This window comes from Triticum urartu, chromosome 1A (genome assembly GCF_056163025.1).
Source record: "Triticum urartu cultivar PI428250 chromosome 1A, HENAU_Tu73, whole genome shotgun sequence".
NCBI classification, from domain to species: Eukaryota; Viridiplantae; Streptophyta; class Magnoliopsida; order Poales; family Poaceae; genus Triticum; species Triticum urartu.
Genome location: NC_141873.1, coordinates 95,809,052 through 95,881,140, shown reverse-complemented (window position 1 = coordinate 95,881,140; position 72,089 = coordinate 95,809,052).

Sequence of the window (72,089 nt, the reverse complement as noted above, 5' to 3'; positions counted from 1 at the left end):
CAATCAGGCCCATTTATATTTTCTAAGAAATCCCATCCCATTTGCACTTCCTTGAAATACACGTATTAGGTGGGCTCGTTATATATATAATGTTATGTTAGAAGGAGCAATTAATATCAAAGAATAAACCGGAGAGGCACATTATATATATATATATAATTAAGAAATTAGCAAGTTATTGCTCAAATTAAAAATGAGCGCGTTATTATTAAATTGGTCCTTAAAATCTTCGCAAGCTTTTGTACGTAATCACCAGGATTTTCCTTGCCTGTGAGTCAAAAACAACCAGGATTTTCCTTGCCAACTTCCGTTAAACATTTACTTTTATAAGTTAATAACACGTGGGATGTTTTTATAATGTATATATAAGTCTCTATAAAATATACGATAATAGTAATAATATAAATCTTTCCCTAATAATAAAGCACGGATTGACTCTTTGGGTTCACCGTCAAAATATGCTTCTTTCCATGAATTTACGCTTTCAGTTTTTTTCCGTTAGTTTTGATCGAAGTTCGTCCAATTGCTGCGAGGCGGTACTAAAAACTTTGTCCATCCAATTGGTCTACGTCCACATTCTCTTATTGGGCATGAACGCATGTTTCGGCATGCATGCACGCTTCTGTATCTGTACCTTACCTGATTTTCACACATGTTCTCGGAGTAATCCCACCTCGATTGCTTACATGAAAGTCTACCAGTTTATATACCTAGGAAAATTGCATATCAACAACGAGCCTCTTGAATCAACAAACACAGAATGAGAACAAAGGGAAATTGTACAACAAAACGGCAGTCCGGCGCGAAGCTGTTCAGTCCGGCGCTCGCCGGGGTGAGGAAGCGGAGGCGCAGCGCGCAGACGCCTGCAACGCAGCCTGTTCCACACGCTGGCCACCTCTACACCACGCACGACATGGACACGAGCATGGCGGCAGGGTGGCTTGAGGCTCGTGGTGGACCGGATCTAGCGAGGGGAAGGTCGGATCCGTCGGCTTGGAGAGGGAGGTGTGGAGGAGCACGCAGGACAGAGGGCGGAGGAGGATGGAGGCGGAATGCCGAGTCGGGCTGTGGACTCGGAGTGGAGGAGCCACGGAGAGGCCCGGGAGCCACCACGGCAGCCACGAGAGCGAGATGGGCCTGGCCATGCTCGGCGTTTGTCAGCCGACTTCGTGTTTCTCTTGTGATGATCCCTAACCACCTGCTGCCCGGGGTCGGCTACATGCTGTTATCTCAGTTTGCTTGGTAGTTTCATTCTTGCTTAAGATTACACCTAGCCATGTGATGCAGATGGACATTGGAGGTACAGTGTTGGCACTGACGACTTGGATAAAAATATTTTTGTATGCACTCCGAGTGGGTCAGTCTATATACACTTAAATTTTCACATTCAGTTTCCTTCAGTTAGACGACAACAAGGAGATAATGCACTCCTTTTTTCTGAAAAAATATCATAAGGGACATCTTTTGGAAGAATGACAAGCCATGTTGGCCGTAGTTGGAGTGAAAGAATTACAACTTTTTTGTGCCAAATAATCAAATATAGCACTGGTTCAGAAAAAAATGAAACCATGAGAAATGTTGTTGTTGGATGTCAGTGCGCATCATATATCCTCTTGGCCATGCCGGCCATAACAGCAACAACTTTCTTCAGGCTGGTGATGCTCATATTGTCAATCATTCTCACTGTGGTGCCTGAGACAAAAACTCCTAAGGCAGTTTGGTAATTTATGATGTTATTACACCGGAGCACATGTAATGACAGACCCGGTAAAGAAGAATAGAATGTAAGTGTGTGACATATTTTTTTCCTGTTGCAACGCACGAGCCCTTTTGCTAGTATATATAATGTCGTTAGAAGGGAAAACATAAATTGGACACAACATTACTTTTATAAGAGTCCTGGTTTTATACCCCACAGTAGGCATACTAACAAGTTCACAGACAAATACAACAGAAAAGGTAAACATTCATATCAAACTCAGGTTCACAGGACACGATCATATTCATAGCCAACATTCACTATCAACAACTCAAAAGATTCATATATACACAAGCTCAGCATATCTATGCATCCAAATGATTGATAGATTACACGACAATATTCATACATAATTCACAAAAAGATTCAGATATACACATGTTCAGTATGTTTATGCATCCAAATGATTGAGATCACAGCCAATATGATCCATGGACGAACTTTAATTACCTAGGGTACAGACTGGTAAATGGTGTTCAATCAAAGGTACTTCTTGCTAAAATTAGTTCTTGTACGAGTAAACTTTCGAGTACATAAGAGGCAGCACAGACAATCTGAACTTTGCTTGTAGGTTTATCCTCAAATAGTGGCCTCGTGCCGATGGAGGTTTGAGCAACTTGGCCACTACTTTCATCCAACTAGTTTACTGGCTCATCTTGGTCCTGTATCTCGCCAAAATTCTACATTGCAGACGAGAAAGGAGGCGGTTGAGAAAATGAACCACCCAAATTTTTTGTGCAGTTCAACTGAAATGGAGCATCCTTGGCGTGCAGACTGATTAAGTGCCAGATGAATATACGCGTCAACCAACTTGTCTAGAATCTTTAGACTCCATGCCATATAGTTCGCTACCATATGTGTCGATAACCAAAAGGCACAAGTTGGGACCAAAGACTAGACTGCGTTTTTCTGGGCTATGCACCAAGCAATATTTTTGGCGTTCACTCTCCTAATACTTGGAGTTTGACAATTGGTGGACGTCGGCTGATACTCGAATGAATATAGGCACTTATTATCAACATCGATGCTTGTCTGAGTGAACTTTGGAGTACAAAGCAGCAGCATAAGTACCTGTCCATCTGATCATTTTGTGCAGTTCTACTGAAATCACCCGATGTAATGATTTGCCTGCGAGTTCAGGCTCCAAATTACTCCTTTATGAAATCGGCAAACAGTAGCACAATACCAAATTACCAATACATATGATAGGCACAATAATCAGGATAAAGACCAGTACCAACCTGTGTGAGGTAGCATATCAATTACTATTTCCTTTGACTGGAAGCCGAGATAAACCAAGCGACTGACAGCAAAGGAAGAAAGCAAGTGGAGATTAGCGACTGACAGGAAAGGATGGAAGCTGTCGAGGCAATGAAGCACCCAAAGTTTTTGTGCAGTTCCACCAAAATTGAGCATCCCTGTTGACACATATATTGAGAGAGTGAGATTACTGTAATAGTGGGACTAGTTGATGAAACATACACTAACAAATAGAAGCACCCTCATTATCTTAATGGGTAAAGTTAGCAACATATTATTCTTGCTTAAAGAGAGGTATTAGTTTATTTAATCAGTGCCAATTAGCTTAACTCAACACTCAAAGCATTGCCATTTATCATAGGTTGCAAAACTTTAACGTGCAAAGATAAAGGAGTTTTTCTAGTCCCTATACAAAAAAGTCCCTGGAAACAAACACCCCCTTAATATAGAGGGCGAATGGCAATGAGCCGCGGCAGACGGATGGACAACTGGCGCCGGAGTAGGTTCGTCGGGCGTGAATGCGGACGCTGCTTCAGTGACTTAACTGCAGACGCGTTTGGGTTACTGGCATGTGGGCCCAATGGGCATCTGGCCCGCATGTCAGTGACACACCAATTGCACCTGCAGTTAAGTCCGGTGAATGCGGCATTGACATTCTGGAGAGACGGTGACCGTTTTAGGCGGGAAGTGCGCGCTAGCGATGGAAGGGGTTTCGGTGTGCAGTGGCACTAAGATCGGTCGCTCACGATAGTACATACTCTGTACCATACTACCATAGTACCCTCTCTAGCTTAGGTTGTTTTATAGATTGTCGTTATGATGGACAATATACATGAGCAAGGCGGTCCGAGTATGACCGTTGGTGTTGAGCCTGGTGAATACATGCTCGGCGTTCGCGTAGGCCTCCATCAAACGTCTAAACAGTAATGTCAGGCACCGCCGGGGCGCGCAGGTGATGGGCTCGCCGTTTGCGTTGCCCCATGAGAAGGACTTTGATTTAGAGGGTGACGTGCATGCATTAGCATGCTTTGACAGTGTGAGCGTGAGTGTCTGACGTGAAGTATTTCATTTTCATTTGGCTGACGAGAGTGCGTTGCAGCGACGAGTCCTTGGTTTGATTCCCCACATACGCATAATTTTGGTTTTTACAGTATTTCTTTCTCCATTGACAGGTAGGCCCGCGTAGGTAGATAAAGAACACGAGATGATGAGGCGCATGCGGACTGTTTGACTGGTCAACCAGACAAATACGGAGCTATACACTGAGCCAGTGACCGTATAATCACCATATCTCGTATACAATGATCAAAGTGAGCTATCAAGACAAGTTCGATGACCGCCAATGCATTTTACTCGGTAATAAATGACCTGGATTGAAGGGGAATCCAAATTTGCTTCATCTTCTGTCATTGAGCTCTTGACAAACCAATGCACTATACGGTTGTCCGGCCACTCCACCCCAGAGCTCTCACCAAGCGTCGTTCATGCAACCGCGCCAGACACTAACCGGTAAGGCAACGATGGCATCCTGCCGCGCGGAGTTCCTCGCCGCCCACAACCGCACACAAAATGGTAGGGAAGCGATGGCATCCCGCCGTGCCAAGTTCATCGCCGCTCGCGACCTCACAACTATGTGGGAGGAATTTGAAGATGCCAAGGCCGAATGGGCGGTAGAGCAAGAGGCGGCCAAAGCCGCACAGAGGGAGCGGAAAAGTCAGAAAGCACTCAAGAAAAGAGAGGCCCGCCGCCACAAGAAAGAAAAGGACGCACGCGTTGCTGCGGAGAGGTCGGCGGAGATCCAAGCACGGTGGGATGTCGCCGACAAAGCCGGGAAGGAGAACGACGGCGTTTGGCCAGCATGTGAGAAGTAGTAGTACTAGTAGTTAGTATGTGTGTCTGTGTCTGAGTACGAGCATGTACCAATACTACTAGTTACTACTGTAGTTTTTAGAGAAAACTACCAGTACATTAGCCTAGACTAAATGGAAAAATTCCTATCCTAAGCATCAAATGGCATCTCTTTCTCTATAGGAATTGAGATGCATGTCATCTCACTTCCTATGATTTTCATATTCCTATCCTATGAACGAAAGGAGGCCTCTGTTGGAGTAACTACTGTAGCTAGCAGTACTGCTGGTACAGTAGTTTTCTTCAAGAAGCGGAATTCAACGAAGTCATGATGGTTCCTTTGTCCGAGCAACTTCAAAGTGGGAGGTGGGCCTATGATTTGACGACTCATTAGTCATTGTTACTGCGGCGTGACGACCTGGGTGACTCTCCCTTGGAGTTCTGCGTGCATGGCAAGTGGACCAGGATGGTTGACGTCCCACATGTTGGCGAAAGGAAGTATTCTTTCCGATATCGAGGAGCAAGGAAACTGCGTGGTATAGTATCACTGCTGATTGGTTCGCAAAAAAATAGTATCACTGCCGATTTATAATTATTTTTTATTTCTGATGAATGCTAGCGTTTCAACTCTTACGATGAAGGGTGCCAAACACGGCACGTGCTGGATGTCCCACATGTCAACGAAAGGAGTGGGACATGAACAGCGTGGTAGAGCCCAGCGTAAAAAAATAGCGTGGTAGAGCGTCTCCACTTCTTCCACTTCTGGGTCGGAGACCACACGTAGTAGTACTTAGTGGTATGAATAATACAAAGTGCGACCTGGAGAGAAAGACACGTCTAGTTGGAAGGTCTCGGGGCATACACGTAAACAAATATAAAAGTTAATATGTGCCTCCAACTAATATAGTAGTAGTAGAGTACTTAGGAACGTACTCCATAACATCAGCGTGCATTGCACGTACAACATTTAGTGGTAGTACGTAGTAAGAGACAAATGCCGCTCAAGAGTTCCCTTCTCGACCTACTCTTGGGTGTTTGGTAGAGTGTATGGAGGGTGCATGACTCCACACTAGTTTAGCACAAATACACTAGAATCATGCATGAAGAGAGCATGCATGAAGAGGGGTGTTGAGTTGAGCATGCATGAAGAGGGAACAACTATGCTGAGACGAGAACGCAACCAAACACACCCTATATGCCACGCATGTTCATACCATTTGTGCCTTTCTACTTCACTTACTGCGCTACATTACGCAGGTTCGTACGTCCACTCCTGGGTACATGTCTGTCTCGTAGTTCCAGTCCCACGTGTTCTTCATATAGATGGAACGATCCTTGCATAACACATGCACCTTGATGCTAGATGTCTCGCGTGTTGGCAAAAGGATGAACAAAGCTCACGTACAAAAATAGAGTGGAAGAACATAGATTCCGGACGACCGAGAAGGAGCAAGGAACCTCGTGGTGGAGCGTCTGCACTCATAATATTTAATATTATTCAGTGATATAAAATTAACCAATCATCTCCACAGTGGCCCAGTGTACGAAACACGGCAGCCCAGTGTAGTTACATCATACTAGAACATGGCTAACCCACGCTATCACAATATTTCTTGGCTTCCGTGCGACACCTATCTCTAGTAATCTAGCAGCCTGTATCGCTTCTCCCTCCTCGTCTCTATCAAAGTGCGGCGGGCTGGCGTTTCTGCCGTCTATTGAGGTGGGTTAACTATCACATGTTAGCAACATGCCAAGAGCATTCTAAAAAATTCCTTTCACGTTCCGTTTTCAAAAAGAAAAAAATCCTTTCACATACGAATTTGCCTGTATGCTTTGAGCAACTTGCATGTCCTATACTGCTCCTGTTTGATACTCTAACTTAGCTAGAGGTTAGACTAACTCATGACTAACCCTAAACTAACTGTAGCCAAAGATATGTTTGGGTGACAGGGTTAGATTAACAATAAATGCACTTCATGGAGAGAGAAGTGATTTTTCAGTGGTCCCAATGAGAACTATCTCCAGTTAGCACCTCTTGGGTGGGATAGTTTTTTTTTGGTGGGTTCGGTGCAACTTGCTCCAATTTAAACCCTCATGCTTGGATACTTTAGGGCTATTTGAGCCCCAACTAGCTCAAACTAACTCTAACCCATGGATCCAAACAAGGCCTATGGCCAGTCTCGACGCGGAGCAATCGCGTGCACCGGTAAGCGGCGCTCTCTCGGTCGTCGCGCCACTTCAAAGCCGGCGCCAGTGAGAGGTCGCTTCCGCTCTGGTCGGGCATTAATGCGGCACTGATGCTCCAGGGTGACGCTGACCGTTTCACGCGGGAAGCGCGTGCTGGCAAGGGAGTATAGGTTTTGAACCGTTTCAGGTGTAGTACTAGTAGTTTGCAAAGCTACTCAATTATTGCACTCAGTTTCCTAAGAAATTGTGGTAAAAAACGTTACTCCACAGCCGGCTTCCCTTCTCCTTCCTCTTCCACCACTCGCGCACGTCCGCGGGAAGCAACCGGTCAACCCTTATATAGGAGTGCTAGCACAAAAAGATGCATGCATGACCACTAAAATTTCCATATTAAAGCGCCGCTCCGGCGGGAGTATGGCGTATGTTGTTACCTTCGGCCGGCCCATGGCTACCGGGCGACGGCGACCAGAGAAGAGGTGGTGGGAGGGGAATGAATGCAGCTACTTTTTGGGTTCGCCTTCCGTCTTAAATAAATGCGCAGCATCACGTGTACCCACGGGTGCACAAATTGTAACATACGTGTCTGCTTAAGTGGGCGTCACGTAACTGGTGTGTGTGAGAGAGATTCTGAGAGACAGAGTGCGTGTGTGCGACTCTACTCTTCGGACATGTACTCAACCTTTTGCATCGGGATATAAGTATAATGGTATTTACTTTAGCTAGTGATTTACGTGGCCATGTTAACGTGGTTGTGTCAAAAAAATGTCACTTCCTGCTCGTGATTTGCGTTATATAATTACAAGCAAGATTCTCGTGCATTGCAGGGAACATCAATATGCATTTTTTTACAAAACACCTGTTGTGATTGACCCATGCAGGAGTAATCCCATGTGTAAAAACTAATGATATCTCGAGAATTTTATCGAAAAACTGGTATCTCAAGAATGTCATCGAAAAAAATGAAAGATGAGAGATAAGGCGAGGAGGAGTGGAGCGTGGTGGTGACTGGTGGTCGGAATGGGCGGAGGCATGGGGATGGACGGCGCCGACAAGCGGCAGCGGCCACCATGCATGCTAGATTGTTCCAGATACTTATTCCTTTTTTAATTGCTGAGCAATGAGGTTGCGGGAGATAATGATGTGGAGAGAGGTGCGGGTATCTTTTGTAAAATTATCATAGTTTGCTTTCTATCCTCAGATATAGATCATACGGTCTGTATTACAAGATGGCACGCACACCATCACCGCCAACTCATTTTTTATGGGTACAGATGATAAGTTTGCTGACTACTAAAGTAAAGTGGAATTTTTCCATGTTATGCAAGTAAATAAAGGTGATTGTTTATCATACGGGTAAGGTTGGATGAAGGGTGATAGGAACAAATGCTCCGCCTAGAGCATGTGTGTGTGAGATGGAGTCTTAGTGTGTGTGTGTTAGAGAGAGAGAGAGGAGAGAGAGATGGAGTCTTAGTTTGTGTGTGTGTGAGAGAGAGATGGAGTCTTAGTGTGTGTGGGGGGGGGTGTGTGCATGCGTGCGTGTGTGTGTGTGTGAGAGAGAGAGAGATGGAGTCTTAGTGTGTGGGGGGTGCATGCGTGTGTGTGTGTGTGTGCGTGTGTGTGTGTCGCGGGGTCCTCTGTGGCGGATGTAATTTAAGTGTGCATGGCTTCATCATAGAGAGGTGATGTGTATGGCAGAGGCCACCAACGATGGGGTGCGAGAGAGAAAATGCCCGTAGAGAGGGAAGAGAAGGTGTGTGCGCGTAGAGGAGTCGACATCGAGAGAACGTGTTTGCTCGAGAGACACCGAGGAAGACTACTATATATCGATGGTGCATGTAGGCAGGAATTAAACAAAGGGATGGTCTTATTGGTTTCGGGGATATAGGGGAAGAGTGAGAGGCGGGGGGTAGCTAGAAGGATATTGTTAAGTGTGAGTGTGTGTATTACCCATCCAGGCGGAAGTTATGTGCACAAAAGAGGAGAACGATTCGATGTGGCGTTAGGATTGAGGGTAATTAACAATCTATGGAGACATATAGACCTTGAACGTGCATGTGTGAGAGGTATACATGTATATGTGGGATGTGTGTGTGTGTGTGTGTGCGCGCGTGCATGATCGAGATAAAAGAAAGAAGACATAAGTCATAAGATCAACGACATGGGAGAGACGGATCGGTATGACAATATGCATGCATGTGAGAATGCAGGGAAGAAGGCCCGACAATTGAGCATCTGTTTTTGTCTTTAAGAGATAGTGGCGTGGGCTGGAGCATGCATCTATGGCGAGCAGAGGGAGTGAGGCGCAACGATTGTGCAAAAGAGACCAACCTATAAATGCATATGTATGGAGAGACATATATAGTGTGGGTGATAGGAAGCAAGACTCCGTGCAAGAAATGTTGACGGAGAAACTACAGATAGATACAGAGATGGAGATGCTATCTAGAGGGACATCCACTAGTTTGGGTGTTGGAGATGACCGTCGGGTGGCAAAGGGTGAAGTTATATATGTGTGTGAGAGGGCACTTGACTGCATGTAGAGAGAAACATATGTAGTGTGCGTGATAGGAATCAAGAGTGAGGGCAAGAAAGAAGGTTGATGGAGAAACAGATAAATAGAAAGATAAAGATGCTAGCTAGTGTGCGTTAGAGATAGGAGTCGAGTGGATCAGAAGGCTCGGTTATGTGTGTGGGTGTGAGAGAGATAGAGAGAGGGTGCATGTGAGTCACATACAAACAGATGTCAGAGAGAAATGAGATCCAGAGAGACGGAGTTTTGTGTCTACGAGAGAGAAAGATATTTCACAACGAGAGTGATAGCTAGAGAGACATACGAGGGGACACAAGATATCTCTAGGGAGAGAGGGTGTGTGTGAGCGACATACAAGAGAACAATGGAGAAATATGAGACCCTGGGAGACAGAGTTTGTGTTTGTGTGTGAGAAAGAGATATTGAAGAGGAAGAGTCGTAGGTTCTCATATCTAAGGAGCGAAAGACATCTTTGTATGAGGGGTGTGCGAGTGGCACACATGGGAATAGTAGAGAGAAATGAGACCCCGGGAGACAAAGTTTTGTGTTTGTGTGAGAGAAAGAGATTCCACATGGAGAATCATAGTTAGAGACACATATCGGGGAGCGAGATATACTTAGAGAGAGATAGAGTGATGAAGGTCGAGGGAGAGAGTATCGTCAGTGTGTTACGAAGATAAAACATCATTGTCGACATACAGGTAGCACGAGAGATACCTGAGAGACGGTGAACGCGTATAGGTCCAGAGAGATAGTCCTATATAAGCATGAGTGATAGCTATATGAGACGAATATCTGGATTAAAGGGGATTCAAATATTTAAACTGGAGATCACGACATCGATAATATCATAACGCAAATTGGTGTATCAAACATGCATATTCATTTGAATTTGGGCACATGTGTAATGTTATATAGTTTATCAATATTGGTGATCCATATATTCTTCAATTACAAACAATGCATGGTTTATATGCACTTAATGTCTAAACGGGATTACATTATATGTTGCGTGTGTGAAACACATTATACATGTTTGAGAAGTAAAAAAACCCGCATGAAACACACATTAATTGGAGATAGATAGCAAGGAATGCATACATTGGATTTCAACATAAAGGGTTTCAAATATTTGAAAATCCAAATTGATGGATACAACCTTATGAATCTGAGATCATGCCATTTGTAAACCATATTTATGTATAAATGGTGTTGTGCTTTTGAAAGTATATATAAAAAATGATGTATATAGAATGTAATTCCAATTGAAAATGGATCCCGCCTGAAAAAAATAGAATACAAACGGGATTTGAATTGAGTTGGCACGGTAAACGTGCACTCCACAAAATTTGAACGAAGCACGGAAAGTCGCAGTAACCGCCCGAAACCAAAATCTGCGAGATGGAAATCACTACTGCCTATCCCTGCCACGCAAAGCCTATATGCTGGATTTCTATAGGTTTTGATAGGGGTAGGTTTGTAATTTCACCCAAACGTGACGTAACCGCCTCTCACCCGGATTCATACACGGTGGGTGCCAAAACATAGTGTGTCCTCGGCCGAAATCGACTCAATCCCTGATTCATATTCATACACGGTGGGCGCCAAAAACAAACTCTCGTCGGCAAATATTCGGTGTATGCGAGATTACCGTCCTATCCCCAACCGACTAATGTTGCTGTGATGTAGTAGAAATTTGAAACGGGGGCTAAGTTTGTAAATTTCCTCGCATTTGAGACAAGCGCGCCCTGAATACATGGTTCCCCCCTTCCTCTCTACCTCCCTTTTCCCCATTCGTACTCCGTGGGCGCCAAAACACCCTCTCCATCACCCTCCTCCGTCCGCCGCTGTCTGCCACCCCATCCACCGCCGTCCTCCTCCACCATGTCGGAGGTGATACCCCGACGCCGCCGTCCATTACAAGAGATCGACCTCTCTCATCCACGGCTTCGGACCGCGATCCTTGCATCCCGTCCTCCCGCTTCATCCCCGCCATCGTCCACCTTACCGGCGTCGCTCCTACGACCGTCTCGTCCATCGCGCCCCACCGCCACCGTCTACCCTCCTAGATCTGCTTCCACGCCGTCGACAGCCATCGCTACCGCAGCACCGTCAAATTCTCAGTAGATGCGTACACAGCGCCGCACCAGAGGCAGTACTCTTTCGTATCTGCTCAACTTATTTATCGCAGCAAGAACATAGATCGCCACTGCTTTACTCTGATTTCTTTTCTTGGTTGCGAAGTTGCCTTTGTCTGGTTTGCACCTTCAGATCCGCCATGGCACGCTCAACACTATTCTCCCAATGCTTATGGTTTTCCTCTTTTATATTCCACACTAGTTAAATCACAGTAGACTAAATTTCAAAATTGGGTCAGTCGATTTTTCAGATCTTGCCGGAGTTCGCCAGTGCGATCGAAGGGGCTCGAGTGGTTGTGGGGCCTCGCCGAACGAAGAAAACTCGACGCGGGTAGGGGTTGGGGCGGGGGTGGGGTGGTGGAGGAACACAGGCGGTGGGGGCCGGTGGCCCGTGCGGTGTTCTGTATGGGAAGAATCAGAGACGAGGAAGAACAAGGGTTAGGATACGTAGGATCTTCATCCAACCGCCTGAAATGGTCGAGAGACAGCTAGGAGTTGCATTCTTAATGCGCTCTGGTTCATCATGTGTGGGCACTGCGCAACCAACATTTTATTATCCAAAATCTGCTTGCTCTTCTTTACCATGTTCCTCTTCCGTTCTTCTTTAATATGTACTCTCTCCGTTCCTAAATACAAGTCTTTGTATAGATTCCACCATGGACTACATATGGAGCAAAATGAGTGAATCTACACTCTAAAATGTACCTGGATACATCTGTATGTGATCCATAGTGGAAATCTCTACCAAGACTTATATTTTGGAACGGAGGGAGTATGATAGTAGTACAATATGTTCCCTGTACTGAAGATGAGCAGGGACATTTGCAGTGTAGAGGTCTATACGGTCGGTTGTGATGGACACTTTGAGCCTCTTTGATTCGTAGGATCTTGTAAATATAGGAATAGGATTTGTAGTGGCCTACCCACTTGAATCATATAAGAATAGCAAGGAAATGCGGGGAGCTGTGTCGCCTTTGAGAGTTACATTGATATTAATAGTACCGCACCTTCACTTGAAGAGAGCTGGTATTCGAAGCCTTTCTAGCCGTACCGGCAATACTAGCACATATATTCCAGCAAGTTCCACTTTGCTGATTTTACTCTGATGCTTAAGGTTTTCCCGTTATATCTACACTATGATCTGTGTAGCTGCTTTGTGTCGCACTAGCAGCAGTCCACTCTTGAAGCTAAACACTGCAATGACTTACAAAATTGGCACCAAGGCATTGAGTGCCATTCTGGATGCAATGAAACTCATACGCTCCCCACCTGCTGATTATTGTTCAGAATATGATCCTAATGACTATTCTAACCTCGAGGAGTCAAAGGCAGATGGCCTGTCCTATTCACCCATCAAGGTGCCTGTTCTAATTTGGCAATGTTTTATTGATTGCGGGTATCTTGCATATGTTGTCTTGCATTTCTTCTACTTTGTTGCACCGCCATCTTCTTAGTTTACTCATCATATATGTCGAGATGCCATGCCCATCCATTATCAATACATATTCCATATGTCATCATACCATGTTTTTCCACTCAAATGTTGTTCTTGTGCATCAGACATCAAAAAGGAAGAGGGTGATTGCCGAACCTGAAGGAGCACCAGCAAAGTCCTTGAAAAACGTGGTGGTGCCAGAGAAATCAGACAGCACCCCACTTATATTGGCTGTACAACCAGTGACACAAAACGTAGGACCGACTCCAGCAGACTGTACCCATACTTCACTGGCCACACCACTAGCCCCACCACACAGGACCTGCACTCCAGCAAAAGGTATACCGATTTCATTTGCCATAGCACCAGCTGTACCATAGAAAAATCCCACTCCAGCAAAAAGTATAGCAAGTCCACCAGCCGAAGACCTATCCCAACTGCAGAGATGGCCAATTCCTGCAGATTGGAACCCCATTTCATTTATTCCCAGTTTAAAAGACAATGCTTTCAATGTTGTTAGGGACTACGTGCATATATTCCCATCATGGGAAGATTATTGTGAAGACAAACACCATTTTCACATCTTCCTGTCCAACTTACGTGTAAGTGCTATTATTCATGGCTACTATTTTCCTGTTTTCTGCTGATTGAACACATCAATGATTTACATTACATTGTTGTAACTAGGCGAGGGTCAATCTGGATAGTCATGACGAGCAAAGCTTGCTTGTGCTTTTCAAGGAAGCATTGCAGCAGTATCGGTGTTACCTGAGGAAATCACACTTTGATGGCAAGTCTATAAACGAATTTCTGGTGAAGTCTCCTGTGCTAAATTTAGAAGACATTGAATGGAAAAACCTTGTTATGCACTGGTCTCGTTCCTAGGATGAGGTACTGTCTATGAAATCACATGACAATTTGAACTTCTACTTTTCCGCATGTGCCTTACGGATCTTTTTTGCAGGAAATCTGCTCGAAGAAGAATTCCGGTTTGACAAGAACGACAGGATATCGCAAATATGCTGCCCACTGCTTTGCTCTTGTTAGTACATGTTGTCCTGTATCACTGTACTTGCATACATACCTGGTTCATTATGTGACAGCAGTATGCATGATAGCTTGCTTATCAATTGTTCGCTCCAAATTATCTGATCTGTATGAATGGTTACATTAGTGTAGAATATATCCAATGCCAATGTTTTTTTAGCTCTGCATTGTTCTTGTAAGTACATGCTGTCCTTTATCAGTGTACTTATAATGACAGGTAGTTGTTCATGTACCATCACTCTGCACCTTATTTTCCTTTGCCCTCCATTTTCTACACATCAGATCTATATTTACTCTTACCATAAGGTTGGTACTGAAGAAGTTTAGCTGTGCATTGCTCTTGGCTGTACCTTTTGCCCGTATAGCTGCACTTACGTTTATAGCTACTTGGTTATGTAGCATCACTCTTCATCTTATCTTAAATATTCTCCATTTTTTCATATATTATCACATCTATATTTACTCTTAACAAAATGTAGAATAAAGGCAATGCTTTTGAAGAAGATTCTGTGGTAAACTTCTTGAATTGCCCCCCCCCCCCATCAGCATGGACAGGGCCTTTATAGATCCTGTCTTCACCAATAATGTAAGTTTGTCCATCTCAAGCCTTCAAACTTTGTTGTATATATTTGGTTAGGCATGACTGCAACATCTGTTTATTTTTTGTGTTTGCATCAAATTGCTTGTTTAAAGTTTATTATGTAGTTCATAAACAAAAGTTTGTCCTTTCTCAATTTAAGTTTTCAGTTGTACAACCAAGTTCCTTCTTTATACCATGTAAATTAAACTATAGAGAGCAAGTGATCTTCTTTTGCACTGCATGTACGCTTCTGTTCTTCATCCATAATCCAGTGGTGTGGTGAACCTACCCACTACAGCACAATGTCATATTCTGCAATGTCTTAACTATGAACAATGTCATATCATTCTATTATTATTTAAACTGTCTCTTTATTTGCCAATCTGAAATGGTATAAATTGACAACACACTAACCATTGATACTTATGAGTTCTTGATCTGTAATCCGGTGGTGTCGTGAAGCTGCTAACTCCTTCACAATGTCATTTCCTGCCATGTCTTGACCTAAACAATACCATATTGTGTTAATGCAATTTTAAACTGTGACACTTTATTCGTCGGTAAGAAATGTGATGAATTGTCAGCACTGATACTTTTATGTGCAGAACTTGTCATCTGTCTGCTTGTTTATCTTTCAGAGTGAGGAAGATATAAGTGTTGAACAAGCGTAGTCTCATCATCTTGCTCATCTGCTTGCGCTGCAGCTCCCCAGTAGGGCTAACCTTTCTTGAACTCTATTGAAGTGCTGTCGGTTTTGCATATTATTTTATCGGCGTGTTTATTTGCACTGTTGGCGATCTTTGATGCCCAGTGTATGTAATCTGTTGTCTGCTTGTGCTTTATTATCATAGTGGCGAACTTTGATGCCCAGTGGATGTAATATGTCGTAATTTCTTTATTATATAGTCTAGGTTTTTTCTTATTCATGATGCTGCAGTTATTTTACTGTATATATATATATCCTGTCTTCGCAGTAAATCGGCCAAACCGTAAAATTACGGTACATAATCGGGCCTTCATGCAATCACGATGTAGGTTGGGCCTGAAACGTGCCGAACAGCTCATGGGCTGGCAGCAGCCCGAAATGAACCCCGACCCATGATTGTGCGAATCAAATCATGGGCTTTTAGCAGGCCAAAATTGTCTCGGTCCTTGTCTGGCCCAATCAGATATCGGTTGCGAGCAGGCCGGATGCAAACCGGGCCGTAGTTAGGCCCAACTATATGACGGGCTTTTAACAGACCGAAATTAATATAGGGCTGAAATGTTAAACGGGCCCTTAACAGGCCAAAACTAATATCAGGCTGAATTACTAATGGGCCTTTAGCAAGTGGGCCCAAAAGCATAGTGTCCAGTTGACGGACCGAATCTGATATGGGCCATAATTGAGCCCAAAGCCTCTTAAAGGGTCGGACCTGATCTGGGCCGTAATTTGGCCCAGAACGTGGTAGGCTTTTAACGGGCCGAATCTCATATGGGTCACTATTAGGCCCGGAGCGTGGCAGGCCATTAATGGACCGGGTCAAATATGGGTCGGCATTTGGCCCAAAACATGGCAGCCAGTTAATGGACCGGCCTACTAGGGTCCTCAAAATCTTGTGGGCCTACATCTGGGCCAGCCCATTAATGTCGGTGAAATCTCGTGGGCCTTTAGCTGGGCCGGCCCATTATGATCCACAAGAATCTTGTGGGCCTTTACCTGGGCCGGCCCATTATGGCACACAAAAAATCTTGTGGGCCTTTGCTTGGGCCGGCCCATTATGGCCCACAAAATCTTGTGGGCCTTTAGCTGGGCCAGCCCATTATGGTCTGCAAAATCTCGTGGACTTTAGCTGGGCCGGCCCATTATGGTCCGCAAAATCTTGTGGGCCTTCAGTTGGGCCGGCCCATTTAAACTTGATGGGCCGGTCCACGTGTCAACATATCATAGGCGCGTCTCGCCCATTGGATGAGTGACACCTGTGCCAACGCGGACCTGGCACGTGTCTCCTCTAGCCAATGATGATTTTACACGTGGAAAATCCCCATTGGTCGGGGCTGTTAACGGGTTATCGGATCCAAAACCCGACCCGATAGCTTAACGGTGTTCCGTTACGGTGGATGCCACGTGTCGGTCACCCTTGACTAAAGCACTTCTGTGACGCGCGATTTATCATCATGGAAGTGGACACTTCCGTGATGATAATTTTGGTAATGTCATGGAACACTTCTACGACAGCACAGGTATGACTATCTTGATTCTGTCATAAAATCGTCATGGATGTACATGCATGACAGAAAACGCGACCTACTGTGACAAACACGTATCATCACGGAAGTGTATTTTTTTGTAGTGAAGTCTCCGGTATGGGGGCTAGTCCATCCCATACTTGAATCATTACCACATACGCAGATAGTGAATCGCGTTTTCTAACACTTGGGCATCCTCACAAGCATTGCATAACTTCTCTTCTCCACGAACCAGGTTCGGGTAAATCCCTTGGTTCTGCAAGACACACAAAATCTCTATCATTTCTTCACAACTCTCAGGTTTTACGTAACCTCCTATGAAACGTATGCTGATGAAATCATAGCTTCTTTCATAATTATTTTCTTCAACGAGATTGTGCTTGTTTCCTTATCAAATCCTGGGTCCTGTGGGTTATGGCCCACTTCAACACTTGTATAACTTTAACTCATCCTTGGAGCTACTATTGTTCCATATTCCAACATTACATCTCCTTTAAATCCAATACCACTTCATTCCTGCCTACTCTTGGGGTAACCATCATAACTAAAACAAAACTCCAACTCATTTGTCCAAACTCCAACTATATATGGAACAACATTTTCCTTTCCATCGGTCAAGTGTTCACACAGACAAGTATCGCCAAAAAAATGCACTAGTTCATCCATAATTCATATTCTCTTCATATCAAATCCTTTATTACATCCTTAACCACTACTCAAAACTCAAATTTCAAAAGTACTCTGAGTGTGACGTGATCCTTCAAATCATCTATGTTTTGCTTCATTGTGGTGGCCATGAGCTTCATCTCCATCATCTCTGCATGCACCTCCCTCAGGTATTCCTGAGTGTGACGGAGTATTGCTTCTAGTATTTCTCAAATCTAATGTATGTCTTCCATGGAAGCTTCACGAATAGAGTCAAAGAATGTTGCTCGTGGTACTTAAGAAATGAAAAAGTATTAACCCATAGTCTTTGGGCAAACTCCCTTCACACGGTGGAGGTGTACCTCCACATACCAAAGTTCAACTCCCTTCTCCATGAAAGGATAACCCTTGTAGACTGCATCTCCTTCAAGATTAATATGCTTCATCATGTCCTTCAGGATCTTCGGGTAATCCTGATCACTTGTCAGGGTCATGATCGTTTCTGGGCCCTTCAGAAAAGACTCGTAAAGGGTTTTCATCTGCAGGTATAAGATAGAAGGGGTACTCAGGATACTGTATGTATTTCCTTGGGTGAAATGTGGTTATTTTTCGGGGAAAGGTTTGGGGTCATCTTGTCCATGGGTTCAAGGTTTAAGTCTGGGTGACATAGTGAGGGAGGCACTCACAATCAACAAACAACTCATAACATTTCATATGAGATTCCAAACACCTCAACTTTTATTGCTTTACGAACTATTACAGTTCCCATTTCATAACTCAACTCAACATCCCCAAAAATAAAAGTGTATTCCACATTTATTACATGCTTTATTCCAATATCAAGATCTCAACTACTCTGCTCAAGCTTTCCTCGGGTCTGAACATTCTCTGACAAAATGTCCTACTCCTTTGCAGCGTAAACAAATGGCATCAGACAAATCCAGGGGCTTCCTGGTGGTTATCTTGGCTCCTTGGGTTCTTGGCTTCCTTGCTGGGCATTTGCTAGCATAATGACCTAAATCCTTACACCTGTAACAAGTGATATGACTCAGGTCCTTTTCTACAGAAATTGGGTTGTTCTGGGGAGACATGCTCTTTCTCTTCCTCGACTTCTTTGTTCTGATCAATTCCTCTATCTCTTGTCTATCAAACTCCACTTCTTCCGTCGGGAAGTTTCCCAGATACTCTTGGCTTTCCTTCGTGCAATACTGTGAAAAATGTCCTTCTTCTCCACATGAATAGCAAGCATTGGAGTAAAATCTGTTTAGGCTTTCTCCATCAGGGTCGTCAACATCTTCTTTCATCACCGGTTTTCTTAAACTTTCCCTGAGGGCTTCTTTCACTGCTTCCTTTTGCTGCTTGGTAATTTCTTGTACCTTGGGATAAATATGACATTGGGCGGGGTAGTGCGTAGTTCCTTCACACAAGAAACAAGTAACCTGCCTAGTCGGGCATTCTTCAGCTCGATGATTTCCTTCACAATGATGGCATCCATCCTTGTGTTCTTCATGGGTATGTCCTATTTCTCTGCATATCTTGCAGGCACAAGGTTTCTTCGTCTGGTTATCACCGTGCTTCCGGATAAGATGGTATCCCAACAGAGTCTTCTTCAATTCCTCCCAAGTTTTTGCTCCATTACATCCTTGTATGGCTTGATGCAATTTCCACCAGGTTGCAGCACTTTTTGTAAAGTACTGAAGAGCGTATTGAACCTCATACTTCCTTGCAACCAAATTGCTCCTGAAGTGATTATCCATGTTTTGAATCCATAGCTCTGCCTCCAACTGAGTGATCGGTCCAGAGAATACAAGTCCATCTTCATTCATCATCTATTGGGTCCAATGGTTTTGCGATGAGATAAGAGGGATAGAGAGAGATACACACAATATACACAATAGAGTTTTGAAAATAAGTTTTATTTGTTGTTGTCAAAAAACACACACAAAATATGACAGCTCACAAACATAGCATCTAACGTGAGTATACAACAAGGGTTTAGTCCTCTAAAGGTCATATAAATCTTGGAATTCGTCAGTGTCTTCAAATTCTTCAATTCTTCAGAGGCTTCGACTGTTGTAGCTTCAATTCTTCTAATGTATGTTGAAGTCCTCTTTTACACTAAAGTGGTCCTCAGTTGTCTGATATCTTGCCTTGCTCGGAGTGGTCTCATCATTTGATCCTCCGTGTGGTTAAAGGGAAAGGGGGTATTGCCTAACTATTTGAGGTAAAAGGAAAGATTTGATAAAGCTCAGAAAAGAAGAGAGGTAAAGGATCTTTTTGAAAATAAAGTTTTAGAGAAATCCTTTCCTAAGGGCTTTCTAGTTTCTAGGGTCACATCCTACCGTCAACATGTGCTCTGATACCATCTCTACAGCGACCTGACCTCAAACGGTCAAGCCTTTGTGTATCCGTGCCAACCCTAGATCGGTATGCTGGCACACACAGTACATCAATGTATATATCAAAGTGCAATCACATGTATAAATAACGTAAGACAAATATATATACCTCTTAAGTCTCAGTGAAAACAAACTTAAGGGTGTGGAGTCCCATCAACACCAACAGCAAGTTGAGTGTAGACCGTAACCCTACAACGTAACTCTTACTCGTCGTAGAAATTCCTGCAACATAAGACGTTGCAGCCCTGTAGGTCAGTACATTGAATGTACTGGCAAGTCACATCATAAGAATAATGAACCTATTGTACATGAAATTTGGCTGGTGAAAAGCTCTAAGTTTAGTTTTTGCATAAAGCTAGTTTTTCCCTAGAATAAAAGATATTATTCTACCACTACTATATAGCATAGGATGAGTTGGCAAACCCAACTCAACCCATTCCCAAAGTTTCATTTAAAACCCAACTGTTTAATTAAGAGTGATGAGATCTCCCAGCATTTCCACTACTAGATGCTCAAGTTGTCCGTAACCGGGGACACGGCTAATCGATTAGGTTTTAACACTCTGCAGAGGTTTGTGCACTTTTCCCCACAAGACTTGATCGCCTCCCTTGAAGTTCTTGCACTGCCTGGCGTTTGAGAACAGGATGACCGAGACATAGTCTTTCTAAAATGTTCCTCCTTAACCCACGGATAGGCCGGTACACCTACATCATTCTACATCTGCTAGCCCATCCCGGAAGGGGTCACACTAACTACTCAACTAAGCCAGAGCCCATATTGGCTTGTGGCTGCACACGTAAGCTTCTAGACATGAGAATACAATTGATCTCTTTGAGCCTGGGCGGACGGTCCACTAGTGGTGCACCACCATGGATTTCCCATGCGTGCCCCACTGTACTTCGCCACCATTCCAACAAGTTTCCGCCCAGGTAGTTCATTAATTATCTTAGGTCCTATTGACTACATTGTCACTCAAACTTTACAATGATCACTCCCCAATCCACGTCTACTTAGCGTAGCAACATATTGTAAAATGATGGTGACAATGTTATATGGTTCAGACCTACCTCAATGAACTATTGGGTGAAAAGCATAGCCATCTGGCAACAATAAATCCTACCATGCAATCCTACCTCAAAGGACTAAGTGCATAATAAAAACATAGGTAATTGAAGGAATGGTCAAATGTGAACTTGGCTGGTAATAGTTGATGAAGATAATATCGCTCTTAGAAATTTACTTAATGGAACTATTCGTCACTCTCCGGTGAAAATCTATAAAGTCAAACATTGCACTCACATAAGCAATCATTTCAGAGAACCAAGAAGAACATGCAAAGCAAAAAGTCTTGGAAAAACCAAATGAACATTCAACACACTTAACTAGCATGGAAATATCCTAAGTGCAAAACAACATGTGACATAGGGTGCAAAGATGTGATGTGTACTAAAGTGCATACATGGCATAATAGTAAAACTATCATAGACAGACCATTTTTGTGTGGAAAATGTGTGACAATGGTCCAAGTGGTAGGGTTTGGCTACGGTGACATGGTGCAAAAAGAATCACATCAATCGGAGCTACGGTTTAGGAGATATGGCCAGTTGAAGCTTGAATTCAAACCTGAATAAATTCAAATTTGAAATTGGCCAAAAGTTTTCAAAGTTGGTTCTCTGGATAAAGCTATTCGAGATGAACACTTTGCCGCTGGTTTCGTCGAATTTGGAATTACGGTTAAAAAGATACAACCATTCGAAGTTCAGGGACTAATCTGAAAACTCAAGGACTTGACTGTGAAAATTTTATTTGCGACCAGGTCCCTGGCCACGTGGCGGCTCGTGGTTGGCCAAGGAGCGTTCGCTGCAGAAGCTATGTGGCAAACGGCCGTAACTTAGGCAAAACAGTGGCGACGGCTAGAAAAATAATTAAACCGAAGATCGGTTTGACTAAACCGAACGGCTTACTAAAGCCCGCGGTTAACCGATCTAATTAAAATATAAAAAAAACCTAAACTAAGCGAACGGGGTAGTGGCTCACGGTGGCGACGATGACGAACAGGAGACCACGGCGTGGGTGTTAGGCGGTGGACGGGGCGGCGGCTCCGGCTCTCCTCGACGATGGGGAAGGAGGCCTCGGGGTCCGGTGCGGCGTGGGCAATCCGGTGGTGGAGGTGGCGATAATCGGGGTGGCCGGGACGGGAAAGGCGAGGGTGGCGGCTCCGTGCTCCGGTGAGGACGCAGGTCGTTGGGGCGGCGTCACCGGCGGTCCTAGGGGCACAAGAAGATGTCAACAGGATGCGCATGGACTCGGGCAGTATCTTGGTGAAGAAGAATGTGGTCTTGGCGGCCTTACGGATGACGGCAAACTCCGGCGACGGAGCTTCGGCCGGCGAGATCCACATGGCGATGGTAAGCGCCGCGAGGGGTGAGGGGGTGTGCGAGTTTACTGAATGGAGAGAGGAGGTCGAGGGCTCTTTATAGGCGAGCTTAGGGCGTCGGGGAGCAGTGGGATACGCCTCATCCCGAGAGCTTAGCCCGACAGTTGCGGCGTGCGCGCACGGTGCTGCATGTTTATCCGAGCGGGAGGTTAGGGACGATGGGCGGGCCCCATGCGTCAGCGGCAGCAGCAGGTAGCGAGCGGGCGGCTCGTGCGTGCGACGCTAGGACACTGGCCTCCTGACGCTTGCGTGGGCTGGTTGCCCTAGCGCTGCAGCTGGGCCTTGGCCTCGTCGGCCTGTGGCTGGGCCGGTGGGGTCGCGCGCGCGTGCGTTTTAAAAAAACAGAAAGAAAAATCCAACAGAAGTAAATTAAATGAAAAATATACATAGGCATATCATATACCAAAATGTTCAGAAAAATACCCCGAATAAGATGAACTATTTTTCAAGTTCAACTAAATCCCATAAAAAATCATAAAAGTCAAACAGTGCTACTGTTGCATTTAAAATCAATAAAAATCATTTTTCAAATAGCAAAATAATTTCAAATTTATTTTCTCCTAATTTTCTATTGAAGGGAATCATTTTACCCTTATTTACATTTATTTATTTTTAGGAGAAAAAAAATTGAATAGAAACTCAAATAACTCCCAATTGGATTTGAATTTGGAATTTCAAACAACTTCAAATGGAAAATGAGTTTCAAATAACTTCAAAGTGACTTCTAATTTATTTCTTTGAAACTTCCAACTCTCTTTCTTCAAATATGAAGAAGTCATTTTATCTTCCGTCATGAACTCATTGAGTTGCTTAAAGTTTCTAAATTTAAAAATATTTCAAATGGAAATTCAAATCATTTTTGAACCCCTTTTCATTTCTTTAAATGGAAGAAGTCATATTATCTTCACTCTACGGTTTTGTAATGAAATGAATTTTGAACTCAGGGAGATCAAAATGCAAGATGAAAAGTTTTGGGAAAGTCCTTTTATTCCCTCTCATTCAACTTTCAAAAAGTTTTCAATTTCCAATCATTTTCACACAATCAATCACACAACAATCAAACAAACAATCATAATAATTTATTTAATATAACATTCCAAAATTTAGAATTTTGGGATGTTACACAGACCTATTGTATACCCTGCCCTGAGTTTCGCACGGGAGTACAATTTTTGATCTAGGAGTGGATCACTGGACAGCTGTTAAAATTATCCTTAGAGGACTAAGGAAATATTTCTCGGTTGTGGAGGTGATAAAGAGTTCATCGTAAATAGTTACGTCGATGCAAGCTTTCGCACCGATCTAGATGACTTTAAGTCACAATCCGGATACATATTGAAAGTGGGAGCAATTAGCTAAAGTAGATCCGTGCAGTGCATTGTAGACATAGAAATTTGCAAAATACATACGGATCTGAATTTGGCAGACCCGTTGACTAAACTTCTCTCAAAATCAAAACATGATCACACCTTAGTACTCTTTGGGTGTTAATCACATGGTGATGTGAACTAAGATTACTGACTCTAGTAAACCCTTTGAGTGTTGGTCACATGGCGATGTGAACTATGGGTGTTAATCACATGGTGATGTGAACTATTGGTGTTAAATCACATGGCGATGTGAACTAGATTATTGACTCTAGTGCAAGTGGGAGACTGAAGGAACTATGCCCTAGAGGCAATAATAAAGTTGTTATTTATATTTCCTTATATCATGATAAATGTTTATTATTCATGCTAGAATTGTATTAACCGGAAACTTAGTACATGTGTGAATACATAGACAAACAGAGTGTCACTAGTTTTCCTCTACTTGACTAGCTCATTGAATCAATGATGGTTATGTTTCCTAACCATAGACATGAGTTGTCATTTGATTAACGGGATAACATCATTAGATAATGATGTGATTGACTTGACCCATCCGTTAGCTTAGCACGATGATCGTTTAGTTTGTTGCTATTGCTTTCTCCATAACTATACATGTTCCTATGACTATGAGATCATGCAACTCCCGAATACCGGAGGAACACTTTGTGTGCTACCAAACGTCCAATGTAACTGGGTGATTATAAAGGTGCTCTACACGTGTCTCCGATGGTATTTGTTGAGTTGGCATAGATCAAGATTAGGATTTGTCACTCCGATTGTCGAAGAGGTATCTCTGGGCCCTCTTGGTAATGTACATCACAATAAGCCTTGCAAGCAATGTAGCTAATGAGTTAGTTATGGGATGTAGCATTACGGAATGAGTAAAGAGACTTGCCGGTAACAAGATTGAACTAGGTATTGAGATACCGACAATCGAATCTCGGGCAAGTAACATACCGATGACAAAGGGAACAACGTATGTTGTTAAGCGGTTTGACCGATAAAGATCTTCATAGAATATGTAGGAACCAATATGAGCATCCAGGTTCCGCTATTGTTTATTGACCGGAGATGAGTCTCGCTCATGTCTACATAGTTCTCGAACCCGTAGGGTCCGCACGCTTAACATTCAATGACGATCGGTATTACAAGTTTATGTGTTTTGATGTAGCGAAGGTAGTTCGGAGTCCCGGATTTGATCACGGACATGACGAGGAGTCTCGAAATGGTTGATACATAAAGATCGATATATTGGAAGCCTATGTTTGGACATCGGAATGGTTCCAGGTGAAATCGGGACGGAACACCGGGAGGTTACCGGAACCCCCTGGGAGGTATATGGGCCTTATTTGGCCTTAGTGGGAGAGAGGGGAAAGGAGGAAAGGAGGGGGGCCCCCAAGCCCAATCCGAATTGGGGGGGGCGCCCCCCCCCCCTTTTTCTTCCTCCTCCCTCCTCCTTCCTTCTCTCCTAAATCCAACAAGGCAGGGGGGAATCCTACTCCCCGTGGGAGTAGGACTCCCCTTGGGGCGCGCCTAGGAGGTCGGACCCCTCCCCCTCCTCCACTCCTTTATATACGGGGGAGGGGGGCACCCCATGGACACACAAGTTGATCATTGATCTTTTAGCCGTGTGCGGTGCCCCCTCCACCATAATCCACCTCGGTAATATCGTAGCGGTGCTTAGGCGAAGCCCTGTTCCGGTAGCAACATCATCACCGTCATCACGCCGTCGTGTTGACGAAACTCTCCCTCGAAGCTCTACTGGATCGTGAGTTCGTGGGACGTCACCGAGCCGAACGTGTGCATATCACGGAGGTGTCGTACCTTCGGTGCTAGATCGGTCGATCGTGAAGACGTATGACTACATCAACCGCGTTGTCATAACGCTTCCGCTTACGGTCTACGAGGGTACGTAGATGATACTCTCCCCTCTCGTTACTATGCATCGATCTTGCGTGTGCGTAGGATTTTTTTTGAAATTACTGCGTTCCCCAACAAATTGTTGGCATATGCATTCTGTCCTATTTGTTTGGTTCAAAGAATGCATATTAGTCAGTGGGATTGTAATGAATTAGCTTATTTGTCACCGAGTTGAAGTTAGATTGATGTTGTAAACTTTTAAATGATGTCAATTGTTCCTGGATGTGTTACTTTGATGTTGTGCATATTTTGGCAGATAGAAAGTAATTGAGAAGCATTAATTAGATCTTGTGATCTAGTGGACTAACATCAATGAAATGATAATGCATCATAGTGGTCACTTAGTAAACCAATAACAGCCAATTATACCAACAAAATGGCGGATCAACAAGGCATGACTAACAACAACATCACATAAGATATACTTGTACACAGGTTCAACAGTTGCATCACACAACAATATCAACTAAATAGTTCAAACAAAGGGACACATGGTTCAAATATTCTGGTACATCATTAGAGTGCCTGGCACTTCATCACACATTGTTCAAACAAAATGACATGGCCACAGAGTGTTCACAATAGGTTTCCCCTCTGGCTCCTAGTGTTGCATGCAAGATTGGTAAAGAGCATGGACTTGCTCCTAGTGTTCCTGGGAACAACTGCCACCTTCTTGGGAGAGGAAGACATGCTTAGCTGGTTGCTTCCAGTAACAGAACCACCACTAGTCGAGAGCGTATCGCCTTTCGCCATCTTCTTTGGTGATAGAGGGTTGTCACCTCTCTCTACTAGTCTTTTGTAGTTTTTCCTTGGGCTGAAAAGTAACAACACAAGCTTTATTAGTTAGTAATTAAATAATTTGACAGATAAATCAAATATTTGTAGTTCAAATAGCAGTTTACCTCACAACACTTGTTGCATCACTTGCTACAATTGGTGCATCACTTACAGGAGCTATATCATTTGTTTGTGGTGCAAGATCTGCACTTGCTGCTTCTGTCTCAGTTGCTGCAGGTGCATCTATCTCTACTGCTTCTGTAGGTTCTGTAGGTTCATTTGTCTTAGGTTCTATAGGTTCATTTGTCTCAGGTGCTTCAGGTGCATTGTTAGCACCCCAATGCTCATCGTCTTCTCCAAATGCTGGGTCAATTGACTCTTTGCACTTACTGCCATGGTGACCAAGTCTGACACACCTAGAACACTTCTTTCTCCTGCCCCCAAGTCCTTTTCCTTCTGACTTTGCCCTAATCCTGGTCTTTCTAGGTCTACTAGGGGGCTGTTTTGAACTGGAGCACACAACTTGAACCCAAGGTCAACTATATCTCACTATTGCTTTCCCTCCATTGCAGGCAAGTTGTCAGCATATGTTGCATTGAACATTTGCACTGAGTAATATGGGTGCACATACTGGTCAATCTCACTGACTGGGCCTCTCATTGATGTTATGAAATACAATGCATGTATGCAAGGTTGGCCTGTAATTTGCCACTTTCTGCAGCTGCAAGTCATAGCTTTTAAGTCCACGGGATATCTCCACTCCCTCTTTTCTTTGTCAACTGCAGTGACCTCAGCCTCATGTGTACTTCTTTTAACTATAGTCATGTCCAACCCCTTTGATTTTGCCAGCAACATTTTCATAACTTTTGGAATTACTAGATGCCCAACATATGTTGCTGCTCCAATGCTCTGCTTAATGTCAAATCTCTCCATTATGTATTGTCTTATTTTGTCAAGTAGATCAACAATGTGTAGCCCTTTCCACTTTATAATATTGGAATTAAAGGACTCTGCAAGATTATTGCTAACATAATCTAACTTGCATATTTCATTAAAAAGAGCCCTTGCCCATAACTTAGTGTGGTGCTCCTCCATATACTCTTGCACACCTGGCTTGTTGTACAACTGAGTGAGATGGTACTTGTGCTTTTTCAAACTATATGTCAAAGAACAGGGCCACAAGTTCTCATCAAAGAATTTTCCTCTAATTTTTTTACTGAAATTAGCTGCAAGATGCCTCATGCATTCCCTGTGCTCTACACCTGGGAACACAGCTTCTACAGCTGTCTCAAGTCCCTTGTAGGCATCAGTGTGAATAACCAGTCCTTCTTGGTGCCCTATTAGGTTTTTTAAGTTCTGGAAAAACTAGGTCCAACTCTCAATGTTCTCTGTCTCTAGCACTCCATATGCAACTAGAAAGATCCAGTTGCATGCATCTACAGCACAAGCACTTACAAGCTGACCTTTAAACCTTCCATTTAATGATGTTGCATCTACTGCTAGATATGGCCTACAGCCAGCCAAAAGTCCTTGCGAAGAGGCCTTAAATGATACAAAAACTCTCCTAAAGCACTCTTTGTACCTTTTTCCACTGAGCTTAAACTCTACTGTGTGTTTGTCAATATTAAGCACACTACCAGGAGATGCCTTTTCTACTTCGGCTTTGAAAGTATACAACAGTTGGAATGAATCAGAACACTTACCATAGATGTTGTCTAGAGCCATTTGCTTGCCATAAAATACTCTCATGTAAGGCAGCTGCACCCCATACTTTTTCTTCAAATCAGTTTGCAGAGTTAGCACTGAAATATTTGAATTCTCCCTGACCCAGTTCTTGACAGCATCTGCCACCCACCTACACTTTGCAGACCTTAGCCTTTGCCTCCTGGTAACACTTAGGCAAGTGTGACATGTCTTGTTCACTTTGACCTGCACCAAATAAGAGTCAACAACAGTTCAGACAATGTTTAGGTACTGAAATATTAGGAATGCACCTTTTATCATTCTCAACAATTTATAAGCATAATGAGTAGTTAATCTACTTGGAAAAGTGTGCTATTTCTCATTCTGGAGGCATGCATCCTCCACTTACACCTTTTATAAGCACAATGAATAGTTAATCTACTAGGTTCACTCTTGTCAATTACAAATTCACTCTGGGTCTTGATTGCAAAGGTGGCAAGTGCATTCCTACAATCTATGACATCTGAAAAAATAGTTCCTTCTGCTAAAGAAGGATCATCTCTGTTATATTGCACTTCAGGTCTACCCTCATCCTCTATCTCAGAATATCCCATGTCCATGTCCTCCTCTCTCTCTAATCAAAGTCTGTATCCTCAAATTGGGGGGAGGGGGTGGAATGAAATCTTCAGCGCCCTCATTGGGTGGTTTCCTAACAACAAACTCTGGGTGCATTCTTTCATCCTCATCATCTGTGGGCACTTCATCAGGAAATTCCTCTTCTATGATTGGACATGTTGTTTCTTTGCTATACTCAGGACATACTTGACTAGAGAAATTGGCACTTGGGGTTCCTGGTTGTTTAACTCTGCTTTCAGGCTCTAAAGTTGCAGGTGCCGATTTCCTTCTTTTAAAGTGATAGCTTTGAGTCTGTGAACTACCAGTTGCTGCTTTCCTTCCACTATTTTGACTGCTTTTATGGTGTGAAGAAGTAGCTGCAGATCTTGCAGCTCTGCTATCTGTTTCTCCTCTTTTTCCTTTGAATGATAGTAATTTCAGTTGCACTGAATTGCTCTCAGCATTTGTGGCAAACATTAGTCCTAACTCATCATCATTTTGAACTGGCACCCAGACAGTATTCTGCATGTCCCAATATCTAAACTCTACAGCATCAAAAAGACCCCATGGATATTTATCACTAATAGCACTTGTGAATTGGACAAATGTCGATGTTTTGTCCACCACAAATGAAAATGTGAAGCATGTAGCGGCTCCTTTGGTGCCACCATTTCCTATCACAGTGGTCTCCATTCTACAGTTGAGGCCAAAATCTCTCTCTGGTTTCATCCTACGATATTTGCAATAAAATACCATTACAAGCTAGCAGTAACCACTAAGAGCGCATCAAATTGGTGGAAATCTACCTACAGTAGCAGAGAAAAATCTAGGTCAAGATCTAGTAGAGAAACTTACCCCACTGGAATCTGCATTCCCGATATGTGTGTCATTTGCGAAGATGCTTCTTTGCCGGCACCACAACCACCAGCGGCCGCCATCTTCTTTTGAGGATGCAACCTCCGGTGGCCGCCTCCTCTAGCGCCGTAGCAGAGGGAGAAGATGCGTTGGGTAATCACCTCCACTCCCACTGCATCTCGACGCCGGCACTCCTACAGATCCGCCGCCGCTGAAGAGATCTAGGATGAGCTAGGTTTAGGGTTTCAGTCGCCAAGAGGGGAACGAGAGAAGAGATGCATCGCGAGATAGAGGAAATAGAGTGAGCTCGTGGATAGCGTTTGACACGGGCCCACATGTAAGGAGCAGGGGCTACAATGTCCAACTGGCACCCAGTTACTGGTCAAACACCCTTGACCCGACGGAAACGATGCGGAGGGGTATTTCTGTAAGGGCATGATACGTCCATTTTGCATCATGCTTTTATATCAATATTTATTGCATTATGGGCTGTTATTACACATTATGTCACAATACTTATGCCTATTCTCTCTTATTTTACAAGGTTTACATGAAGAGGGAGAATGCCGGCAGCTGGAATTCTGGGCTGGAAAAGGAACAAATATTAGAGACCTATTCTGCACAACTCCAAAGTCCTGAAACTTCACGGGAGCAAGTTTCAGAATATATAAAAAATATTGGGCGAAAGAAGTACCAGAGGGGGGCCACCAACCATCCACGAGGGTGGGGGCGCGCTCCCTGCCTCGTGGGCCCCCTGGCAGCCCTCTGATGCCCATCTTCTGCTATATGAGGTCTTTCGTTGAGGAAAAAATCATAAGCTAGCTCACGGGACGAAACTCCGCCGCCACGAGGCTGAACCTTGGCGGAACCAATCTAGGGCTCCGGCGGAGCTGTTCTGTCGGGGAAAATTCCCTCTGGGAGGGGGAAATCATCACCATCGTCATCAACAACGATCCTCTCATCGGGAGGGGGTCAATCTCCATCAACATCTTCACCAGCACCATCTCATCTCAAAACCTAGTTCATCTCTTGTATCCAATATTTGTCCCAAAGCCTCAGATTGGTACCTGTGGGTTGCTAGTAGTGTTGATTATTCTTTGTAGTTGATGCTAGTTGGTTTATTCGGTGGAAGATCATATGTTCAGATCCTTTATGCATATTAATACCCCTCTGATTATGAACATGAATATGATTTGTGAGTAGTTACGTTTGTTCCTGAGGACATGGGAGAAGTCTTGCTATAAGTAGTCATGTGAATTTGGTATTCGTTTGATATTTTGATGAGATGTATGTTGTCTTTCCTCTAGTGGTGTCATATGAACGTCGACTACATGACACTTCACCATTGTTTGGGCCTAGAGGAGGGTATTGGGAAGTAATAAGTAGATGATGGGTTGCTAGAGTGAAAGAAGCTTAAACCCTAGTTTATGCGTTGCTTCGTAAGGGGCTTATTTGGATCCATATGTTTCGTGATATGGTTAGGTTTACCTTAATACATCTATTGTAGTTGCAGATGCTTGCAATAGGGGTTAATCATAAGTGGGATTCTTGTCCAGGGAAGGACAGTACCCAAGCACTGGTCCACCCACATACCAAATTATCAAAGTACCGAACGCGAATCATATGAACATGATGAAAACTAGCTTGACGATAATTCCCATGTGTCCTCGGGAGCGCTTTACTTTATATAAGAGTTTGTCCAGGCTTGTCCTTTGCTACAAAAAGGATTGGGCCATCTTGCTTCACCTTATTTACTTTTATTACTTGTTACCCATTACAAATTACCTTATCACAAAACTATCTGTTACCGATAATTTCAGTGCTTACAGAGAATACCATACTGAAAACTGCTTATCATTTCCTTCTGCTCCTCGTTGGGTTCGACACTCTTACTTATGGAAAGGACTAAGATAGATCCCCTACACTTGTGGGTCATCAAGACCCTTTTCTGACGCCGTTGCCGGGGAGTGAAGCGCCTTTGGTAGGTGGAATTAGGTAAGGAAAATTTATATAGTGTGCTGAAATTTACTGTCACTTGTTACTATGGAACATAATCCTTTGAGGGGCTTGTTCGGGGTATCTTCACCCCAACTAGTAGAGCAAAGAGTTGCTCCTCAACCTACTGAACCTACTGAAAATGTTTACTTTGAAATTCCTTCGGGTATGATAGAGAAACTGCTAGCTAATCCTTTCACAGGTGATGGAACATTACATCCCGATTTGCACCTAATCTATGTGGATGAAGTTTCTGGATTATTTAAGCTTGCAGGTATGCCCGAGGATGTCATCAAGAAGAAGGTCTTGCCTTTATCTTTGAAGGGAAAGGCATTGACATGGTTTAGGCTATGTGATGATATGGGATCATGGAACTACAACCGATTGAAATTGGAATTTCATCATAAGTTTTATCCTATGCATCTTGTTCATCGTGATCGTAATTATATATATAATTTTTGGCCTCATGAAGGAGAAAGCATCGCTCAAGCTTGGGGTAGGCTTAAGTCAATGTTATATTCATGCCCCAATCATGAGCTCTCAAGAGAAATTATTATTCAAAAATTTTATGCTCGGCTTTCTCTAGAAAATCGCTCCATGCTCGATACTTCTTGTACTGGCTCTTTTATGATGAATACTATTGAATTCAAATGGGATTTATTGGAAAGAATTAAATGCAACTCTGAAGATTGGCATCTCGATGAAGGTAAGGAGTCAGGTATAACACCTAAGTTTGATTGTGTTAAATCTTTTATGGATACCAATGCTTTCCGTGAATTTAGCACTAAATATGGACTTGACTCTGAGATAGTAGCTTCTTTCTGTGAATCCTTTGCTACACAAGTTGATCTCCCTAAGGAGAAGTGGTTTAAATATAACCCTCACATTGAAGTAAAAGTAGTTGCACCTATTGAAGTTGAAGAAAAGACTATCACTTATAATGATCTTGTTGTTCCTACTACTTATATTGAGAAACCACCTTTCCCTGTTAGAATAAAGGATCATTCTAAAGCTTCAACTATAGTTCGTAAGAGTAATACTAGAACACCTACACCCTCTGAGCAAATTAAAGTTGAACCTAGTGGTGCTATGGTTAAAGATCTCTTGGCCGATAATATTGATGGGCATGTTATTTACTTTTGTGATGAAGCTACTAGAATTGCTAGACCCGAGACTAAAAATAAACATAGACCTGTTGTAGGCATGCCTGTTATTTCTGTTAAAATAGGGGATCATTGCTATCATGGCTTATGTGATATGGGTGCTAGTGCAAATGCAATACCCCATTCCCTATATAAAGAAATTATGCATGATATTGCACCTGCTGAGATAGAGGAAATTGATGTTACTATTAAACTTGCCAATAGAGACACTATTTCACCAGTTGGGATTGTTAGAGATGTTGAAGTCTTGTGTGGGAAAGTTAAATATCCTGTTGATTTTCTTGTTCTTGGTTCCCCACAAGATGACTTTTGTCCCATTATATTTGGTAGACCCTTCTTGAATACTGTTAATGCTAAGATAGACTGCAATAAGGATATTGTTTCTACTGGTTTGGGGGATATGTCTCATGAGTTTAATTTTGCTAAGTTTCGTAGACAACCCCATGATAAAGAATTGCCTAGTAAAGATGAAATTATTGGTCTTACTTATATTGCTGTGCCTCCTAATGATCCTTTAGAGCAATATTTGCTAGACCATGAAAATGATATGTTTATGAATGAAAGAAGGGAAATAGATGAAGTATTCTTTAAACAGGGGCCTATTTTGAAACACAACTTGCTTGTTGAAATTCTAGGGGATCCTCCTCCACCCAAGGGTGACCCTGTGTTTGAGCTTAAACCTTTACCTAATACTCTTAAATATGCTTATCTTGATGAGAAAGAGATATATCCTGTTATTATTAGTGCAAACCTTTCAGAGCATGAAGAAAAGAAATTATTGAAAACTCTGAAGAAGCACTATGCCGTTATTGGATATACTCTTGATGATCTTAAGGGCATTAGTCCCACTCTATGCCAGCATAAAATAAAATTGGAGAAGGACACGAAACCGGTTGTTGATCACCAATGACAGTTAAATCCTAAGATGAAAGAAGTGGTAAGAAAAGAAATAATAAAGCTTCTAGAGGCACGTATAATTTATCCCGTTGCTGATAGTCAGTGGGTAAGTCCTGTCCATTGTGTCCCTAAGAAGGGAGGTATTACTGTTTTTCCTAATGATAAAGATGAATTGATCCCACAAAGAATTGTTACAGGTTATAGAATGGTAATTGATTTCCACAAATTAAATAAAGCTACTAAAAAGGATCATTACCCTTTACCTTTTATTGATCAAATGCTAGAAAGATTATCCAAACATACACACTTTTGCTTTCTAGATGGTTATTCTGGTTTCTCTCTGTAGCGACCCAACCTCAGATGGTCAAGTCTCTGTGCTTCAGTGCCATCCCTGGATCGGTAATGCTGACACACACAGTACTCGAAGGATTTATAACAGAGTGGCAATCACACACTTATTACATCGAATGCCTCAAGAGAGAACTTAATACAATAATATGGCTTAAGGCCATCTAATATGATAACAGCGGAAGGCTTGGAAGATAAAGTGAGTCCATCAACTCCAACAGCATAACTGAGCTGCACGGCAACGACCTAATGACCTTACTCCTCGTCTGAAAAGTCTGCAACATAATACGTTGCAGCCCGAAAACGGGTCAGCACATGGAATATGTAACATCCCAAATTTTCAATTTGGAATGTTATACATTAGATCATCATGCATATCATATTTTATTTTGCATTTTGGTTGATCCTAGAAATTCTACGCAGCCCAATAACCCACGGAGAGAGTTGGGGATTTCGTTATTTTCATATTTGAGTTTTCTCAAATTTTGAGAATAGGATCATTTGATTTTATTTATTTTATCATCAATTATTTCTATTACAAAAATATGAGAGAGGGAATAAAATGACTTTCCCAAAACAAAGAAATATTGAGGATTTAATAAAAAATCAAATAAGATTTTATTTCGGAGTTTTTCGGTGTTTTATTTGAATTTAGGAAAATGTGCGTTTTTCAAAATTGCATTTAGGGCCCAAATAAATGTTCACCTTGTGCGGCTTGATTTTAGAAGCCCGTGAAAATTTATTTCGGAATTTTTGGAGTCCGTTTAGTATTTCTTTTTATTTTTCTTCCGAGCGGAATAATTAAAAAAAACGAACCGACTTCGGGCCGTACCCGAGCGGGACACCGCCCGGGGGCAGCCTTTAAATAGCGCCGCCCCGAGCCGCCCCAGCCCATCAGCCCCGCCTCGATCCGCGCGCGCCGCCGGAGCCGCCGCCGCCGCCACCGACGATCCCGCCGCCCGAGGTCCGTCGCACCTCGTTTTCCGTGCCAAAAAGAGAGAAAAAAAATATTCGGCATTCGTCATTTTTCTTTTTCTCGGATTAAATCCGCGATTTTTCTGATCGCGATTCCTGATCCGATTTTTGTTTTAGTTTAACTTTTCGCTCGTTAATCGGAATCAGGCGATTCAAGCGCCTAGAGTTTCGTCTCGAAACCCTCTATCCGTTTAACCAACTTAAAAAAGATTTTGCTACTGTAAAATTTTCCCTAGATCCAGATTACTAGAACGAAGTTGTTTTCTTTCGCCGTTTGATTTTCGTTGCTTCGTTCGATTTGATTCTTTTTGCCAACCGGAGTTCTTAAGTTGATCCTTCTGGTTAGATCTCTTATTTGAGTTTTACCTGTGCATTAGATGAGTACTTATTGTATGCTTGTTTGTTTGTCTGCGATAGAATACCCGGAGTGCGCCACCTGTTACTTCGAATCGCTAGGTTTCGCGGATCATCAGCAAGGCAAGTAACACTTTGATCATACATTTTCTACTACCCAGTTTTATTGCATTAGATCAATCCTCACACATTGCATGATTAGGATCTAATTAAATTGTGGGATGGGAAGTAGATAAGGTAGTACCTATTACCTGTTTATTATCAAACCTTTGGGAGTTACTTCTACGTTTGCTTATTATGCCATGCTATGCTAGTAGACGTGGATTGGGTGAGTGAAATCTATGACAGATGTGAGATTGTTAATTAATGGTTTATCTAAGGTGGCAACTTAAACACACATCTGGGTGGATTGAGGCACCTGGCTATTCCAGGACTTGCCTGTTTTCTTTTGGACCGCCACCCAGGCTCAAGGGATCATGAGACTATTCATACTAGAAATTTCCGTGTGAATCCACAAGCTATTATGGGCTCTAGCATAGTTGATTAAGTCGTGTGAACTCTTACAGTGGTAGACTAGAAGATGTAGGGGTTGTAGGTGGTACGGTCTACCCATCGTAAGGTGCAAATGCTTCTGAAAGACTATGTCTCGGTCATCCGTCTTCTCAAACACCATGTAGTGCGAGAAACCAAACGGAGGCGATCGAGTCTTGTGGGGAAAAGTGTGCAAACCTCTACAGAGTGTAATAAACTAATTATGGTTAGCCGTGTCCCCGGTTATGGACATCTTGAGTATCTATGTTTAATGATGATGCTTAATTGGGATTGAGAATGCTGTCAACCATTCTCAATGTTTAACAACCACCATGATAGTTAAATAAAATTATTCCTTTGAAGTAGGAAAAAATTGGCTTTATGCAAAACTGTAACCATAGAGCTTTCCACCAGCCAAATATGCATATAGTATAGCTGTTTCATTCCATTACTCTCTATGTGTTACCTTGCCAGCATATTCCATGTGCTGACCCGTTTTCGGGCTGCAACGTTAATGTTGCAGACTTTTCAGACGACGATTAAGGAGTTTTTAGGTCGTGGTTCTATACTCAGTGATGCCGTTGGAGTTGATGGACTCACTTATCTTCCAAGCCTTCCGCTATTATAGTTATTAGATGGCCTTAAGCCATATTTATTGTAATAAGTTCTCTTTTGAGACACTTGATGTAATAAGTGTGTGATTGCTACTCTGCTATAAATCCTCTGAGTACTGTGTGGTGTCAGCATTACTGATCCAGGGATGACACCGGAGCACAGAGATCAGACTGTTTGAGGTCTGGTCGCTACAGAGATGGTATCAGAGCACACGCTGACTGTAGGACACGACCACTAAGCTAAAGACCTAGATCACTATTCACTCTCTTCTCTTCTGACCTCTCATCCTTTCTACTCTTTAGGATGGCGGATGCAAGGAACAAGTTCACGCAACCGGATGAAGATACACCCTTTGGACGACACTTGAAGGAAGTCACTAGATACCTGAATATAGGAGTACCAAGCTTCACGGGAACCTACAACGCCACTTTACCTAAAGAAGAGTGCTGGATGATTCAAGTTCAAGTTCCAGGAAGGACGTTCATGCCAGTCACTGAGCCCATAGAATTTTCTTTTGATGCACCAACTTGGAGTCTAGGAAAGAGCATGGCAGCTCACATCGCCATGGGACGCATTGGAGAAGTCTACCGCAATGATCTCAAGGATACTATCTACCAGATTTGTGGGCGCCGAGATGAGCACTGGGAGATGATCAGCACCAGGAAGGATAGATCAATCGCAGCTTTTATCCAGGAGCTAAACCAGCACATTCGACGACAGGAGAACCAGATGTGCGCCGACATGATAGATCTGAAGAAGGCAAAGACTAGAATCAAGGAACTGGAGGAAGAACTCAAGGCTACCCGTGAAGATTATGAAGAGGAAATTGAAGTATTGGTGGATAAGAATGCCGACCTAACAAAGAAGATTGGAATATTTATGGGAGGCCCTACACCAGTAGATGAAGACGAAGAACCCAAGGAGATTAGCCCGGAAGACTACATCATCATCGACGGCACCGACTCGGAACCAGATAGTAGTGATGATGATTATGTTGATGAAGCTGGAGCAGATATCATGGAGTCAACGACCGTAGAATATTTCTAGTAGACCACCTCATCAGTAGTAGTAGTCCACCATGTAAATATAGTAGTCCGAGCACTTTTGCGATAGATAGATCGATTGTATGCCCTTGTTTGATTGAATGAAGTGAATTGTTTGCTTTTGCCTCATGTGCATATGGGTAGTGTTTTCTCTTTAGACCCCCTCTATTCTTATATCTCATCTTTTTTAAACCCTCAGATGTCTCCGAGACGTGACTCCGGATTTACCTTTCCACCGGAGCTCACCCAGTTGATCCAGCAGCAAAAAACATTGATGCAGTTACTAGTACAGAATCAGAATCAGGGGAACAACAACAACAACCCACCACCACCACCTGTTGACCACTTAGCGCGTTTTCTTAGGCTGAATCCGCCGGTGTTTTCCAGTAGCACCGAGCTGATAGTAGCAGATGATTGGCTCCGCAAGACAGCTAGGGAGTTGACCACAGCAGGATGCACAGATGCGGAGAAGGTGAAGTTTGCCGCACATCAGCTAGAAGGACCAGCAGCATCATGGTGGGAGAATTTCACAGCCACTTTCCCAGTCGACACTGTCACATGGGACCAGTTTCAGCAAGCTTTTCGTACTGCCCATGTTTCAGCAGGAGCTATGGCCATGAAGAAGCGTGAGTTTCGCAACTTGTGCCAAGGAGGACGGACAGTTGGCCAGTATGTGGAGGAGTTTAGTAAGTTAGCATGTTATGCCCCAGATGACGTCGCTACGGATGCAGCTAAGCAGGAGAAGTTTCTGGAAGGACTGAATGATGAGTTGAGCATGTAGTTGATGGTAGCCACCTTCAACAACTACCAGGAGTTGGTAGATCGTGCTCTTATGATTGAAGGGAAGCAGCGGCAGATTGAGAATCGCAAGAGGAAGTATGGACAAGGAAAGTACAATTCAGGAGCTCAGCATAAGCCACGTTTTACCCCTAGACCGGGAGGACATTTTCAGCATACTCATGGAGGAGGTAGCTGGCACAATCACAATGGCACCAAGAATGGAAATGGCAATGGAGGAAGCAACGGCCAGAACCGCACCAACCCATCAACCCCAACCAAGAAGGACCTGAGCCAAGTCACTTATTTTAAGTGTTCAAAGACCGGACATTATGCTAATGAATGTCCTGAAGGCCAAAATGGCAATGGAAGTTCTGGGAAGAAGTCGAACCCTTTCAACAGGAGACAGGTGAACCACGTTAGCGTGGAGGAGGTTGAAGCTCAGCCCGATGCAGTAATAGGTAAGTTTTTGGTTAAGTCATATACTGCACTCGTTCCTTTTGATACTGGTGCATCGCATTCATACATCTCAAGGGGATTTGTGGATAAGTATAACCTACCAACCCAAGCCCTTAGGTCACCCATGTTAGTAACCTCGCCCGGAGCAGAGTATGTGGCTAGTCTATGGTGTGATCGGTTACCATTAAGGATTGGTAACTATGTTTTTCCCTCAGACCTAATAGTATTGGAATCTCAAGGATTGGATGTGATATTAGGCATGGATTGGTTATCAAAGTATGAAGGGAATATTGAGTGTGCTAGTAAGTCAATTTTTCTTACCACCCCAGAAGGGAGAAGGATCAAGTATGTATCCCGACATGTGCCAAAGAGGACTCAAGTAAATTGCTTAATAGGAGTTGTGCAGGAGGAAGTACCAGTGGTAAGGGATTTTCCTGAAGTATTTCCAGAAGAGTTGCCAGGCATGCCACCGGATAGAGATATTGAGTTCTTGATTGAGCTATTACCAGGCACAGGGCCGATATCAAAGAGACCATATAGGATGCCAGTAAAGGATTTGGTGGAAATTAAGAAGCAGATTAAGGAATTACTGGATAAGGGATATATTCGCCCAAGTTCTTCACCTTGGGGATCGCCAGTACTACTAGTGGAGAAGAAGGATGGATTGTTAAGGATGGTTGTTGATTATCGAGGATTGAATGAAGTAACGATCAAGAACAAGTACCCACTACCAATGATCAATGATCTGTTTGATCGATTGCAAGGAGCTAAGGTATTTTCCAAGATCGATCTGCGATCAGGATACCACCAATTGAAGATTCGAGAACAGGATATTCCGAAGACAGCTTTTACCACCAGGTATGGGCTGTATGAGTATACCGTTATGTCATTTGGTCTGACTAACGCACCTGCCTATTTTATGAACATGATGAACAAAGTATTTATGGAGTTTTTGGATAAGTTCATCGTAGTGTTCATTGATGATATCCTGGTTTACTCGAAGAATGAAGAGGAACATAAGGAGCATTTGCGTTTGGTACTTGGAAAGCTCAGAGAACATCAATTATATGCCAAGTTCAGCAAATGTGAGTTTTGGTTGAAGGAAGTAGGATTCCTCGGACATGTTATATCTGGAGAAGGTATAGCAGTAGATCCCCTAAAGTTGAAACTGTGACCAAGTGGGAAGCCCCAACAACAGTTGGAGAGATCCGGAGTTTTCTTGGACTCGCAGGATACTACCGGAGATTCATTGAGAATTTTTCAAAGATTGCGAAGACTATGATGGAGTTATTAAAGAAGGATGCCAAGTTCATATGGACAGAGGAATGTGAGGCTAGTTTCCAGGAGTTGAAGAAACACTTAGTTACCTCACCAGTGTTGATTTTGCCAGACCAGACCAAGGATTATGAGGTGTATTGCGACGCTTCACGTCGAGGACTTGGAGCGGTGCTTATGCAGGAAGGGAGAGTTGTTTCATATGCCTCAAGACAACTAAAGCCTCATGAGTTGAATTATGCCACGCATGATTTGGAGTTAGCAGTCGTAGAGCATGCATTGAAGACATGGAGACATTTTCTCATTGGAAATCATTGTGAGGTGTACACGGATCATAAGAGTTTGAAGTACATTTTCACACAGAAGGAATTAAATCTCAGACAAAGGAGATGGTTGGAGCTTATCAAGGATTATGATATGAAATTGCATTATCATCCTGGAAAGGCTAATGTAGTAGCTGACGCATTAAGCCGTAAGAGCCATGTCAATACATTAATGACGAGAGGAATACCAAGGGAGTTAGCCGAAAATCTTCGTGAACTATGTTTAGAAATAGTTCCGAGAGGCTATGTAGTAGCATTGGAGATTCAGTCAACCTTGATGGATAAAATCAGGGAAGCTCAGAAAGCTGACAAAGAGATTGCCGCTATAAAGGAGAAACTGAGCAAAGGAAAAGCTAAAGGATTTCGTGAGGATGAGCATGACACCTTATGGTTTGAAGACCGTGTCTACATTCCCAATGACCCGGAGATCAGGAAGTTGATTTTGGAAGAGGCACACGATTCACCATATTCGATTCACCCAAGAAATACCAAGATGTATCTGGATTTGAAGGATATTTTCTGGTGGACTGGAATGAAGAAGGATATAGCGGAGTATGTAGCAGTTTGTGATGTATGTCAAAGAGTAAAGGCAGAGCATCAGAAGCCAGCAGGATTGTTACAACCATTGCCGATACCCGAATGGAAGTGGGATAAGTTAGGCATGCATTTTATCACGGGATTGCCCAGGACACGTTCAGGCTATGACTCGATTTGGGTTGTAATTGATCGATTGACGAAAGTAGCTCATTTCATCCCAGTAAAGACCACTTACACCAGTGCTAAGTTGGCAAAGATATACATGACCAGGATCTTATGTCTGCATGGAGTTCCAAGGAGTATCGTATCGGATAGAGGAACCCAGTTTACCTCAAAGTTCTGGAAGCAGTTGCACGAAACTTTGGGTACCAGGCTAGAATTCAGTACAGCTTTTCATCCACAGACAGATGGACAGACCGAGAGAGTCAATCAGATTTTGGAGGATATGCTAAGAGCTTGTGCGCTAGATTATGGATCTAGTTGGGACGATAATTTGCCATATGCAGAGTTCTCTTACAACAACAGTTATCAAACTAGTTTAAAGATGGCCCCTTTCGAAGCTTTGTACGGAAGGAGGTGCAGGACACCGTTGTCGTGGGACGAAGTTGGAGACCGCCGGTTGTTTGGACCCGACTTGATTAAAGAGTCTGAACAGAAGGTGAAGTTGATTCGCGATAGGCTCAAGGTAGCCCAGTCCAGACAGAAGAGTTATGCGGATTCTAAACGCAAGGAGACCGTTTACGAAGTCGGAGACAGAGCTTATCTTCGAGTATCTCCACTTCGGGGAACAAAGCGTTTTGGAGTTAAAGGGAAGTTAGCACCACGATTTATAGGACCATATCGAGTTTTGGAGCGTATGGGAGAAGTGGCCTACAAGTTGGAATTGCCCGAAGGATTGTCAGGAGTACATGATGTGTTCCACGTTTCTCAGTTAAAGAAATGTCACGCGGAGATGGCTGACATACCGTTGAGAGACACAGTGCCTTTGGAAACTATTCAGTTCGATAACGATTTGACCTACGAGGAGAAACCAGTTAAGATTCTTGAGTTTGCCAGCCGAGTTACCCGCAGCAAGGTTATCAAGTTTTGCAAAGTTCAGTGGAGCCACCACACGGAGGATGCAGCCACCTGGGAGCGAGAGGAAGATTTGCTCAAAGACCACCCTCACCTATTTTCTAGCCAACCTGAATCTCGAGGGCGAGATTCATCTTAAGGGGGGTAGGTTTGTAACATCCCAAATTTTCAATTTGGAATGTTATACATTAGATCATCATGCATATCATTTTTTTTGCATTTTGGTTGATCCTAGAAATTCTACGCAACTCAATGACCCACGGAGAGAGTTGGGGATTTCGTTATTTTCATATTTGAGTTTTCTCAAATTTTGAGAATAGGATTATTTGATTTTATTTATTTTATCATCAATTATTTCTATTACAAAAATATGAGAGAGGGAATAAAATGACTTTCCCAAAATAAAGAAATATTGAGGATTTAATAAAAAAATCAAATAAGATTTTATTTCGGAATTTTTCGGTGTTTTATTTGAATTTAGGAAAAATGTGCGTTTTTCAAAATTGCATTTAGGGCCCAAATAAATGTTCACCTTGTGCGGCTTGATTTTAGAAGCCCGTGAAAATTTATTTCGGAATTTTTGGAGTCCGTTTCGTATTTCTTTTTATTTTTCTTCCGAGCGGAATAATTAAAAAAACGAACCGACTTCGGGCCGTACCCGAGCGGGACACCGCCCGGGGACAGCCTTTAAATAGCGCCGCCCCGAGCCGCCCCAGCCCATCAGCCCCGCCTCGATCCGCGCATGCCGCTGGAGCCGCCGCCGCCGCCGACGATCCAGCCGCCCGAGGTTCGTCGAGCCTCATTTTCCATGCTGAAAAAAAAGAGAAAAAAATATTCGGCGTTCGTCGTTTTTCTTTTTCTCGGATTAAATCCGCGATTTTTCTGATCGCGATTCCTGATCCGATTTTCGTTTTAGTCTAACTTTTCGCTCGTTTATCGAAATCAGGTGATTCAAGCGCCTAGAGTTTCGTCTCGAAACTCTCTATCCGTTTAACCAACTTAAACAAGATTTTGATACTGTAAAATTTTCCCTAGATCCAGATTACTAGAACGAAGTTGTTTTCTTTCGCCGTTTGATTTTCGTTGCTTCGTTCGATTTGATTCTTTTTGCCAACCGGAGTTCTTAAGTTGATCCTTCTGGTTAGATCTCTTATTTGAGTTTTACCTGTGCATTAGATGAGTACTTATTGTATGCTTGTTTGTTTGTCTGCGATAGAATACCCGGAGTGCGCCACCTGTTACTTCGAATCGCTAGGTTTCACGGATCATTAGCAAGGCAAGTAACACTTTGATCATACCTTTTCTACTACCCAGTTTTATTGCATTAGATCAATCACCACACATTGCATGATTAGGATCTAATTAAATTGTGGCATGGGATGTACATAAGGTAGTACCTATTACTTGTTTATTATCAAACCTTTGGGAGTTACTTCTACGTTTGCTTATTATGCCATGCTATGCTAGTAGACGTGGATTGGGTGAGTGAAATCTATGACAGATGTGAGATTGTTAATTAATGGTTTATCTAAGGTGGCAACTTAAACACACATCTGGGTGGACTGAGGCACCTGGGTATTCCAGGACTTGCCTGTTTTCTTTTGGACCGCCACCCAGGCTCAAAGGGATCATGAGACTATTCATACTAGAAACTTCCGTGTACAGCCACAAGATATTATGGGCTCTAGCATAGTTGATTAAGTCGTGTGAACTCTTACAGTGGTAGACTAGCAGATGTAGGGGTTGTAGGTGGTACGGTCTACCCATCGTAAGGTGCAAACGCTTCTGAAAGACTATGTCTCGGTCATCCGTCTTCTCAAACACCATGTAGTGCGAGAAACCAAACGGAGGCTATCGAGTCTTGTGGGGAAAAGTGCGCAAACCTCTGCAGAGTGTAATAAACTAATCATGGTTAGCCGTGTCCCCGGTTATGGACATCTTGAGTATCTAGTACTTGGATTATCATGTGAATCTCAACACGTTACTTTAAATTAATTTTGTTGGGTTATTTTTAATGATGATGCTTAATTGGGATTGAGAATGCTGTCAACCATTCTCAATGTTTAACAACCACCATGATAGTTAAATAAAATTATTCCTTTAAAGTAGGGAAAAATTGGCTTTACGCAAAAATGTAACCATAGAGCTTTCCACCAGCCAAATATGCATATAGTATAGCTGTTTCATTCCATTACTCTCTATGTGTTACCTTGCCAGCATATTCCATGTGCTGACCCGTTTTCGGGCTGCAATGTTAATGTTGCAGACTTTTCAGACGACGATTAAGGAGTTTTTAGGTCGTGGTTCTATACTTAGTGATGCCGTTGGAGTTGATGGACTCACTTATCTTCCAAGCCTTCCGCTGTTATAGTTATTAGATGGCCTTAAGCCATATTTATTGTAATAAGTTCTTTTTTGAGACACTCGATGTAATAAGTGTGTGATTGCTACTCTGCTATAAATCCTTCGAGTACTGTGTGGTGTCAGCATTACTGATCCAGGGATGACACCGGAGCACAGAGATCAGACTGTTTGAGGTCTGGTCGCTACAGAATATGCTGGCAAGATAACACAGTAGAGCAAGAACAGAATAATGCTATCACTACATGCATATTTGGCTGGTGGAAAGCTCTATGGTTATAGTTTTTGCGAAAAGCCAATTTTTCCCTACAAAAAAGGAATAGATTTTAATTTTACTATCATGGTAGTTGAAACATCATTGAGAAGGTTCTTCCAACTCAATCCCGATTAAAGTGATTAACATGCCAACAATATTATTTAATAAATGATGAGATACATGTGATAACTCAAATCCTAGATACTCAAGAATTGTCCATAACCAGGGACACGGCTAACCATGATTAGATTATACACTCTACAGAGGTTTGCGCACTTTTCCCCACAAGACTCGATCGCCTCCGCTGGATTTCCCGCACTACAAGGTGTTTGGGAAACGGATGACCGAGACACAGTCTTTCAGAAACATTAACTCTTTACTCCGGACAGACCATACCAAACCTACATCCCACTACCAGCTGATCTGTCTCTTCAAGAGCTTCACATAGCTTACTCAACTATGCTAGAGCCCATAATAGCTTGTGGCTGCACACGAAAGTTTTCTAGCATGAATCATCTCAGTTCCCTTTGAGCCTGGGTGGCGGTCCATAGGAAGATCACACGGGTACTCCGGGATTTCCAAAAATACAGGAAACACTGGGTACTCCAGGTGCCTCAATCCACCCAGATGTTAATTTAAGTTGCCACCTTAAGTTTGAACCATTAATTAACAATCTCATATCTGTCATGGATTTCACTCAAACCCAAACCACGTCTACGAGCATAGCATAGCATAGTAATATAAGCAACGCGTAAAGTAACTCCCAAGGGTTTGAATGTAACAGGGTAATAGGTTCTACCTCAACAACTACTTCCAACCCACATGTTAACGATATCCTAATCATGCAATGTTTGAGGATTGGAACTAATGCATAAAAACTGGGTGATAAAAGGGACATGATCAAAGTGTTACTTGCCTTGCTGACGGTCTGCGAAACCTAGGGACTCGTAGTAGCACGCTTCGCACTCCGGGTGTTCTATCGCAAACAAACAATAACTTACATAAGCAACAAGCAAAGAAGCACAAGTAAATCTCAAATAAGAGGGGTTGACCAGAAGGTTCAACTTAAGAACTCCGGTTCGCAAAAAGAATCAAATCAAACGAAGCAACGAAACTCAAACAGCGAAAGAAAGAAGCTTCGTTTACTAATCTGAACCTAGGTCAAATTTTACAGTAGTAAAAACTTATTTGAGTTGGTTAAACGGAAAAGGGTTTCGAGACGAAACTCTAGGCGCTTGAATCGCCTGATTCCGACTAATGAGCGAAAATAAAAACAGAAACTAAGATCAGATCAGAAATCGCGATCAGAAAAAATCGTTGAATAAATCCGATAAAAGAAAATTGACGAACAGACTAACGGACGAGCTTTCGTTAGCTAGATCTAACGGGCGAAAACCGTTTATTAAAACGAACGTACGGACGAATGTCCGCTAACTAGAAGAACCGAGAAAAAAACTAGCGAATCCGGAAAAAAACGGATCTAGGGTTTTCTAAAAAACGAACGGTTTAAAAAACGGCGGCGGGTCCGGCGGCTACCTCCGGCGAGGGGGCTCCGGCGACGGTGGCAAGCAGCGGCGGCGGTGGCTAGCGCGGGCGGCGGCTGCTGCGGCAGGGTTGGCGGCGGTGACGGTGTGGTGTTGGGGCTCGGGGGTGGGTGTATATAAAGGGCGGGGCGGCGGCGCAACTTGGAGGAGGGGGCAAGGCGCGGCGGCAGGCGGAGTCCGACTCGGACTCCGGTCCGAGCGGCGGCGGTGGCGCGCGCGTAGGAGGCGGCGGCGGCGGCCTGGCTCAGCTGGGCCTTAGGCCCAGTTGGGCGCAGAACTTTTTTTTAAAATAATTCCGCCGACAGAAATAAAATCCTAGAAATAAATAAATAAATAACTAAAAATGCCAAAACAAATTTTCACCGTCTAAATAAAATATTTAGAACGAGATGAACATTTCCTTGGCCCTAAAATGCAATTTTGAAAAACGTGCAATTTTTCTAATGCAAACAAAATTGCAATAAAATCCAAATAATACAAATATTTGATTTTAATATTTTTCGTCCAATATTTCAATTATCTTGGAGAAGTCATATTATCTCCTCTCATATATTTTAGTATGAAATATTTTCAGAGAGAAAATAATTAAAACCAAAATCCTAGTTTCAAAATTTGATAAAATCAAATTTGAAAACCGGGAAAATCCCCAACTCTCTCCGAGGGTCCTCGAGTTGCTTAGGATTTCGAGGATCGCTAGATGAAAAGCAAATAAAATATGATATGCATGGATGACTATGTATAACATTCCAAATTGAAAATTTTGGGATGTTACAAACCTACCCCCTTAAGATGAATCTCACCCTCGAGATTCGGGTTGGCTAGAAAATAGGTGTGGGTGGTCTTTGTGAAGATCATCCTCTCGTTCCCAGGTGGCTTCGTCCTCGGTATGGTGGCTCCACTGAACTTTGCAATGATAACTTTACTGCGAGTGACTCTGCTGGCAAACTCAAGAATCTTTACTGGCTTTTCCTCGTAAGTCAAATCACTGTCCAACTGAATTGCCTCCAAGGGTACTGTATCTCTTAACGGTATATCGGCCATCTCAGCATGACACTTCTTCAGCTGCGAAACGTGGAACACATCATGAACTCGTGACAATTCCTCGGGTAACTCCAACTTGTAGGCAACTTCTCCCATCCGTTCCAAAACATGATACGGTCCTACAAATCTCGGAGCTAGTTTCCCCTTAACTCCAAAACGTTTCACTCCTCGCAAGGGAGATACTCGCAGATATACTCTATCTCCAATTTCATAGGTTACCTCTTTGCGTTTGGAGTCCGCATAACTCTTCTGCCTGGACTGAGCAATCTTCAGTCTATCACGAATCAATTTAACCTTCTCCTTAGACTCTTTGATCAAGTCTGATCCAAACAACTGTCGGTCTCCTACCTCGTCCCACATCAAAGGTGTTCTACACCTGCGTCCATACAGGGCTTCAAACGGTGCCATCTTCAAACTGGCTTGGTAGCTATTGTTGTACGAGAACTCTGCGTAGGGCAAATTGTCATCCCAACTAGATCCATAATCTAGCGCACAGGCTCTCAACATGTCCTCCAAAATTTGGTTCACTCTCTTGGTTTGTCCATCTGTCTGCGGGTGAAAAGCTGTACTGAACTCTAACCTTGTTCCCAAAGTCTGATGTAACTGATGCCAAAACTTTGAAGTAAACTGTGTTCCTCTATCTGATACGATGGTCCTCGGAACTCCATGCAGACATACGATCCTGGACATATAAATCTTGGCCAACTTTGCACTGGTATAAGTGGTTTTCACTGGGATGAAGTGGGCCCCTTTGGTCAAGCGATCAACTACTACCCATATGGAAGCATATCTTGCTTTAGTCCTGGGCAATCCGGTGATAAAATCCATGCCAAGTTTATCCCACTTCCATTCGAGTATCGGCATAGGCTGTAATAATCCTGCTAGCTTTTGATGTTCTACCTTCACTCGCTGACATACATCACATGCAGCTACATACTTGGCAATATCCTTTTTCATACCGGTCCACCAGAAACGTTCCTTCAAATCTAGATACATCTTGGTGTTTCCGGGGTGTATCGAGTATGGTGAGTCATGAGCGTCTTAAAGTATTAACTTCCTAATCTCCTGGTTATTGGGCACATAAACTCGATCCTCAAACCATAAGGTATCGTGCTCGTCTTCACGAAAACCTTTGGCCTTTCCTTTGCTCATCTTCTCCTTTATCTCGACAATCTCCTTGTCATCCTTCTGAGCTTCCCGAATCTTGTCCAGCAATGTCGACTGGACTTCCATTGTTGCAACGAATCCTCTAGGGACAATCTCCAATTGAAGTTCCATGATATTCTCTGCTAACTCCTTCGGCAGTCCCTTACTTTCAAGGATATTAGCATAACTCTTCCTGCTCAAAGCGTCTGCTACAACATTGGACTTTCCTGGGTGATAGTGTAGCTTCATATCATAATCCTGTATAAGCTCCAACCATCTCCTCTGTCTAAGGTTCAGTTCCTTCTGGGTGAAGATGTACTTCAAACTCTTATGGTCCGTGTATACATCACATCGGTTTCCAATAAGGTAATGCCTCCAGGTCTTCAATGCATGCACTACGGCTGCTAACTCCAAATCATGCGTGGCATAGTTCAACTCATGAGGTTTTAGTTGTCGTGAGGCATATGAAACAACTCGTCCATCCTGCATAAGTACACATCCAAGTCCTAAGCAAGAGGCATCGCAATACACTTGGAATTCCTTATGTATATCCGGCAGTGTTAGCACTGGTGTTGTAGTCAACCGTTCCTTCAACTCCTGGAAACTTGCCTCGCAATCTTCTGTCCATTTAAACTTAGTATCCTTCTTTAACAGTTCAGTCATTGGCTTTGCAATCTTGGAAAAGTTCTCAATGAATCTCCGATAGTAACCTGCGAGTCCAAGGAAACTGCGGATCTCGCTAACTGAGGTGGGTGCCAACCATTCAGTGACTGACTGAATTTTGCTGGGGTCTACTGATATACCTTCTCCTTATATAATATGTCCAAGGAATTCGACTTCCTTCAACCAAAATTTGCATTTGCTAAACTTAGCATACAACTGGTGTTCCCTGAGTTTCTCGAGAACTAAGCGCAAATGCTCCTTGTGCTCCTCCTTGTTCTGCGAGTATACCATAATATCATCAATAAACACCACAACAAACTTGTCCAAGTACTCCATGAACACCTTGTTCATCATGCTCATGAAATAAGCAGGGGCATTAGTCAGTCCAAATGACATGACCATGTACTCGTATAATCCATAACGTGTCGTCAATGTTGTCTTTGGTATATCCTTCTCACGTATCTTCAACTGATGGTATCCTGATCGCAGATCGATCTTCGAAAACACCTTAGGTCCTTGCAACTGATCAAACAGATCATTGATCATCGGCAGTGGGTACTTGTTCTTAATCGTCACCTCATTCAAGGCTCGATAATCAACAACCATCCTTAGGGATTTGTCCTTCTTCTCCACCAAAAGCACAGGGGCTCCCCAAGGTGATGAACTTCTTCGAATGTATCCTTTTTCCAGTAACTCCTTGATCTGTTTCTTAATTTCCTCCATGTCATTTGCGGGCATACGATAGGGTCTCTTGGATATTGGTCCTGTTCCTGGCAATAGCTCTATCAAAAACTCAATGTCTCTATCGGGTGGCATGCCCAGTAACTCCTCTAGAAAAACATCTGGATAATCCTTCACTATAGGCACTTCCTCCTGAACAACTCCCGTAAGGGCATTCACTTGGCTCCTCCTAGGCACATGCCTAGACACATACTTAATCCTTTTTCCCTCCAGGGTGGTAAGGTAAATCGTCTAACTAGCACAATCAATACTCCCTCCAAACTTTGGCATCCAGTCCATACCTAATATCACATCCAATCCTTGTGACTCCAAGATAATTAGGTCGGACGGAAAAACATGTGTGCCAATGGTTAAGGGTACCTGGTCGCACCATCGGCTAGCCATATATTCTGCTCCGGGCGAGCTTACTAACAGAGGGATCCTAAGGGTTTGGGTTGGTAGCTTAAACTTATCCACAAATCCCCTTGATATGTATGAATGCGATGCACCATTATCGAAAAGAACAAGAGTGGTAAATGACTTAACCAAAAACTTACCTATTACCGCGTCCGGCTGCTCTTCAACCTCCTCCATGTTAATGTGGTTCACTTGTCCTTTGTTGAATGGATTAGGCTTCTTCCCCACGCTCCCATTTCCATTTTTAGAACCATTGTGGTTATGTGATCCTCCTCCAATGTGGTTGTGACCTCCATGGTTATGAACAAGTCCTCCCGAGTTCGGGGTTAGGCGAGGCCTCTGCTAAGCTCCTGAGTTATACTTCCCTTGTCCATACTTTCTCTTGCGGCTCTCAATCTGCTGCTGCTTCCCTTCAATCATAAGAGCCTTATCTACCAACTCCTGGTAGTTGTTGAAGGTTGCTACCATCAACTGCATGCTCATCTCATCATTCAGCCCTTCCATAAACTTCTCCTGCTTCGCGGCATCGGTGGCCACATCATCAGGGGCATAGCGAGATAACTTGCTAAACTCATCCACGTACTGTGCCACAGTACGGTTCCCCTGACGTAGGTTGCGGAACTCCCGCTTCTTCATCTGCATAGCTCCAGTTGAGACATGGGCCGTGCGGAAAGCTTGCTGAAACTGGTCCCAAGTGACGTTGGCTATGGGGAAAGTGGCTGTGTAATTCTCCCACCATGAGGCTGCAGGTCCATCCAATTGATGTGCGGCAAAACGCACCCTCTCAGCATCCGTGCAACCTGCGGTGGTCAACTCTCTTCCAATACGGCGTAGCCAATCATCAGCAACTATAGGCTCGGTGCTACTGGAAAACACCGGCGGTTGTAACCTTAGAAAACGGGCTAGGTTGTCCACTGGCGGCGGGTTGTTGTTGTTGTTGTTATTGTTGTTGTTGCCCTGGTTCTGAACTAGCAATTACATCAAAGTATTCTGCTGCTAGATCAACTGAGTGAGCTCCGGTGGGAAAACAAAACCGGGGTCACGTCTCGGAGGCATCTGATGGGTTTAGATGGAAGAGATCGGAATAGAAAGGGGTCTAATGAGAAAACACTACCCATATGCACATGAGACAAACACAAACATTTCACTCAATCAATCAAGCAAGGGCATACAAACGGTCTAGAACTATCGCAAAAGTGCTCATCTACTACTAATTACATGGGGGAATACTACTAATATTTGGTGGTCATCTAGAAATTTTGATCGATGGAAGACTCCATGATGTCTGCTCCAGCTTCGTCTTCAAAGTTATCATCACTGGGTTCGGAATCGGTGTCGTCAATGATGATGTAGTCCTCAGGGCGTATCTCCTTGGGTTCTTCTTCTTCTTCTATTGGTGTTGGTCCTCCTATGAATATTCCGATCTTCTTGACTAAGTCGTCATACTTCTCTAGTAGTGTCTTGATTTCCTCCTCATATCCATCGCGTGTAAACTTGAGTTCTTCCTCTAGCTTGATGATTCTAGCCTTCGCCTTCTTCAAGTCCATCATGTCCGTGCACATCTGGTTCTCCTGACGTCGAATGTGCTGGTTTAACTCCTGGATGAAAGCTGTAATGGATCTATCCTTACTGGTGTTGATTACTTCCCATTGCTCGTCTCGGCGCCCACATATTTGGTAGATAGTGTCCTTAAGCTCCCTGTTGTAGACCTCTCCAATGCGTCCCATGGTAATGTGCGCAGCCATGCTCTTGCCTAGACTCCAGGTGGGTGCTTCAAAAGAAAACTCTATGGGTTTAGAAGTTGGCGAGAATGTCCTTCCTGGAACTTGTACTTGAACCATCCAGCGCTCCTCTTCACGTAAAGTGGCGTTGTATGTTCCGGTGAAGCTTGGTATTCCAATGTTCAAGTAGCTAGTGACTTCCTTCAAGTGGCTTCCAAAAGGTGTGTCTTCATCCGATTGTGCAAACTTGTTCTTCATCTCCGCCATCCTAAAGAGTAGAAAATGGAGAGAAGTCAGAAATGAGAAGAGAAGTGTGACCTAGGGTTTATCTTAGTGGTCGTGTCCTACACTCAGCGTGTGCTCTGATACCATCTTGTAGCGACCCGACCTCAGATAGTCAAGTCTCTGTGTTTCAGTGTCATCCCTGGATCGGTAATGCTGACACACACAGTACTCGAAGGATTTATAACAGAGTGGCAATCACACACTTATTACATCGAATGTCTCAAGAGAGAACTTAATACAATAATATGGCTTAAGGCCATCTAATACGATAACAGCGGAAGGCTTGGAAGATAAAGTGAGTCCATCAACTCCAACGGCATAACTGAGCTGCACGGCAACGACCTAACAACCTTACTCCTCGTCTGAAAAGTCTGCAACATAATACGTTGCAGCCCAAAAAGGGGTCAGCACATGGAATATGCTGGCAAGATAACACAGTAGAGCAAGAACAGAATAATGCTATCACTACATGCATATTTGGCTGGTGGAAAGCTCTATGGTTATAGTTTTTGCGAAAAGCCAATTTTTCCCTACAACAAAGGAATAGATTTTAATTTTACTATCATGGTAGTTGAAACATCATTGAGAAGGTTCCTCCAACTGAATCCCGATTAAAGTGATTAACATCCCAACAATATTATTTAATAAATGATGAGATACATGTGATAACTCAAATACTAGATACTCAAGAATTGTCCATAACCGGGGACACGGCTAACCATGATTAGATTATACACTCTGCAGAGGTTTGCGCACTTTTCCCCACAAGACTCGATTGCCTCCGCTGGATTTCCCGCACTACAAGGTGTTTGGGAAACGGATGACCGAGACACAGTCTTTCAGAAACATTAACTCTTTACTCCGGACAGACCATACCAAACCTACATCCCACTACCTGCTGATCTGTCTCTTCAAGAGCTTCATGTAGCTTACTCAACTATGCTAGAGCCCATAATAGCTTGTGGCTGCACACGAAAGTTTTCTAGCATGAATCATCTCAGTTCCCTTTGAGCCTGGGTGGCGGTCCATAGGAAGATCACATGGGTACTCCGGGATTTCCAAAAATACAGGCAACACTGGGTACTCCAGGTGCCTCAATCCACCCAGTTGTTAATTTAAGTTGCCACCTTAAGTTTGAACCATTAATTAACAATATCACATCTGTCATGGATTTCACTCAAACCCAAACCACGTCTACGAGCATAGCATAGCATAGTAATATAAGCAACGCGTAAAGTAACTCCCAAGGGTTTGAATGTAATAGGGTAATAGGTTCTACCTGAACAACTACTTCCCAACCCACATGTTAATGATATCCTAATCATGCAATGTTTGAGGATTGGAACTAATGCATAAAAACTGGGTGATAAAATGGATATGATCAAAGTGTTACTTGCCTTGCTGACGGTCTGTGAAACCTAGGGACTCGTAGTAGCACGCTTCGCACTCCGGGTGTTCTATCGCAAACAAACAATAACTTACATAAGCAACAAGCAAAGAATCACGAGTAAATCTCAAACAAGAGGGGTTGACCAGAAGGTTCAACTTAAGAACTCCGGTTCACAAAAAGAATCAAATCAAATGGAGCAACGAAACTCAAACAGCGAAAGAAAGAAGCTTCGTTTACTAATTTGAACCTAGGTCAAATTTTACAGTAGTAAAAACTTATTTGAGTTGGTTAAATGGAAAGAGGGTTTCGACACGAAACTCTAGGCGCTTGAATCGCCTGATTCCTACTAACGAGCGAAAAGAAAAACAGAAACTAAGATCGGATCAGAAATCGCGATCAGAAAAAATCGCGGAATAAATCTGATAAAAGAAAACTGACGAACAGACTAACGGACAAGCGTTCGTTAGCTGGATCTAACGGGCGAAAACCGTTCATTAAAACGAACGTACAGACAAACGTCCGCTAACTAGAAGAACCGAGAAAAAAACTGGCGAATCCGGAAAAAAAATGGATCTAGGGTTTTCTAAAAAAACGAATGGTTTAAAAAAACCGGCGGCGGGTCCGACGGCTACCTCCGGCGAGGGGGCTCCGGCGACAGCGGCGGCTAGCGCGGGCGGCGGCGGCTGCGGCGCCAGGGTTGGCGGCGGTGGCGGTGTGGTGTTGGGGCTCGGGGGCGGGCGTATATAAAGGGCGGGGCGGTGGCGCGACTTGGAGGAGGGGGCAAGGCACGGCGGCAGGCGGAGTCCGACTCAGACTCTGGTCTGAGCGGCGGCGGTGGCGCGCGCGCAGGAGGCGGCGGCGGCGGCCTGGCTCAGCTGGGCCTTAGGCCCAGTCGGGCGCGGAACTTTTTTTTTAATAATTCCGCCAACATAAATAAAATCCTAGAAAAAATAAATAAAAATCTAAAAATGCCAAAACAAATTTTCACCATCTAAATAAATTATTTAGAACGAGATGAAAATTTTATTGGCCCTAAAATGCAATTTTGAAAAACGTGCAATTTTTCTAATGCAAACAAATGCAATAAAATCCAAATAAAACAAATATTTGATTTTAATATTTTCCTCCAATATTTCAATTATCTTGGAGAAGTCATATTATCTCCTCTCATATATTTTAGTATGAAATATTTTCAGAGAGAAAATAATTAAAACCAAAATCCTTGTTTCAAAATTTGATAAAATCAAATTTGAAAACCGGGAAAATCCCCAACTCTCTCCGAGGGTCCTCGAGTTGCTTAGGATTTCAAGGATCGCTAGACAAAAAGCAAATAAAATATGATATGCATGGATGACTATGTATAACATTCCAAATTGAAAATTTTGGGATGTTACACTCTCAAATACCTGTGTCCAAAGAGGATGAAGAAAATACAAATGTTACTTGCCCTTTTGGTACTTTTTCTTATAGACGTATGCCTTTTGGTTTATGCAATGCACCTGCTACCTTTCAAAGATGTATGACTACTATATTCTTTGACTTTTGTGAAAAGATTGAGGTATTCTTGGATGATTTTACTGTTTATGGAACTTCTTTTGATGATTGCTTAAGAAACCTTGATCGAGTTTTGCAGAGATGTGAAGAAGCTAATCTTGTCTTGAATTGGGAGAAGTGCCACTTTATGGTGAATGAAGGTATTGTCTTGGGGCATAAAATTTCTGAAAGAGGTATTGAAGTTGATAAATCTAAGGTTGATGCTATCAAAAAGATGACGTGTCCTAAGGACATTAAAGGTATAAGAAGTTTCCTTGGTCATTCCGGTTTTTATAGGAGGTTCATTAAGGACTTCTCTAAAATTTCTCGGCCTCTGACTAATCTCTTACAAAAAGATGTTCCTTTTGTTTTTGATTATGATTGTGTAGAAGCATTTGAAATACTTAAGAAAGCCTTGACCTCTGCACCTATTGTTCAGCCTCCTGATTGGAATTTACCATTTGAAATTATGTGTGATGCTAGTGATTATGCTGTAGGGGCTGTTCTAGGACAAAGAGTTAAAGAAATTAAATGTTGTCCAATATGCTAGTAGAACTCTAGATAGTGCTCAGAGAAATTATGCTACTACTGAAAAAGAATTTTTAGCAGTTGTATTTGCATGTGATAAGTGTAGCGATCCAACCTCAAACGGTCGAATCTCTGTGCATAAGTGTCATCCCTGGATCAGTAATGCTGACACACACAGTACTTGAAGGATTTATAATAGAGTGCAATCACACACTTATTACATCGAATAACTCATAAAAGAGTACTTGTTACAATAATATGGCTTAAGGCCATCTAAATACGATAACAGCGGAAGGCTTGGAAGATAAAGCGAGTCCATCAACTCCAATGGCATAGCTGAGTGCATGACAACGACCTAGCGCACCTTACTCTTCGTCTGAAAAGTATGCAACATCATATGTTGCAGCCCGAAACGGGTCAGCACATGGAATATGCTGGCAATATAACACAGTAGAGCAATGAACATGTGAATGCTATCACCACATGCATATATGGCTGGTGGAGGCTCTATGGTTATAATGTTTTTGCGAAAAGCCAATTTTTTCCTACAGCAAAGCAATATATTTTATTTAACTATCATGGTAGTTGGAAAAACACTGAGAATGGTAAGTCCCCATCTCAATCCCAATTAAAAAGTAATTAACATCCCAACAAATTAATTTAGAGTGATGAGATCAACGTGATAATTCAAGAACCAGATACTCAAGATGTCCATAAGCGGGGACACTGCTAACCATGATTAGTTTGTACTCTCTGCAGAGGTTTGCGCACTCTTCCCCACAAGACACAATCTCCTCCGTTGGTTTTCTTGCACTACATGGTGTTTGAGAAACGGATGACCGAGACACAGTCTTTCAGAAGCATTAACTCTTTACTCTAGGTGGACAGTTACACCTACTTTCCCCTACATCTGCTAGCCCACCACTGAAAGAGGTCATGCAACGTAATCAACTATGCTAGAGCCCATAATAGCTTGTGGCTGCACATAGAAGTTTCTGGCATGAATAATCTTATGATCCCTTTGAGCCTGGGTGGCGAACCAAAAAGGACAGCACTGGTATATCCCCAGGTGCCCGCAACCAATCCACCCAGATGTGTGTTTAAGTAGCCACCTTAATTTAACCATTAATTAACAATCTCACATCTGTCATGGATACACTCAAACCCAATCCACGTCTACGAGCATAGCATGGGAAATTAAGCATAACGTAGAAGTAACTCCCAAGGTTTGATAATAAAAGGGCAATAGGTTCTACCTCATCATCTAATTCCCAAACCCACATGTTAAGAGATCCTACTCATGTAATGTTTGAGGATTGTAACTAATGCATAAAAAACCGGGTAATAAAGGGATATGATCAAAGTGTTACTTGCCTTGCTAATGATCCGCAAAACCTAGTGACTCGTAGTAGCACGCTGCGCACTCCGGGAATTCTAGCGCAAACAAACAATAGCATACATAAGCACTCAAGCAAAGATGCAAGGGGAAAACTTCAAATAAGAAGATCCAAATCTGAAAGTTCAACTGAAGATGTTCGACTTAAAAAAAGAAACGATCAAATCGGAGGTACGAAACTGAAACTACGGTCAGAAGAACTTCGAATTCAAATCTGCTTGAAACCAAATTTTAAATTGTCAAAACCTTGTTCAAGTTGATTAAACAGAAAGAGAGGTTCGAGACGAAATTTTGGCGTTGGTTTCACTGATTTGGATAAACGGTTAAGAAATGGCGAGGGTTCGAAGATCGGGGGCTAATCTGCGATAAAAATAATCGCGGATAGGTCCCTGACAGAATATTAAATAAAAAGAAAATACTAACAAACGAGCGTTCGCTATCTGAACCTAACCGGCGAACATCGTTCATTAAAACGAAAGGACGAACGTCCGCTAAATAAAATAAACCGACGAAAACCGATCTAAGAAAATAAACTGGAAAAGTAAAAAAATCGAGGTTAACCGAGGAAAACCGACCGGTCAAAATGGGTTCAACGGCGGCGGCTCCGGCGATATCCGCGGCGGCGGAGACGGCGGTTGATGGCTGCGGGGCGGCGGGGCGCGGCTGCGGGCAACGACGGTGAGCGGCGGCGCGACGCGGGGCAGCGGGCAGCGGTGGCGGCTTCTAGCGGTGGCGGTTAAAGGCGGCGGCGGAGCGGCTCAATGGGAGGAGGCGGCGGGCCTCGGCCCTATTTAAAGGCGGGGGGTGTCTGGCTTGGGGAGGGGGGTCGCTCGGAGGAGGAGTCCTCCCCGGACTCGGCTGCGGCGGTGTGCGCCGGCCGGACTCCCGCCCGGAGTCGGTCGGGGCGCAGGGGTGGGCTGCGGCAGCGGCCTGGCTCGGCTGGGTCGTTGGCCCAGTCGGGCGCGCGACTTTTTTTTAACAATTCCGCCGACAGGAAAAAAATCCTAAATAAATAAAAATAAAAATCTAAAAATGCCAAAATAAATTTTCACCGTCTAAATAAAATATTTAGAACTTAGTGAACATTTTCTTGGCCTAAAAATGCAATTTTGAAAAAAATGCATATTTTTCTAATTCAAATAAAATACAATAAAATCAAAATAAAATAGTTTATTTGATTTTAATAATTTTCCTCCAATATTTCATTTATTTTGTAGAAGTCATATTGTCTCCTCTCATATATTTTTAATATTGGAAATTTTATTTGGAGAGAAAATGATTAAAACCAAAGTGATCCACTTTTTAATATTTGAGAAAATCAAATATGAAAACAATAAAATCTCCAACTCTCTCCGTGGGTCCTTGAGTTGCTTAGTATTTTGGGATCACAAAGCCGAAATGCAAATAAAATATTATATGCATATGATGTCCAATGTATAACATTCCAAATTGGAAATTTGGGATGTTACAAACCTACCCCCCCTTAAGGTGAATCTCGCCCTCGAGATTCGGGTTGGCTAGAAAATAGGTGTGGGTGGTCTTTCCGTAGATCATCCTCTCGTTCTCAGGTGGCTTCATCCTCAGTATGGTGGCTCTACTGAACTTTGCAAAACTTGATAACCTTACTGCGCGTGACTAGGTTGGCAAACTCGAGCATCTTGACCGGTTTCTCCTCATAGGTCAGATCACTATCCAACTGAATTGCTTCCAGGGGCACTGTATCTCTCAGAGAGATATCGGCCATTTCTGCATGGCACTTCTTCAACTGGGAAACGTGAAACACATCATGAACTCCTGACAATCCTTCGGTTAACTCCAACTTGTAGGCCACCTCTCACATACGTTCCAGAACTCGGTATGGTCCTACAAATCTCGGGGCTAACTTTCCCTTAACTCCAAAACGTTTAACTCCTCGCAGAGGTGACACCCGAAGATATGCTCTATCTCCGATTTCATAGGCTACTTCTTTGCGTTTTGAGTCTGCATAACTCTTCTGCCTGGACTGAGCTACCTTCAGTCTATCTCAAATCAACTTAACCTTCTCTTCGGACTCTTTGATCAAATCTGGTCCAAACAACTCGCGGTCTCCAACTTCATCCCACATCAACGGTGTTCTGCACCTTCTTCCATATAGAGCTTCGAAAGGTGCCATCTTCAAACTGGCTTGGTAACTGTTGTTGTATGAGAACTCCGCGTAAGGCAAATTATCATCCCAACTAGATCCATAATCTAGCGCACAAGCTACAACATGTCCTCCAGAATCTGATTGACTCTCTCGGTCTGTCCATCTGTCTGCGGATGAAAGGTTGTACTGAACTCTAGCCTGGTGCCTGATACGTCCATTTTGCAACATGCTTTTATATCGATATTTATTGCATTATGGTCTGTTATTTCACATTATGTCACAATACTTATGGCTATTCTCTCTAATTTTACAAGGTTTACATAAGGAGGGAGAATGCCGGCAACTGGAATTCTAGGCTAGAAAAGGAACAAATACTAGAGACCTATTCCGCACAACTCCAAAAGTCCTAAAACTCCGCGGAACACCTTATAATAAATAATGAAAAATCCTCGCCAAAGATGAAGACCAGGGGGCCCACACCCTGCTCACGAGGGTGCCCCCCCTAGGGCGCGCCCCCCTACCTCGTGGGCCCCTTGGTGGCTCTCCGATGACCATCTTCTCCTATATGAAGTCTTTCGTCGAGAAAAAAATAAGAAGCAACCTTTCGGGACGAAACTCCGCCGCCACGAGACGGAACCTTGGCGGATCCAATCTAGAGCTCCGGCAGAGCTGTTCTACCGGGGAAACTTCCCTTCCGGAGGGGGAAATCATCGCCATCGTCATCACCAACTCTCCTCTCATCGGGAGAGGGCAATCTCCATCAACATCTTCATCAGCACCATCTCATCTCAAAACCCTAGTTCATCTCTTGTATCCGATTCTTGTCTTCAAGTCCGGGATTGGTGCTAGTAGGTTGCTAGTAGTGTTAATTACTCCTTGTAGTTGATGATAGTTGGTTTAATTGTTGGAAGATCATATGTTCAGATCCTATATGCATATTAATACCCCTCTTATTATGAACATGTTTATGCTTTGTGAGTAGTTACGTTTGTTCCTGAGGACAAGGGAGAAGTCTTGCTATTAGTAGTCATGTGAATTTGGTATTCGTTCGATATTTTGATGAGATGTATGTTGTCTAGCCTCTAGTGGTGTTATGTGAACGTCGACTACATAACACTTCACCATTATTTGGGACTAGAGGAAGGCATTGGGAAGTAATAAGTAGATGATGGGTTGCTAGAGTGACAGAAGCTTAAACCCTAGTTTATGCGTTGTTTCATAAGGGGCTGATTTGGACCCATATGTTTCATGCTATGGTTAGGTTTACCTTAATACTTTTGTTGTAGTTGCGGATTCTTGCAATAGAGGTTAATCATAAGTGGGATGCTTGTTCAAGTAAGAACAGCACCCAAGCACTGGTCCACCCACATGTCAAATTATCAAAGTACCGAACGCGAATCTTATGAACATGATGAAAACTAGCTTGACGATATTCCCATGTGTCCTCGGGAGCGCTTTTCCTTATATAAGAGTTATTCAGGCTTGTCCTTTGCTACAAAAAGGATTGGGCCACCTTGCTGCACTTTATTTACACTTGTTACTTGTTGCTCGTTACAAATTATCTCATCACAAAACTATCTGTTACCACTTATTTCAGTACTTGTAGAGAATACCTTGCTGAAAACCGTTTATCATTTCCTTCTGCTCCTCGTTGGGTTCGACACTCTTACTTATCGAAAGGACTACGATAGATCCCCTATACTTGTGGGTAATCAAGACTCTTTTCTGGCGCCGTTGCCGGGGAATGAAGCGCCTTTGGTAGGTGGAATTTGGTAAGGAAAAATTTATATAGTGTGCTGAAATTTACTGTCACTTGTTACTATGGAAAGTAATCCTCTGAGGGGCTTGTTCGGGGTATCTTCACCCTGACCAGTAGAGCAAAGAGTTGCTCCTCAACCTACTGAACCTATTGAAAATGAATATGAAAATGAAATTCCTTATGAGTATCCTTCGACTATAATAGAAAAACTGCTAGCTAATCCTTTTACAGGAGATTGAACAAAGCATCCTGATGAACACCTAACATATGTGGATGAAGTTTCTGGATTATTTAAGCTTGCAGGTATGCCCGAGGATGTCATCAAGAAGAAGGTCTTGCCTTTATCTTTGAAGGGAAAGGCATTGACATGGTTTAGGCTATGTGATGATATGGGATCATGGAACTACAACCGATTGAAATTGGAATTTCATCAAAAGTATTACCCTATGCATCTTGTTCATCGTGATCGCAATTATATATATATATATTTGCCTCGTGAAGGAGAAAGCATCGCTCAAGCTTGGGGGAGGCTTAAATCAATGTTAATTCATGCCCCAATCATGAGCTTCCAAGAGAAACAATTATTCAAAAAATTTATGCACGGCTTTCTGATAACAATCGCACCATGCTTGATACTTCTTGTGCTGGCTCTATTATGATGAAAACTATTGAATTCAGATGGGATTTATTGGATAGAATTAAATGCAACTCTGAAGATTGGGACCTCGACAATGGTAAGGAGTTAGGTATGACACCTAAGTTTGATTGTGTTAAATCTTTTATGGATACCGATATTTTCCGTAAGTTTAGCACTAAATATGGACTTGATTCTGAGATAGTAGCTTCTTTTTGTGAATCTTTTGCTACTTATGTTGATCTCCCTAAGGAGAAGTGGTTTAAATATCATCCTCCCATAGAAGTAAAAGTAGCTGCACGTATTAAAGTTGAAGAAAAGATTGACACTTATAATGATCCTATTGTTCCTACTTCTTATGTAGAGAAACCACCTTTCCCTGTTAGGATAAAGGATCATGCTAAAGCTTCAACTATGGTTCGTAAAAGCAATATTAAAACATATACACCTCCTGAGCAAGTTAAAGTAGAACCTAATATTTCTGTTGTCGAAGATCTCTTGTCTGATAATATTGATGGGCATGTTATTCAGTTCTGCGGTGAAACTGCTAGAATTGCTAAAGCTTGTGCTAAAGATAAACATAAACCTATGGTAGGTGTGCATGTTATTTCTGTTAAAATAGGAGATCATTGTTATCATGGCTTATGCGATATGGGTGCTAGTGCTAGTGCAATACCTATTGACTTATACAAAGAAATTATGCAAGACATTGCACCTGTTGAGTTAGAAGAAATTGATGTTACTATTAAACTTGCTAATAGAGATACTATTTCACCAATGGGAATTGTTAGAGATGTTGAAGTCTTGTCGGGGCCCCGATCCTAAGTCACACCGATCTAGCATGTAACACTTCATATCACTTTGCGGCCTCACGCACGGTACTCCCACGGGTGCCACCTTACCTGGCCCGGGACCGTTTGCGCCTTTTGGCTCACGTATATGATAGTGTCGCTAGCATCCATATGACAGAGAACCCGGGCCGACATTACTAGTCGTGAACCCAAAGTAGCACTAACTTACAGGGACAGGCATACATGAATCAACCTTGAGCATGTCGGTCAACAGCGTATGAATCCGGGCTGTAGCACTGGGCTAACAGGACTCTGGGAACCCGGGCTGTAGCAGGCTAGGCAGGACTCCGGATGTCACCCCGTGACATTTCCCCGAAGGGACAGACACAGGAACGAAGTGAATCACATGCCGGCCAGTCAAGTGTTCTGGAGCAGTAGTGATGGGCTAGCAGGACTCCGGTGAACCGGGCTATAGTGGACTACTATGGCTCATGGAAGCACAAGACTACATTTCCCCATAAGAGAGGCTACCAGAGGGAAACAACTAGGTTGTCGGATCCCACACATAGCAATACACGTTACACGTACGCATAACATGCAAGTATGTGTTGTACAACATGGCATCACAACATAAATCAAACTCATATAGATAAAGGCCCAGAAGAGCCACATAGCATTCAATACAAACAGGGGTCTCATGACCCATCATTCAGAGCATACACGCAACGGAAGCATTACATGTCTGAGTACAGACAACTACAAAAGGAAAAGACTAGGAAGCCTGACTAAACACAACCCTCCCAAGGGTACAAGATCGTAGCTGGGATACAAGCTACTCGTCGAAGTCACTAGTGTAACCAACTGCAAAACATAAATAAGCAAACGTGAGTACAAAGGTACTCAGCAAGTCTTACATTAGAACTATCTACATATGCAACATTATCAACAAGGGGGGTGGTGGAGTTAACAGCAGCAAGCCAGCTTTGACTCAGTGGCTAACCTATACTACGAGTATCAGAAACTTCTTTGAGGTGAGAGGACGCACACGAGTCCACATATTCACCATATCAATACTCCACTATGGATCCGTTCCCGTCTCCCTACAAGAAGGCCATCCATAGCACTCACGCTTATCTTGCAGATTTTAGAGTATCCACTTCAAGTTGTCTATGTACTACATAAGTCCTCCAAGTTTCCATATCCGAGGAAAACGGCTATTCGAATAGATAATATTGACCCTGCAGGGGTGTACTTCTTCACACACGCTCTCGCCACTTATAGCCCTGTACACGTCATGTACCTCGGCAACCTTCAAGCGGAAGCCGGGCGAGGGTGTCGGCCACGACCTGACTAACCACACAAGTCTCTCGTCCAGGTTTATCATCTATTCGGGTTCCATCCGCAAGGAGATCCGGCCGGGGTGTCGCTCACGGCCCCAAACGATGTGTGCAGGGTTCCCAAGCCCACCATCCGGGTGCCACTTGGTACACCGTGCCACGGTGCCTAGTCTGTCCCAAGCCCGTCCCGTCGGACACCACCTGGTAGACAAATAGCACTACCTACAAACGCCAGAAACTAGTTGCAACTCCTGGACAAAGATCAAGTGGATTAATAAGCCGAGAGGGGCCGGATAACCGGAACCCAATGTGTGGTAGTAACTGGACTTGGATAACATACATAGAACTCAGTGCTTAGGGACGGTTCCAATGAGACAACCCACCATGTACTCCTACATGGCCTCTCATCGCTACCTTTACCAAAACGTGTTCACACACTTAGCCTTTGTCGGTAGGACATGTTCACCACTCCGATTCATTCCCGATGAATCAGACCTGACACAACTCTAAGCATAGCTGGCATAAAGAAAACAAGCATGGATGAGCAGGCACATCAAGGCTCAAGAAACTCCTACTCTTGCTAGTGGGTTTCAACTATTTACTGTGGCAATGACAGGTCATGCAGAGGAATGGGTTCAGCTACCGCAGCAGAAAGTAGCAGTTTGAATCGTTGTTGTCCTAATGCAGTAAAAGGAGCAGGAGCGAGAGAGTGGGATTTATCGAGATGCTCAAGGGGGTTTGCTTGCCTGATAGAACGACTAAGGGGTACGGCTCCTCTGACAGGTACTCGGGAACACCTTCCAGAGTGGAACCTATCGAGAAGAAACGGTGCCGGCGATCAACACACAAACAAATGCAACAAAATGATGCATTAACATGACATGTGCAAATGCTAGTGTTTGGGCTAATGCAAGATGCTACCAAGTTGGTTGAATCCCATTTGAATCAAAGATTCAAATGCAAAGCAAAATGAAGCATTTAAAATGCCCATATTATGTTTTCACTTATACAGCATGTATAAGTTGGTTTTTCATGCATGGACCTGGCATAAATGGATTCCTTGCATTTTTCTGATAATTTTTCATATATAAATTATTTCATTCTAAGCTACGGTTGAATTATTATGATTTTTTGAAGTTTAAGCAATATTCTGGAATTTCCTGAGTTAAAATAATTCCAGAAATCAATTATTGCATCAGCTTGAGGTCAGCACTGCATCAGCAGTCAACCTGGGTCAAACATGACGTGTGGGGCCCACACGTAAGTGACAAAGTGGTTAAGCCCGGGTCAAACCCGCACTGACCAAGGTTTGACTTGGCCTGGGGCCCACTGTCAGCGGCTAGTGGGCTGGATTAGGCTGTGAGATTAGCGCTAATGACAGCCACGTCGGCCTCACCGGAGTTCGGCCGGCGACAACCTCGAGCCACGACGAAGCTCGCTCGGAACTTGCCAGAGGCCACGGGTCAACACGTCAGGGGCACCAGAAGGAAGCCCGTGCCCGTGCGCATCCGGGGAGGCCAACGGGAGGGCGCCGGATGGCCGGAGTTCGCCGGAAGCGAGCTCCTGTCGGCGGCCGGAGCTTGGACAGGATCGGCTACTCGCTATGGTACATGGGAAGTTGAGCTAGCGGGTGCGTTCGTCTCCTAGGAGTAGCACGAGCATGATGACGTGCTCAGGGGCAAGCTACGGCGTCTGTAGCCACGACGGCGGCGAGCTTCGGTTGCGGTGGCCATGGGGGCTAGAGGAGGGATTCGACAGCGGGGAGAGGGGGGTTGGGAGCAGGAGCTCACAGGGAGGCGGCGGAGTAGGTCAATGGGCCCGGGGACGTCCTTGACGGCGCGAATCGACAGCGAGGGGCTCGGGTGCCCGAGGTTGAAGAAGACCGCGAAGATGATGAAGCAGGGCCTCCTGCGAGGCGTGAGTCGGCGGAGGGGACATGGGCGGTGTTGCGGTTCTTCCGGATGCGTCAGCGAGGCGAGTGGTGGACGGTGGCCGCGGTGGCAGCGAGCGGCGGCGACGAGCGCGCTCGGGTGTGCTGCGGGGAGAGGACAGAGGAGGGGGAGGAGCGAGAGGGAGTGAGAGGGGGGTTGCGGAGACTCTGTGGCGTCGTCCTGGGCGTCGAGGCAGCGGCGGGAAGCAGGAGGTGGCCGGGCGTGCGCCGGCGTGCGTCGGCCACGCGCTCGGCGTCCTCCTAGCGGGAGGTAAGTGGTGACTGGCAGAGGCCAGTGGGCTGGGCCTCTGCTGGGCCGGCTGGGGGTGCCAGGTAAGCCAGGCCTCAGGTAAGTGTTTTCTATTTTTTGTTTTCTTTTTCTATTTCTGACATTTGTTTTGACTTAAAATAAATACTAGCACAAAAGTAAAAATATTGAGGTTCCTTGTGACCACTAGTTATAATATACCAGAGGCCCTCACCAAATTCCAACATTTTTGGAGCCTCTAAAATATTTATATTATTTTAAACAGCTCCAATTCAAATACATATGGGTTCATTCAAAAATCCAAAATGTTTAGCAAAAATGTGCATCACCTCTGGTTGTTGCTTGCAACATTTTCCAAAGACCATGAACATTTTTGAAGAGCATTTTGGGTTTATTGAAATTCCATTTTAAAATTGAACCTATTTGAATTTGCTTTGGTGCTAGGGTTTGAAACATCCCCATTTCAATTTCATTTGAAATTTAAACATGACGCACAAAGCAAGCCTAGGATCATACCAGAACTAGGGATGTGACAAGTCTTGTGTGGGAAAACTAAATATCCTACTAATTTTCTTGTTCTTGGTTCCCCACAAGATAGCTTTTGTCCCATTATATTTGGTAGAACCTTCTTGAATACAGTTAATGCTAGGATAGACTGCGAAAAGAATGTTGTTACTATTGGCTTGGATGATATGACTCATGAGTTTAATTTCTCTAAATTTAGTAAACAACACTATGAAGAAGAATTGCCTAGTAAGGATGAAATTATTGGTCTTGCTTCTATTGCCGTACCTCCTAGTGATCCTTTAGAACAATATTTGCTAGACCATGAGAATGATATGTTTATGAATGAAAGAAGGGAAATAGATGAAGTATTCTTTAAACAGGAACCTATACTGAAACACAATTTACCTGTTGAAATCCTAGGGGATCCTCCTCCACCTAAGGGTGATCCCGTGTTTGAGCTTAAACCGTTGCCCGATAATCTTAAATATGCTTATCTTGACGAAAAGAAGATATATCCTATTATTATTAGTGCTAACCTTTCAGAACATGAAGAAGAAAGATTATTGAAAACCCTGAAGAAGCATCGTGCTGCTATTGGATATACTCTTGATGATCTTAAGGGCATTAGTCCCACTCTATGTCAACATAAAATAAATTTGGAAGCAGATGCCAAACCAGTTCGTGATCCTCAACGATGTCTGAATCCTAAAATGAAAGAAGTGGTAAGAAAAGAAATACTAAAGCTTCTGGAGGCAGGTATAATTTATCCCGTTGCTGATAGTCAGTGGGTAAGTCCTGTTCATTGTGTCCCTAAGAAGGGAGGTATTACTATTGTTCCTAATGATAAAGATGAATTGATTCCACAAAGAATTATTACAGGTTATAGGATGGTAATTGATTTCCGCAAATTAAATAAGGCTACTAAGAAAGATCATTACCCCTTACCTTTTATCGATCAAATGCTAGAAAGATTATGCAAACATACACATTACTGCTTTCTAGATGGTTATTCTGGTTTCTCTCAAATACTTGTGTCGGCTAAAGATCAATCAAAGACTACTTTTACATGCCCTTTTGGTACTTTTTCTTATAGACGTATGCCTTTTGGTTTATGTAATGCACCTGCTACCTTTCGAAGATGCATGATGGCTATATTCTCTGACTTCTGTGAAAAGATTTGTGAGGTTTTCATGGACGACTTTTCCGTCTATGGATCTTCTTTTGATGATTGCTTGAGCAATCTTCATCGAGTTTTGCAGAGATGTGAAGAAACTAATCTTGTATTGAATTGGGAAAAGTGCCACTTTATGGTTAATGAGGGTATTGTCTTGGGGCATAAAGTTTCTGAAAGAGGTATTGAAGTTGATAAAGCCAAGGTTGATGCTATTGAAAAGATGCCATGTCCCAAGGACATCAAAGGTATAAGAAGTTTCCTTGGTCACGCTGGATTTTATAGGAGGTTCATTAAGGACTTCTCAAAAATTTCTCGGCCTCTGACCAATTTATTACAAAAAGATATAACATTTGTCTTTGATGATGATTGTGTAGAAGCATTTGAAATACTTAAGAAAGCATTAGTCTCTGAACCTATTATTCAGCCACCTGATTGGAATTTACCCTTTGAAATTATGTGTGATGCTAGTGATTATGTTGTAGGTGTTGTTCTAGGACAAAGAGTTGATAAGAAATTAAATATTATCCATTATGCTAGTAAGACTCTAGACAATGCTCAAAGAAATTATGCTACTACTGAAAAAGAACTCTTAGCAGTTGTATTTGCTTGTGATAAGTTCAGACCTTATATTGTTGATTCTAAAGTAACTATCCACACTGATCATGCTGCTATTAAATATCTTATGGAGAAGAAAGATGCTAAACCTAGACTTATTAGATGGGTTCTCTTGCTACAAGAATTTGATTTGCATATTGTTGATAGAAAAGGAGCTGAGAACCCCGTTGCAGACAACTTATCTAGGTTAGAGAATGTTCTTGATGACCCACTACCTATTGATGATAGCTTTCCTGATGAACAATTAAATGTCATAATTACTTCTCGTAGTACCCCTTGGTATGTTGATTATGCTAATTACATAGTTGCTAAATTTATACCACCTAGCTTCACATACCAACAAAAGAAAAAGTTCTTCTATGATTTGAGACATTACTTTTGGGATGACCCACATCTTTATAAAGAAGGAGTAGATGGTGTTATTAGACATTGTGTACCTGAGCATGAACAGGAACAGATCCTACGCAAGTGCCACTCCGAAACTTATGGAGGACACCACGCGGGAGATAGAACTGCACATAAGGTATTGCAATCCGGTTTTTATTGGCCTACTCTCTTGAAGGATGCCCGTAAGTTTGTCCTATCTTGTGATGAATGACAAAGAATTGGTAATATTAGTAGACGTCAAGAAATGCCTATGAACTATTCACTTGTTATTGAACCGTTTGATGTTTGGGGCTTTGATTATATGGGACCTTTTCCTGCCTCTAATGGATATACACATATTTTAGTTGTTGTTGATTACGTTACTAAGTGGGTAGAAGCTATTCCAACTAGTAGTGCTGATCATAACACTTCTATTAAAATGCTTAAAGAAGTTATTTTTCCGAGGTTTGAGTCCCTAGATATTTAATGACTGATGGTGGTTCACATTTTATTCATGGTGCTTTCCGTAAAATCCTTGCTAAATATGACGTCAATCATAGAATTGCATCTCCCAATCACCCACGGTCTAGTGTTCAAGTAGAATTGAGTAATAGAAAACTCAAATTTTGCAAAAGACTGTCAATAGGTCTAGAAAGAATTGGTCCAAGAAACTTGATGATGCATTATGGGCCTATAGAACTGCATATAAAAATCCTATGGGTATGTCTCCGTATAAAATGGTATATGGAAAAGCATGTCACTTACCTCTTGAACTAGAACATAAGGCATATTGGGCTATTAAAGAGCTCAACTATGATTTCAAACTTGCCGGTGAAAAGAGGTTATTTGATATTATCTCACTTGATGAATGGAGAACCCAAGCTTATGAAAATGCCAAGTTGTTTAAAGAAAAGGTTAAAAGATGGCATGACAAAAGGATACAAAAGCGTGAGTTTAATGTAGGTGATTATGTATTGCTATACAACTCTCGTTTAAGATTTTTTGCAGGGAAACTTCTCTCTAAATGGGAAGGCCCCTATGTTATCGAGGAGGTCTATCGTTCCGGTGCCATAAAAATCAACAACTTCGAAGGCACAAATCCGAAGGTGGTAAACGGTCAATGAATCAAACATTATATCTCAGGTAATCCCATAAATGTTGAAACCAATATTATTGAAACTGTAACCCCGGAGGAATACATAAGGGACACTTTCCAGAATGTTTCAGACTCCGAAAATGAATAGGTATGTGGTACGGTAAGTAAACCGACTCCAAAACAATTTTTAAGGCAATATTTCTCCATTTTGGAATATTTAGAAAAATAGAAAATTAAGTAGCAGTCCGGGAAGGACACGAGGGCCTCATGAGGGTGGAGGGCGCGCCCTACCCCCTGGGCGCGCGCCCCTACCTCGTGAGCACTTCGTGTGCCTTCCAGACTCCGTTTTCTTGCACGATATGTATTTTGGTCGGTAAAAATTTACTATATATTCTCCCGAAGGTTTTGACTCCCGTATCACGCAAAAATCTCCTGTCTTTGTTTCGAGCTGTTTTCTGTCAGGGTTGTCAAGGCCAGGCACTATGTCGTCTCCCTCCTCCTCCAACCATGAGGGCAACGATGCTTGGCTAATGAAGATAGAGCTGAAGAGAGAAGAACCTATGGAGATCAACAAGGATGAAAGGATCAAGAAGGCCGTGGAGGACCAAGTTCCAGCAATAGAAGACACCCTTCAACTGGATCATAATCTTCTTACCCCTACAGAAATCGAAGCTTTCAAGATGATTGAGTTGGCTCGTATACAAAATAAGTATCTCACACGTGAAAATATTTTGTTGAAGGAGCATATCATCGCACTCAAGGGCATTATCCGCAAGTTAGAAGACCTTCTACGCTCGATGTGTGACTATCCATCATCAACAACACCTCCACCTTCTTCACCAACCAAGGAGATATAATAACATGGGTATGGGCACTCCCCTTGGCAACACCCAAGCTTGGGGGAGTGCCCCGGTATCGTATCACCATCACTTTTATCTTTACCGTTTTCTTTAGTTCGATCTTATTAGTAGTATTTTGATCTAGTAGAATAAAGTTTATGACATGATCTAGTTGTGAGTTTTGCTTTATTATCCTTCTATGTAATCGAGTCCGTGAGCTATATAATAAAGATTAGTGTTGAGTCAAGGGCTTGATTATTTTTCCATGATCCTAAGTGAATAAAAGAAAAGAGAAAGAAATAAAAAGAAACAAAGAGATCATATGGATCTCATGGAGAGTAATGAGCTCACATAGAAAAAGTATGATGAATAAAAGTTGTTGAGAGTTGACAAGCATAGTTTTGGTCATCGTTGCAATTAATAGGAAGTAATAAAGAAAAAGAGGTCTTCACATATAGATATACTATCTTGGACATCTTTTATGATTGTGAGCACTCATTAAAATATGACATGCTAAAGAGTTGACATTGGATAAGGAAGACAACCTAATGGGTTATGTTTTCTTACATCTGAGATAAATTATATTGTCTTGTATCCTCCAACATGTTGAGCTTGCCTTTACCCCTCATGCTAGCTAAATTCTCAGCACCAAGTAGAGATACTACTTGTGCTTCCAAATACCCTTAAACCAGTTTTGCCATGAGAGTCCACCTTATCTACCTATGGATTAAATAAGATCCTTCAAGTAAGTTGTTATCGGTGCAAAGCAATAAAAATTTCTCTCTAAATACGTATGATTGATTGGTGTGGGAGAAATAAGCTTTATACGATCTTGTGATGTGGAAGTAATAAAAGCGACGGACTGCATAACAAAGGTTCATATCACAAGGGGCAATATAAAGTGACGTTCTTTCGCACTAAGATTTTGTACATCCAACCATAAAAGCGCATGGAAACCTCTGCTTCCCTCTGCGAAGGGCCTATCTTTTATTATTATCTCCTACATTACATAAGAGTCATGGTGATTTTCACCCTTCCTTTTTACACTTTATCCTTTGGCAAGCACAATATGTTGGAAAGATCCTGGTATATATGGACAATTGGATGTGAGTTTTCATGAACTATTACTGTTGACATTACCCTTGAGGTAAAACGTTGGGAGGCAAAACTATAAGCCCCTATCTTTCTCTGTGTCCGACTAAAACTCCATACCCATAAGTATTGCATGAGTGTCAGCAATTGTGAAAGATTATATGATAATTGAGTATGTGGACTTATACATTGACTCTTTCCTATGTTATGATAAATTGCAATTGCTTCAATGACTGAGATTATAGTTTGTTAGTTTTCGATGAAGTTTACGATTCACACTTGATATTGTGATTGAATTATTACTCTAGCATAAGATATCATATGACAAGAATTATATAAGTTGCTGTTCTAAGAAAGATCATGATGCCCTCATGTCCGTATTTTATTTTTATCAACACCTTCATCTCTAAACATGTGGACATATTTTTCGATTTTGGCTTTTTGCTTCAGGACAAGCGAGGTCTAAGCTTGGGGG